Below are 60,948 nucleotides of genomic sequence, written 5' to 3'. Positions count from 1 at the left end.
AACAGAAGGAGGGTCTGGGGGGGTGGGGGGGAGAGGAAGGAGGCAGGGTTGCTCTGGAGAGAAGCCACCTAGTTGCATGCAAAAACTTTGGACAACCAGAAAGGAAGGAAAAAGCTCCTCGGCTTTCGCTGATACAACTGGGCGTCCGTGGCAAGAACTGGACGTCCTGCCCCCTTCTGCTCCCACGCCTGGAGTAAAAGATTGCAAAAGGGGCCCCAAGGAATTGCAGGAGGAATGAAGTGGGGCAGCCAGCCAGGCCCCTGCTCTTGCTCCAACCTCCCAGGAGGAATGTAAAGCACCCCCAAACCTTTCCCGCTCCAGGGGTTCTGGGGCGGCTTGGATGCCGTTTCTTCTCTGAGTTTGCCTTGTCCTGGGGGATCCCACAACAGAGGACCCCACCCCAATGGCGGGGCAGCCTCCTCCTCAGGAGGCTTGGCTAGAGGAGGTGGGTCCCCGGTTTATCCCCAGGGAGAGGGTTGCCTACTCCAACGTGGTGCGCAGAGGGCCTCTGGCCCCATCCCTGGGCACCTCTGGTTGGAAAGGATTTGGAGCCGGGTGTGCTTCGGGAAGAGCAGAGGAGGGTGTGTGAGTTCCTCAGGCCAAGGGCTTGGCTCAGCACGAGGCAGCCCCACGCACGGCCTCCCAGGCTTAAGCTGAAGGGTTCGCAGAAGGATCCACTTCTCACACCAAAGAGAGAAGTGATGCTCTTGATAATCGTGAGCAATTGGAACCCATAGAGACCAAGACAAATCCGGCAATGATGGAAATCTCGCCCAGAGATGGGGGAGGACACGCCCACGCCCAAAGAGCATGCCACGAGAACGGACGGATTGCCATGCTGGCCCACAGCCTCTCCAAGGCCCTTTCTTCCATTCGCTTCCAGGGCTTTTTTCTATTTTCTGGGATGCAACAGGCAAGGTCCTCTGCAGCTGAAGAGGCTGGTTGGTGTGGCTCCTTAACTGGTCAGGAGCAAAAGCTGACCAGGCCCCAAATCTCCCCAATGGCCGAGAGGAGAGAGCGCACTCAACTGGAACGAAGCTCAGTATTTGTAGCTCAGGGTTGGACTGTGGGGGTCCTGGCTGCTCTGTGAGCTTGGTAGTTTTTAACGCAGATGTTTCACGACCACAACTAGGCAACATCGTCAGTGCTAGAAAGGGGGAGGGGGGGAGGAGGAGGAAGAGGAGGAGGACTGTGGGGTCCTTGGTGTTCTCTGAGCTTGAAAGCTTCCTAGCAAATGTTATCTACCCCAACTAGGTAACATCTTCAGAGCTAGAAGGGAGAGGGGTTTGTGGAGAGGAGGAGAAGGGGGGGAGGACTGTAGGGTCCTTGGTGCTCTCTGAACTTGGCTCTTTTCTTGCAGACATGTCACTACTGAACTAGGTAACATTATCAGTGCTAAAAGGAAGTGGGGTGTGTAGAGTGAAGAGGAGGAGGGGGGGAGTGCGGGGTCCTTTGGGCTCTCTCAGCTTGGTGGTTTTCCTGCAGATGTTTTATCACCCAACTAGATAACATTATCAGCGCCTTTTTGAACTAAACTCATTAGGCAGATTTTATTGTGTTGTAATGTCTTCAATCAAGTAACAGAAAATTGAGTAAAAAAAAATGTTTCTAGAGGCTTCTTCCTCAGCCCAGAAGTCACCTTCTTACAGGTACACATTTGACAACAATAAGGTCCATAAAAAAAATTGTATTTCGTGCCCAGATCCATCTTCTGGGTACTAAGCTGGAGAAAGACATTTATCTGCCTGATGCGCCTTTGGAATAAGTAATCTTTTAAATAGTCAGTTCTGAAATTTCCCGCAGTTGTGGGAGGCATTGTGGGGGCAGACCTCACCAGGGCTTTCTCCTAAGTGAAAATAAAAATAGGAAAAATTGGCCAGCCGGCTCCGGGAGAGCTTTACGGCCTGCGGATGGCAGAATTTTTGTGGTTGCCACAAACACTATCCGAAACTTGAACACCGCTCAGGATAGGGCCGAAAGAAGGAGCGGAGATGAACGGAAGGCAAGACCCAGGCCCAGAATTCAGCCTCTGCCTCTTGCAGCTCGCTCGGCTCTTCTGTCCAGGGGTCAGAGCCCAGACGAACTCTGCAGGTCACAAGGCCCCCTGCGAGGGCATCTTGCCCGTGATCTTGTTGGAGCACTCCAGGAGCGCGTTGTGGATGTCCTTGGCACAGGAGATCTGGGACTTGATCATACTGAGGTACTGGGTGTAGGGCAGGCTCTCTGCCTGGACCGCGTCGGGCTTAGTGGCGGTGGGCACCAGGGTGGGTGAGTGCTTGGCGCTGTCGAAGCTCTGGGAAAGGCACTCGTAGGCCAGGCGCTGGGATGAGGGAGAGAGGAGGTGGGGGTGAGAACAGAGCTGGTCGGATGTTACCCCGGGGAGGGTCTGCGGACAGCAGCCTCTTCCTTCCAGGGGAAGACCAAGATGATGGTGAGAACAATTAACCAGTGGAACAGCTTGCCTCCAGAGGCTGTGGGTGCTCCAACACTGGAGGTTTTTAAGAAGGGATCGGACAGCCACCTGTCTAGAATGCTACAGGTAATCCTCGACTTACGACCACAATTGAGCCCAAAATTTCTGTGGCTAAGCAGGACATTTGTTAAGTGAACGTTGCTCCATTTTATGATCTTTCTTGCCACGGCTGTGAAGTGAATCCCTGCAGTTGCTAAGTAAGTAATCTGGCTTCCCCTTTGACCGTTTGCTTGTCAGAAGGTCACAAAAGGGGCTGCTGTGACTCTGGGACACTGCGACCGTCATAAATACAGACCAGTTACCAAGCATCCAAATTTTGATCATGTGACCATGGGGATGCTGCAGCGGTCGTAAATGTGAAAAACGGCCATAAGTCACTTTTTTTCAGTGCTGTTGTAACTTTGCCACTAAATGAACTGTAGTAAGTCGAGGGCTACCTGTACAGGGCTTCCTGCTGGAGCAGGGGGTTGGACTAGAAGACCTCCAAGGTGCCTTCCAATGTTGCTATCCTGTTATTGTGCAGAGAGACAGCTCCTTCTCACAACCACACCAGAGACGTCTTAAAGGGGTGCCCATTCCCAGGGGCACCCAGCAGAGATGTGGAGTACGAAAGAGAAGAGAAGGCCAAAACCCAAATTCCAGCAAGGTGCACAAGTGGGAATCCATGGCTGACGAACGAGAGTGTATGCCCCTCCCCCCCCACTCCTCCTGGACTTACCAGACAGAGTTCGAGCTGGTCGCACAAGGCGTAAAATTCCTCCAGGCTTTTGTCCACTCTCTGCACTGGAACTTCGCTGATTTTCCTGAAGAAAAGGGAAAGAGAGAAAGAAAGAACAGTTTGCCATCTTGGCAGGAAGAAAGGGAGCAGGCTGGGCAGGCTCAGCTGGGCCGTGGAGGGGGAAGGTGGAGTGAACTCACTGCCCGCTGTCGATGCTGGTGTTCTGGACGAAGTTCTGCGCAGCCACCTTCATCAGGTTCTGAAATGGGGAAGGAGAATATTAAAAACGGGCTTCCAAGCAGGGACCCCTGAAGAAGAGAATGGATAGGTTAACATTAAAGATAAAGGATGAGGAAGATGCAGAGTATTTTTTTAACAGGGGATTTGTTCTACCAAGGGTTAGGTTAGGTATTGGAGGTAGGAATTAGAAGCTGGAAGAATACCACTAGGCTCAAGTACATAACATTATTATTATTATTATTATTATTATTATTATTATTATTATTATTATTATTATTATTGATAAGTAAGTTGACCCAGACAATACACTGTTTACTAAAGACTTATGTATGTTTAAGAAAAATGTATAAATAATATATACATATATATGTATATATATAAATAAAATGTATATACATATTTATACATTTTATTTATATATACACACACAGAGAGACGTAGAGAGGCGGCTCCGTGGGGCTCCCGGGGCGGAGGGAGGCGGGCGGGCTGTGCCTCATGGGCCGCGGAGTCCCTCTCACCTGCAGGCTCTCCTTCAGCTGCGGCAGGAGGAGGCGGAAGCGCTGCACCGGGTCGAAGTCCTGCGCCTGCGCGGCCACCTGCATGCCCGAGGGCGCGGGGCCTGCGGCCAGAGGAGGCGCTCCCGCCGCGACCTGCTGCCCCGCGGCCCCCGAGGGCCCCACCTGGCCCATCAGCGGCGGCTGCGGGGGCGCCTGGGGCTGCGGCGGCGGGACCTGCGGCTGAGGCGGCGCCGCCATCTTCGGCCGCTCTCGCGGGACTACCCTTCCCGGCCTGCCCTGCGCCACGCCGCGCGACGCCGAAGCGCTCCTCCCCCCCCCTCGACGCGGTCCTGAGAGCGACGCTTCCCGGCGGGCCTTTCGCGGAGCGCGGCCCCCTGGGAGCTGCAGTCCCCCCGTGCTTAGCGCGTAGGACATCGGCGGCCTCCCGGACTCCGCTTCCCGGCCCTCCCCGCGGCAGGAAAGGCCCGGCGCCTGCGCCCTCGGTTGCTGGTGGGAGCCGCTGCCATGGCGCCCACGATCCAGACTCAGGCGCAGCGGGAGGAGCCGGGCCACAGGTGGGGAGGGGGCGCCTCCGGGGCGGGGGGGCCCAGCCTTTCTCCCCCCCCCGTTTCCGCGGTCACTGACTCTCTCCCGGTCCGCTTCTTCTTCTCCTTCTTCTTCCCCGCAGGCCCAACTCGCACCGGACGCTCCCCGAGAGGTAAGGCGACCCCCCTCCCGTGAGGCTCCGGCCCCGCAAGAGGCGGCGGCGGCCTCCCCCTCACTCCCGCCCTTCCTTCTGCTTCGGCCCGCAGGTCCGGGGTGGTTTGCCGCGTCAAGTACTGCAACAGCCTCCCCGACATCCCCTTCGACCCCAAGTTCATCACCTACCCCTTCGACCAGAACAGGTGAGACCCCCCCCGCGCCCCCCGCCCCCTGCAGAGGCCCCTCTCCCCCCCCCCCGCGGCCCTCCTCAGCCTTTGGCGCGGAAAGATGCGAGGGAAAGCGCGGGGAACCCGGGGGTGGGCTGGATGACCTCGGAGGTCCCCTCCCACAGGGCCCTGTGTCTCTTCAGCGTGGAGGTCCTGAGGGTTATTGGCCTGTTCCTTCTTTCTAGGCCAGAGGTCTTCCAACCTGGCAGTTTTTAAGACTTGTGGACTTCAACTCCCAGAATTCTCCAGCCATGCTATGCTATGCTCCACCTATGCTGGCTGGAGAATTCTGGGAGTTGAAGTCCACAAGTCTTAAAGCTGCCAGGTTTGAGGACCCCTGTTCTAGGCCTTCCCTACCACCTGGGGTAACTGAGAACCATGGAAAAAAAGAAATAAAATGCAACTAGTTGCAGATGCTGGGGGGGGGAGGGCGTAGAGGGAGACCTTAAAAGAGCAACTTTGGGGGATTCTGGGAGTTGAAGTCCACTCAACTTCAAGTGGCCAACTTTGAAAAAAGTTTGGGGCTCAGTTGTCATAAGTTGAGGACTCCCTGTCCTCCATCTTGACTGTTGGCCAAAAGCCTTGAGGAAGGAGTTTGGCCCCTTCAGAGACAGACAGAGAGCCTCATGGTTTAGTGAAGGCCACCCAGAAGGCCCTTCCTGCACATTAATGAATATATAGACTACAATATGGGAAGCCACTTTGTCTTTTTTGAACTGCTGCAGGGTTGGAGTCTCCAGGAAGCCGAAACCCTTAAACTCCTGTTATGGGGAGGGGGATTCTTTTATGTCCAGCCTGAGGTTTGGCTGGTCTCTCTTGGGAAATTTGATCCCGCACTCATCTTGCTGCCAGTGTACATTATCTGAGTGCGATTCAGCTTTGGAGAGCTGCTTGGGCCTTTTCTGCCGATTAAAGTTTTTCTTGCTTCCTTCCCCTTTCCAGGTTTGTACAGTACAAGGCCACCTCTCTGGAAAAGCAGCACAAACATGACTTGCTGACAGAACCTGACTTGGGAGTCACCATAGATCTAATAAACCCGGATACTTATCGCATTGACCCCAATGGTGAGACGGATTCTCTGTATGCCTGTCACAACAGAGGGTTAATAATGTGTGTGCAAATCGAGGCTGGTTGGGGGGAGGTGCTCGTTTTGTGTGTGAGGAGGACCTGCACCCTAGATTTCTGGTACCCACGAAACAAACAGCTGCTAGGGAGATAACACAACTATGCTGTGAATTCAAATCTTTTATAGGTAGTCCTTGCGTACTGATTGCAGGGAGCTGATGGGAAGTTGGGAGGCGGTCCCTGCTTAATGCCTCACGATTGTCGCTTAACAGTAGCATTTTCTATTGCTGGAATTTCTGTCACTGAGTGATGCGGTTACATGCTGATGTGCTTTACATTGCTTAGCATGGGAAGCATGGTCCCAATTACTGGTGTTACGCGAAGACTACCCATACTAAGTGCGTGCATCTCCAGTGACCTAATATAGCAGGATTCCAGGAGTTTAGCTACAGAATGCAAGGAGGCCAGACTGCATCTCAACCCTTTGCAGAGCTCTCCGAGCATGCTCAGTGGAGGGGACCAACCTGTGACCACATTTGTTTTGTTTTAGTTCTTTTAGATCCTGCGGATGAGAAACTGCTGGAGGAGGAGATCCAGGCACCCACCAGTTCCAAGAGGTAGTGCAATTCCTTCGGCACCACAGCCCCCTTCTGCTGGCCTTGCTCCAGGCTCTGCTGCCCCTGTTCTTACCCCAGATGCCGCTCTGTCTCCCACCCCAGCATCCGATTGTTGAAAGTTTCTTGCAGTTGTCCTTCGTGGCCTGGCTCGTTTAAGTGATTTCCTTCTTTAGAAAGAGAATCCCTAAGCTCTCTGGACCTTAGCATCTGCCTCTAATCTCCATGACTCTCCTCAGCCTCACCATACGGGCAGCTGCTCCGCTCCCTCTCTCACACACATATTTGTTTATTAATATGCCACCCATCTCACTATCCAAAGCAACTCTGGCTACGCATACATATACATACATTTAACTGCCAGGTATGAAGAATGAAGGCCACACATTAAGTTCCAGTTAAGCTGATTTATTGCTCATGCCTCTATGCAAGAATCTAGTCAATTAAGGATCAGCACCAAATTGGCGCTAGGTAAGATTTAATGGAATTCAAGAGCAGTTGGACACATTGTGGCAACGTAAGGACTCCAGGCTGATTCGTCTCTTGACCCCAGCCCCAGGTTCTGCCTCTTTTGCTCCTACACTGAGCTTTAGAGCCGCTTTTGAGGGTGTAAATGTTCTCTCGCAATATTTGCTACATTGGGGTTTTGTTTTTGTAATTCACTGGGACTCACCATGAGTGAATTGGGCGGCCATAATAATTTTCTTAATAAATACAGTGGAGGAGTTGGTCTTCCTGCGCTGGCTGGGAATAATTGGATTGTAGCCAGATGGGCTTTGGGGAAGGCAACTCTGGAGAAGAACAGAAATCCAGGTGGACTTTTTTGGTCGTTTTTTTCTCTTCAGATCACAGCAGCATGCCAAAGTTGTGCCATGGATGCGGAAGACCGAATACATCTCCACCGAATTCAACCGCTACGGTGTCTCCAATGAGAAGCCAGAGGTTAAGTGAGTAGAAACATCATTTGGGTTATTCCGTCATTATTTATTTTCGTCCAGCTTTGTGCTAGCAAAGAAATAGTCTGTTGTGAGTCTGGTTGTACCGAGAACGTGTTTCTGGAGAGGGGCTCTGTGTCTTGGCTCCAAAGGAACTTTCTCACTGAGTCCAGCGCAAGGAAGCCACACTCTTAGACTGCTGGCTGAGACTCCCTTTCTGAACTCTTCCCCCTCCCCACACCTCGTTTCACTTAGAATTGGCGTGTCGGTCAAACAGCAGTTCACCGAGGAGGAGATCTACAAGGACCGAGATAGCCAGATTGCAGCCATCGAGAAGACCTTTGAGGATGCTCAGAAGTCAGTGAGTGCCCTTCCTCTTCCTTTCCTCCTTCCCAAAAAACTCCTATCCTCTCATTGTTGTGCCTTTTTAGTTTTAGAGATGGAACCTGTGCAGAAAGAGAGAAAACAACAGACTAACAGAGTTGGAAGGGACCTTGGAGGTCTTCTAGTCCTGTAGAGCAGTAGAACTGGGGTGGTGGGTGGGAGGGGGGTCCAACTTGCCAACTTTAAGACTCGTGGATTTCAATTGGAGTTGAAGTCCACAGGTCCTAAAGTTGGGGAATTCTGGGAGTTGAAATCCATGAGTCTTAAAGTTGCTGCTGTAGAAGCTTGCTGGAGCCATTTTTATTCTCCTTATATTGGTGGTTTAAATGCACGCTCTGATTTGGGGGGGTGGAGGCCCCAAGAGAGCTTTGCAGAGCCTACATTCAGCTACAGCTTCCAGGCCTAGCAAGGGTGGTTGTGTTCCCTCTTTCTCGGGTGTCTCCTAATGGGAAACTCTGCCCCCCCCCCTTCCAGATTTCTCAGCACTACAGCAAGCCTCGCGTTACTCCAACGGAAGTCATGCCGGTCTTTCCTGACTTCAAGGTAAGGGGAAAGCAAGGCGGCCCCAGGGAAGTGGGTGCTGGGTGGGGTGAGAGGTTAGCAGACCACCTCGCCTGCCCCTCCCCAGAAGGACTTGCCGGGCTCTGAGCTGCTGTTCTCATTCTCTCTGCCAGATGTGGATCAACCCTTGTGCTCAGGTCATTTTTGACTCTGATCCAGCGCCCAAGGACACCAGCGGGGCAGCAGCTCTGGAGATGATGTCACAAGCCATGATTAGGTGAGATCATGGTTTATTTCTAAAGTAGGGAGAGGAAAGCCGGCCTTGGTTTCCTTGCCGAGGGTGTTTTATCTTTATTTTTTAATTTTATAGTATTTCACCTTTATTTTTATAAATAACTTAAGGCAGTGAACATATCCAACACATCATTTTCCTTCTATTTTCCTCACAACAGCCCTGTGAGGTGGGCTGGGCTGAGAGAGAGCAACTGGCCCAAAGTCACCCAGCCAGCTTTCATGGCTAAGGCGGATCTAGAACTTACCGTCTCCCACTTTCTAGCCTGGTGCCTTAACCCCAGCCCAGTCTTTTCAAGACCTCAAGCAGAAAGAGATCTATTTCCCTTTCATAATCTTCAGCCTTCTCCTTTTATCTGGTGGTGCCAGTGAGGATTTTGCTTGGCACAAGGGCTGTTCCGTCCAAGAGTGGTGCAGTAGCCTAGAGATGGAGCTCTCGCCTCACAATCAGGAGGCTGTGAGTTCAATCCTAGATAGTGGCAGATATTTTTCTTTCTGGGCACAATGTGTAAATATCAGCTGTGAACTCTGCATTGGCGAAAGGAAGAGCATCCGGCCAGTAAACAGCTCCATTCAGTTGCCCCGACTCCACCCCGATCTGAGGGATTACGGGATCATTAAAAGACCAAAAACCCAAAAAATGGCTGTTGTGTCCGAAGCAGGGAGCTGATAACGCCTCTTTCCCTCCGCCTCCAGGGGCATGATGGATGAAGAGGGCAACCAGTTTGTGGCCTACTTCCTTCCCGTGGACGACACGATGCGGAAGCGCAAACGGGATCAAGAAGAGGAGATGGATTACGCACCCGAGGACGTGTACGTGAGCGCAGATGCTGAGCGTTGTCTGGAAGCAGGACTAAAATACACCTGGAAGAGAGCCCAGAAGAGCGTCATGGTTGCAATAAGGGATTTAGTTTTGAAAATGTGAAAACGGGGTCAGCAAGCTGCATACTGCTTAGCTTACATTTCCCAACTGGCTTAGTTTGAATTTGGCTTTTCAGAGCCATAGATTAAAATGATAGGATTGCCTGAGTTGGTAGATTTTTTTATTGTTTTTTTTTTACTACTTCACGAACGGGGGATGGACATGTTAAGTTGCAGGGACTGCTTTAATTCTGCCCTTGGATCTCTTGGTTTCCTCTTGCAAAGTAGGTCCCCCGGCCCCCACTGATGAGGGTTGGGTAAGCAAGAAAATCAATTCCATTTTAGGAAATTGAATGGAATTAAGAAGGAGTGGATTTTTTCCAAGCAGATGTATGAAACTCTCTTCTTTCTCTCCCCCCCACCCCACCCCCATTAGGTATGAGTATAAAATTGCCCGGGAGTACAACTGGAACGTCAAGAACAAAGCCAGCAAAGGTTACGAAGAGAATTACTTCTTCATCTTCCGTGAAGGTGACGGTGTCTATTACAATGAACTGGAAACCAGGTGAGGGGGAGGAAATTGGGGGCAGGACAGTGGGTCAGGTGGGGGGGGAGAGAAGATGGAGTTGCTGGGCCCTTGGCAGGCTAGCGGGCGTGGGGAGGCCTCCCTGGCTGCTTTGTGGTTTTATGAGCCAGTTTCCAGTGCTCAACCTCTACAGGCAGACCTTGACTTAACGACCGCAATTGAGCCCTTAGACAATGGAGTCTATTGCTCAGGGAGGCAGTTGTTAAGTGAGATTTGCCCCATTTTACGACCTTTCCAGCCACAGTTGGTAAGCGAATCACTGCAGTTGCTCAGTAACACGATTGTTAAGTGAATCTGGATTCCCCATTGACTCTGCTTGTCAGAAGGTCGCAAAATGGAAACACGTGACCTCAGGACACCTCAACCGTCATAAATACGAGTTAATTGCCAAGCGGCCGAATTGTGGGCACATGACCCCAAGGAGGCTGCAACAGTTGTACGTGTAAAAAACGGGCCTCGGTCACTTTTTCCAGTGCTGTTGTAATTTCCAATGGTCACTAAATGAACTGTTGTAAGCCGAGAACTGCCTACGCTGTGCTCAAAAAATGCCACCGTTCTTCTTCACAGCTGTTGTGCTTTTCCTCAATAAGGTGTGTGTGTGTGTGTGTGTGTGTGTGTGTTGGGAATGCTGTCAAAGAATGGTCTGAGCAGTTGTGGCTGTGGGTCTTTGGCTAAAAGGGGCGGGGGGGGGGTGACTGAGATGCTGGCAAGGGTGGGCCCGGCCCTTCCGCCCTCACTGACCACCTCCTTCCCTGGCAGAGTGCGGCTCAGCAAACGGCGAGCCAAGGCCGGGGTCCAGTCAGGCACCAACGCTGTGCTGGTGGTGAAACACAGGGACATGAACGAGAAGGAGCTGGAGGCACAGGTAGGGCTGGGTGTCCTAGTGGGCAGAGGGGGGCTACTGCTGGGCCACAGGGGCCCCGGGGCTTTGCCCAAGCGCCCCTCCCTGTGGCCAAGGAGGGAGTCTTGAGCTGAGCGGCCCACTTGGGCACCTTTGCTTCCCTCACAGGAAGCTCGCAAAGCCCAGCTGGAGAACCACGAACCCGAGGAGGAGGAAGAGGAGGAGATGGACTTGGGCAAAGAGGCGCAAGGCTCAGGTGGGTGGTCTTTCTCCCAGATCCTGGCCAGCCCCCGAAAGCAGAGCTGGGCCACGCCCGGCCCTTCGGCTCTTCCTCTCTGGCCCCCATTAGAAATCAAATGTAAATAAGTGGAGGCAAGCAATTCAATTGCATCGCTTTTATTTTGAAGGTGGCTGCTATTTTTGTTAACTTTATGTATGTGCATACCTTCACAGCCCTAAGCCTAAGCCTAACCTTAGTTTATGGGATTTTCCTATATTTTACAAGTCCAAACAAAAAACTGACACCTTAACAAACCTCTAAGAATCTGTCTCTGGTATCAGTTTTTGGCCCTGGCCTAACCTGGACCTTAACACAACTGTCCCAGTTTCTCCTGTGGCCCCTTGAGGAAATTAACTGCCCCCTCCTGGGCCATAGAGGGAGGCTACTTAAATGTTTAACCCACCGTCCTCCCTTCCCCTCTGCTGTCTCCCCCACTTCAGACGAGGAGCCGGAGAAAGGCAGTGAGAGCGAGAAGGAGGCCAGTGAAGCCGAGGAGGAGGAGGAGGAGGAGGAAGAGGAGGAGGAAGGGCGCTCCCCCAGCGAGGGCGAAGGCGTCCCAGCCGAGGAGAGCGAGGAGGATGAGCGGGCCGCGCGAGACAAAGAGGAGATCTTTGGCAGCGACGACGATGAGGAAGACTCTGAGCCGGAGGGCGGCCGGCCAGAGGCGGACGAGGAGAGCGGCAGCGAGGAAGAGGAGGAGGAGGACGAAGACGGGGGCAGCCGGCCGCAGCAGCAGCACCATCGGGGCAGCCGCAGCCCCTTCTTCAGCGGCAGCGACCGCTCCAACCACGAGGAAGAGGAGGAAGGCGAGGCCAGCCCCAGCGACGCCCCTTCGGAGTCGAGCAGTGAGAGCAGCGACAGTGACTGAGCAGCCACGGAGGCCGTTCGGTGGGACTGGGACTGACGGAAGAGGCACGGGGGCCTCGATTTGCCAGGCCCCTTCGGGTGTCCAGAGGGCCCTTTCGCCAGCTCTGCCGTCACTGGCCACAGGGGTCTGTTGGCTGGGCAGTTGGCCCTGCTGGGGGAACCACGGGCTTCAGCCCTGGGAGTTCCCTGCTGTATATAAACGCTTTTTCTGTTGCAATAAAATATGTGTTTCCCTCCCCTTTTTTCTTTCTTGATTTTCTGTTTTGATCCCTTTTATTTATTGGCTTTTCAGTCACGGAGCTGTTTCAACAGCAGCGTCCCCCATTTTGTATGTATATCAGAAGTGTCCAAGCTTAGCCACTTTAGGATATATGGACTTCAGTTCCCAGAATTCTCCAGTCAACCACATGTGGGTAGCTGGGGAATTCTGGGAGTTGAAGTCCACACATCTTAAAGTGGCTAAGTTTGGACATTTTTGATGTAAATGAAACAGCACATTTCTCTCTCGAAAAGACACTTGTCCGATCTCAGCAATAGGTAGGGGGTGGATTTTGGTTTTCAGGGCAGGGTTCAGGCATGGGTGAGGCTAGGGCAGGTTTCCCTATGCAGGAGTGTTGGACTACAACTCCCATCACCCCTTGGGCCATATGGTCCTCGAGGCCTACACGGATGCCATAGATGAGGCTTGGAGCCCAGGTCTGTGGAGGAGATTGTGAGGTGCAGAAGACTCACTGAACGCCCTGGGCCCACAGCCCAATGGGGAGTCTCCCACCTGGGGGCCCTGCAGCCCCTTCGCTAAGGGGTTGGTTGAGGGGTCGCTTAGCAACGGGGCCGTCTGGGGTTTGGGAGATGTCGGAGCCCCTGATCTGGTGCTAAGAGACCAAAGGCCCCCCAGGAGGGGAAGGAGCTTGGCAAGGCGCGTGGATCATGGGTGGTGAAGCAAAGCGGCGGTTGGGCGGTGGGATCCAAGGAGGGGCCTGCAGCTGTGCCCGGCTCCAGGCAGGCGCCCAAGATCCCATGCGCCAACTGAAGGTCTTGGCCCACGGAGGGCGTCCGTGTTGACTCTTGGCCCCCACATAGAGAGGACTTCTCCATGAGGATCGGCCCCTTGACAGCTGTCACTCAGAGCCTCTGCGCTGGTGCCAGTCTTCCCCTTCCGCCTTGCTGAGCATTATGGGCTTCCGAAAGGAGGATGGGCCCTTCAGCCCTTTCATCATCTACTCCTCCCCTCCCTCCCTCCCTCTTCTCCTCCCTTCCTTTTCTCCCGTCTATTTATTTATTTATTGTCTATTTATTTGTCAACAAGGAAAGAAGTGACAGGAGAGACCTAGACATGGACGCACGGAAATTCCGTGGCACAAATAAAAGGATCTAAGTAGGGAAAACAGCCACAAACACATCAAAGGAGTGCATAGAAATGGGGAGGGGAGGGGAGGGGAGGGGAGGGGAGGGACGCTGGGGCGCTTATGCCCCCTCCCTCTTCCCCTCCCTCCCTTCCTTCCTTCCTTCCGGAGAGGGATCCCCGCCCGGCTCCAGCGCTGCGCTACGCAGGGCGAGGCGAGGCGAGGCGAGGCGCTGCGCTGCGGCCGTCGGCGCCGCCACCCAGGAAGCGCCAGGCTGGGCCGCAGCCCCTCCGGATCTCGCGGGCGGCGGGGCGCATGGACGGCGGGTGCGTGGGGCCGGGGCCGGGGCCGGGGCGGGCGGGGGTCTCTCTCGGGGGGGGCCGGGCGCGCCCTTCGCCTCTGGCCCGCAGCGCGCGTCGGGCGGGCGGCCGAGGGGGCTCCTCCGGGCAGGCAGGCAGGCGGGCGCAAGCGGGGCTAGAGGCGTCCCTGGCGGGGCTGAACCGCGACCCCCGCCGCCGTGCCCGGCCTGGCCGCCTTTGGGGGAAGCTGCCCAGCCCCGAGGAGGGTCTCCGGCGGGGGCTTGGGCAGGGAGGGAGGGACCCCTAGGGCTTTGGGAGGCCGGCCGGAGCAACCAGGGTTGCAATGCGGGGCTGCTTTGCAGAGAACCCGGGTCTGCCCCCCCCGAGTCCCCCCTCCCCCGTGGCGGTGGGCAGCCCTTGGCCGGACCCCCAGCCTTGCCCCCCACCCCCGCCCAGGATTGGCTTTGCAGAGGGACCCTGAGATCTGGCCTGGGGCAAGGCGGCCAGGATGCCCAGGCAGAGCCCGGGGCAGGCGGGTGGGTGCCCAGACCTCAGCTGGCTTCCAGTCGCTTTGCACAAAGAGCCGCTTGTGGCAGAAGTCATGGAGGAGGGTTGTGTGATCCTCGGGTGCCAAAACCTGCCAGGTCGCACCTTCTCCACAAACAAGTCCAGCCACTCTGCGCCTGGCACCAAGCGAGTGGTGGCGCACCAAAGCCCATCGCTTTCCATATAAGCCTGCCAGTCGGGAAAGGTACGACTCGCCTTCTTGGCAGCTTTTAGCACCAGAAACTCTCACAACCCTCCTTCGGATTTTGGGGAGAAGTCGGTGGGTTGCCAGGAGAGGATAACCATGATCCTGGGGGCAAGTTCCTCACCCTTCTCCTTTGCCCCCTGGGCACCCTTGGAGAGTCACAGCAGTTGTTGTTGTACAGTCTCCCCGTTGTGCCATCCCACCAGATCTGGTTTGTGATGGGCACCAAACTGGCGAGGCCTCTCCGAGACCCCCAAGCCCAGAAAGAGCTGTGGAGAGTGAGGAATCGCTCCACTAACCCAACATCCATCTGCAGGCTCTGCTAAACCATGATTATTGGCAGTTGGCTGGGTTCCCACACTGCTCTGAGCCCCAATCATGTGTGTCAAGTATGACTGGCATTACAAGACATGGCAGGGCAAAGGGAAATTGGGATCAAATCAAAGTCAGTTCTCTACCTCAGCAATGTGAAACGGAGTGGACTTCAACTCCCAGAATTCCCCAGTCAGCTTAGGAATTCTGGGAGCTGAACTCCACCCAGCTCCAAGCTGCCAAGGTTGAGAAAGCGGTTTAGACAAATGGCAAACATTTGCAGTTACTTAGTCCATGACTTATGACCACAATGGAGCCCAATGGTTCTGTTGCTAAGTGAGACATTTGTTAGGCGAGTTTTACCCCATTCTACAACCTTATCACAGTTGCTAAGTGAATCACATGGTTGTTTAAGTGAATCTGGCTTCCCCATTGACACTGCTTGTCAAAGGTTGCAGAAGGGGATCACGTGACCCTGAATTTGAGTCAATTGCCAAGTAGCTGAATTTTGATCAGGTGAATTTAGAGGCTGCTGCAACAGTTGTAAGTGTGAAAAAAAGGTCATAAGTCACTTTTTTCAGTGCTGTTGTAACTTTGGACGTAAGTCAAGGACCACCTGTAATTCTGTCTTGGCGCATTTGTGATTTGCTCTTGCTGGCTTTGGGGCAGACGGGCAGCTAATGACACTGGTCTATTTTCTTCCCCAGGTCGGCATCGTCGCAGCTCTCTCGGTCTGCCCCATCCTCTGAAGAGCAGGAGCCGGCTCATCCAGTGCCTGGGAGGAGCGCCAGCCCTCCAGCGTGTCCCCTGCCTGGGGGGCCATGTCACAGGACAGCGGGGGCTCGGCCCAAAGTGAAGCCGGATGGCGGCATGAGCAGCCGTAGGGGTGGGCGTGGGAAGGCCCGACTGAGCCACGCCTCGGAGAGACTGAGCCTTCCCTCGTCCAAAGTGGGTCCAGCCACGGAGGGCCCACGGCGGGCAGACCCCGAGCCCTCCAAGGGGCTGGGTCATTCCTTGCGGCAGAAGCTGCAGGCCGCTGTGGGGCAGTGCTTCCCCATCAAGAGCCTGCCACGCTCGCCGGACCTCTCTTCCCAGCGCAAAATTCATCTCCGGGAGCTGATGCTGGACACCTGCCCCTTTCCCCCGGGCTCGGAGCTGGCCCGCACCTGGGAGCTGATCAAGCAGCACACGGTGCCCGTCTCCGAGCACGAGGGCCTGGCTGCCCTGCCCCCCGAGGACGAAGATGACCGCCTGAGGGAACGCCGCCGCATCAGCATTGAGCAGGGTGTGGAGCCCCCTCCGGATGCCTTGATCCACACTTTCGAGGTCACAGCGCAGATCAACCCCCTCTACAAACTGGGGCCAAAGCTTGCCCACGGCATGACCGAGCTAACCGGGCCAGGTCGGGCCATGCTGACCGCCACTGATGAGCAGGACGAAGAGGAGGAGGAGGAGGAGGAGGAGGAAGAAGAGCTGGAGTCGGCCTTGGCCAGGCTGCCGGAGGTCCGGGACGGCCTGCGGGCGCACACCCAGATCGACTACATCCACTGCCTGGTGCCCGACATGCTGCAGCTGACACAACTCTCCTGCTATTGGGGCGTGATGGACCGCTACGAAGCCGAGTCCCTGCTGGAGGGCAAGCCGGAGGGCACCTTCCTCCTGAGGGACTCGGCCCAAGAAGACTACCTCTTCTCCGTGAGTTTCCGGCGCTATGGCCGCTCTCTCCACGCCCGCATCGAGCAGTGGAACCACAACTTCAGCTTCGATGTCCACGACCCCAGCGTCTTCCACGCGCCCACCGTGAGTGGCCTCTTGGAGCACTACAAGGACCCCAGCGTCTGCATGTTCTTTGAGCCGCTGCTGTCCCTCCCCGTGCACCGCACCTTCCCCTTTGGCCTGCAGCACCTATGCCGGGCCGTAGTGACCTGCTGCACCACCTATGACGGCATCGGGCACCTGCCCCTGCCCCGGGCGCTGAAGGAGTACCTGAAAGAGTACCACTACAAGCAGAGGGTGAGGGTGCGGCGCCTGGATACCTGGGGCACCTGATGCCAACCCCCAACCACCCATCAGCCTCCTGGATCTACCTGCTTTCCTTTGGATGACAATCGTTACTTCCTAACCCATCTTCTCTTGCCTGGCATTCTCCGGAATGGGTGGGTGCCAGTTTCCGGTCCTGCTAGCTAGCATGCTGGCTGGAAACGCTGAGCACGGTAGCCTGGCACATCCGGAAAGGATTTGGGTGAAGGAAGCGGGCCCGTCTCCCTCCACGCCTTTCCGGGCTTGTGAGCACAAGGGTGTTTGTGGGTGCCTTTTTTCAGTCTGGGTGCAAAATCCAGGGTTGTAGAGACTTTGGGCTGCGGAGAAGGCCCAGAATCTTTGCAAGTCAGAGCAAAAAAATGAGGACTTCCGGTTAACCGGAATTTGTAGCATCGAAGGCCTGAGCCCCCCACTAGAGGGGAGATTCACCCTTAAATCTCCTGTCTAGTGGGCTCTTGCCGAGGGGCTCTGTGGCCTGCCTCCACATCCTTCCTGAGAAAAAGCACAACATTTGGGGAGGGGGATCAGGGCTGTTTCCAAGCCAGGCGTTTGGGCACAAATGTCTGGCAGGAAGACGAGCCGGGACTCTTCTTGGGTAGCCCCTTGGGCACAATCCTGCATTTCTTTGCCTTTCTTCCATTCCTCCAAGCTGTACAGGTAGTCCTTGACTTACAATGGTTCATTTAGCAACCGTTTGAAGCACTGAAGTGATTTATGACCATTTTTTAACACAATCATTGCACCCCACCCCCCCCACGTGATCAAAATTTGGACGCTTGGCAACTGGATCGCATTTATGACAGTCACAGTGTCCCCGGATCACACAATCCCCTTTTGCGACCGTTTGACAAGCAAATGGTCAAAGGGGAAGCCAGATCCACTTAACAACCGTAGCCAGGAAGCTCATAAAGTGAGGCAAAATTCACTTGTCTCGCTTGGCAACAGAAAATTTGGGCTCGTTGTGGCCATAAGTTGAGGGTTACCTGTAGCTGCTGCTCTGCACCCCAAATCCTGGTGGCCGCAGAGGGAACCAGAAGTGTCTCGCTTGGAGGGACACGATAAGAGCAGCCACAGATCCAGAAACCTGCGTGCATTATCCTCAGGGAGGTACGCTGGGGGTGTGGTTGTGACGCTTTCCACCTCTGAACAACTGCTGTCGGGCTCCCTTCACAACCTGTTGCTTTGTACTGTTGTGTTATCATTAAAACCTCCTTGGTCCACTGTGCCTCGTGCTGGACTTTCCTCTTAATGTTGGGCAGGGGGCTGGACGAGCAGAGCGGCTCCAAAGCCCGGCTGCCCGTAAAAAGCTTGTTTCTCGGGCCCAGCCTTCACAGCCCCGGGGGCATTGCAAAACCCCCAAACCTTCCCCCATTGTGAAAAACCAGGGTTGACGGGAACAAGGTGTCCGAGCAGCCTGTAATGGGGGCAAGAGTGCCTGGCTTTGATTTTTGAAAAGGGAAGCCCCCCAAACTGAGACCAGCCACTGCTGGTCAGGAAGGGCTGGTCTGGCTGAGCGGGATGGGGGGGGGTGGGTATCCAAAAGACCTGGGGTGTGTGTGCAGGTGTTGCCAAGAGACCGGTGCCACCGGCCAGCTGCTCCGGAGGGGGCCATAGAACCAATGTTGACTTCCTACAGCTGCTGAGCCAGCCCATTGGATGAAAAATGTCCATCTATCACAGCGCTTTCCAAACTTGGGATAAATTTCCCCCAAAATCGGGTGGAGTCACATGCACAAACTTAACACCCATCACAACAGGGGCCTTAAAACTGATGTATAGGTTGCCACGTGTGCTGAAATGTATTTGAGAATCTCCCCGAGAATTTCTATTAAGAGGAAGCAATTGCCAAATGACAGAAAGATCGTGCTTTTCTAATACAGGACATCCTCGAGTTACGACGACCATTCATTCAATGACTGTTGGAAGTTAGGAAGGTGCTGAAGGAAGGGACTTGCAAATGAGATTCCAATAAAGGAGAGTATTTGTAGCTCAGCGTTGGTGCTCTCTGAGCTTGTTTTCTTGCGGATGTTTCATTACCAAACTAGGTAACATCACGAGCACTGATTAGACTGATGATGTTACCTAGTTAGGTAATAATAATAATAATAATAATAATAATAATTTTATTTCTATACCGCCCTTCTCCCGAAGGACTCAGGGCGGTGTACAGCCAGTTTAAAAACACAAGACACAACAATAATTAAAAATTAAAATAATTAAATAGATTTGGCCGATTTAAAACCCTAAAAATTAAAATACCCCAATTTAAAATTATTATATTGACAGCCCTGCCTGGCGGAACAACAGGGTCTTCAGTGCGCAGCGGAACACCCCGAGGTCGGAGATCTTACGTATTTCCGGGGGCAGTTCATTCCACAGGGCTGGGGCTCCCACAGAGAAGGCCCTCCCCCTGGGTGTCGCCAGCCGACATAACTTGGCTGATGGCACCCTGAGGAGACCCTCTCTGTGGGAGCGGACTGGTCGGTGGGAGGCTATTGGTGGCAGAAGACGGTCTCGAAGGTATTCGAAGGTAATGAAACATCTGCAAGAAAACAACCAAGCTCAGAGAGCACCAAGGACCCCTCATTCAGGGAGACTGTCTGAGGTTTTGGGAAAGCTTTGGCCTGAGAGATTACCCCACCCTGAAACGAGGGCATTGCCCTGCAGGAAACCCACAAGCCCCCACCCCATGGACCTGGGCATGAGGGTTGACCCCAAGACCCTTCCAGGGCAAACGCGGGAGGGTAATTTCAAAAGGTGAATCCCTACAGAGAGGGGAGGGGGGGGGTGCATCCAACCTTGGCAGCTTTAAGACTTGTGGACTTCAACTCCCAGAATTCCACCACCAGCATGTCCATTGATAGGTATTCTGGGAGTTGAAGTCCATACACTTGGGAAACGCTGTGCTAGAAGATGCCATTAAGAGCTGTGGTGGCACTGTGGTTAAGAGTGCAGCATTGCAGGCTAACTCTGCCCAGTGCCAGGTGTTCGATCTAGACTCAACCTCCTCCTGAGGTTGGTAAAATGACCCAGATTATTGGGGGCAACAGGCTGACTTTGTGAACTACTCAGAGGGCTGTAAAGGGGTGTTTAAGTCTTTAAGTGCTATTGCCATTCTCTTCCTGTAGGCAGAACTTGGGGGAGGAGTTAAAAGAAATATCAGCCTAGCTTCCCTACATAGCCACAAGTGAAACTAAGTCCAGCCCCCCATTGAATTTTGTTGACCCTTATCGACCCTTCCGAGCAGATGCCGACTACTGAGAAGATTCCTGTGCACAGGCCCTTAGCAATAAATCAGCTTAACTGGGCCTTCCTTCACCTGCGGACCTGGCCTTTCGCACCTGACACTTCCCGATGCAGGCTCAACCCACCAAGGCAGATAACCCAGATGTTCCCCAATCAGAAGTAACTTGGTGGTCAGAACTACCCTCTTTAAATACCTCCCACCCCAGAATTGCAAAGGAGAAAATTCAGATGATTGGATTAATCTCAATGAGACGTCTATCCTGGGGACCCAGTGGTAGAGAAAGGCAACTTTTAGCAGACACCCCCCCTCCCCCCGCTAAATTTCTCCAACCGCCTCTTCCATTAAGGCCACGGGAAGAAATACCGAGCTGGGCCAAGCCCCCCCCCAACCCCAATAAACCAAGCATTTAAAAAAATAATACAAAATAAGCACAGCTTTATCATAGAGGTTAATAAAAAAAGGACTAATGCTTAAATTCTGTATATGCCTTTTACAAAGCAAAAAACCAGAAAGGGGAAAAAAGCAGCAAAAGGAGTCCAAACAAAGCAATCTAAAGTCAGAATTTGATCTTTTTTTTCTTTTTTTTTTGTAAAACATTTTGTGTGTGTTTTTTTTTTAAATAACGTATTCATGGTTACCAGCCATAGTCATAACAAAAGTTATTCATAATAAAATGTATCTAAAATAACATTTCTATTTCAAACAGGAACCTTGTCTCTCTACTATTTTTTTTTTTTTAGAAATACAGTAGCTCTGTCTGGTTTGTTTTTCTCATATTTTTGTTTTGTTTTTGTACACTACTCTTCGGTACACACTTTGGAAAAAGGCTTTTCAGACTTCGAACAGTTCTCAACGGTGTGGAAGAGGAGAGGGGATTCGGCGAGAATTCGGTACCTAAGAACTGGCTGTTGGGTGAGGAAGGGGCTGCAAAGAGACACTACCACCCCCAGCAGGGGCACTGTGCCCAGTTTGGGGGGGGGCAAAACCCACAGGCCGGCCCCCTCCACCCCCCCACCTTACTTGGGTAAACTTTCCCAGCCCCCTGGTTGTGAAGCCCCCAACTCCCCCCTCACTCGACCTCTCACCTTGTTTACCTGAACCTGCTATCAACAGGTAAGGCTGGTCTTTGTTTGCAAGCCCAGCTCTGCCCTGTCCTTCCTGGCACTGCCTCCTTGGGAAAGGGGAAAAGGCCGGGAGAGGGGGGGGAGGGCAGGTAGTCCTGTCCTCTCCTCCCTCCTGCAGTAAAGCTATCCAAAACTAGGAAACCGTAAACAAGGCGGCTGGAGAAGAGGTGCGAAGGAGGGCCCGGGTAGTGCCCAACCCCACAGAAGCAGGGTCTCCTGCACCCCCCCTCACCCAAATCTTGTAGCCCACTCGGATGTATCCCCAAAGTCTTTCCTGCCCCCTCCCAGCCCCAATTTGCAGCCATGATCCCGGTTCCTGGATCACTTGCATGCCAGCCTCTGGGCAGGTTTTTCTGCCTGGCTTTGCAAATTCACCCCATCTGCTCCTCAACTTTGCTAAGTACCAGGAAACTCTGGGTGGAGGGGAAGCCCCCCACCCCACCCCACTCACACACCCCGTCCTCGGGTGCTGCTATGGCCAGTTTGCCCTGGTCCTACCTTCCCACTCTTCCCCCACCGTCCCTTTCAACAAAGGAAGACACACAATTATCCAACCCAAATGACTGAAGAACGAGAGAAAAACTTCTTGACCGGTTTGGGGAGATGCTGCATAGGTGTTCCGACCATTTGCCCCCACCCCCACCCCCTTCCTGCCCCCTCCACAACCTGGGGTGGGGGAGGGTGGGGGGTCATGGGGAAAGGGAAGAGAGCCTGGAACCCATGCCAGGAACGCAAATCAGCTCAACTGAGAATCCGGCTTCTGAAACCTAAACGGGGGATCTCCGATCCACCCAAACTGCTTCAACAGAACTAGGCTTAATACTGCCACATTTAAAAAAAAAAGGAAGGAAGGGAAAACAAAAAACAAAAGCCTGACTGGGCAGGAACTGAAGAGGTTAAAAAAAACCCACTCTATTTCTGGGAGACGCCTAAGCTACTCTGTCCGGTTCTTCCAAAGAGGCGGCTTTAAGAGCGTAAAATGAAAAACAAACACCGGTTGTGTGCTGGATGCCCCCACTCCCCCCGCCCCCCCGTGGGCCGTTCCCTGGGGTCCCCCTCCCACCCCTCTTGGTAGAAGCAAGTATTAGAGGCACTTTTAAAATTGTATAAGTCACCTGCTGCACCCTTTTTCCTCCTCTTCTGCCTTCTTCCCCTCCGAGGCAGAGACCCAGAGCTACCGGGGGAAACGGCTCACCTCCCCAGTGCAAGGGGAGGGGTCCTTCAGCATGACTCTGGTTCTACTCAGGTGTCACCTTGGATTCCCTTCCCTGTCCCTTCCTGGGAGAGCGAGAGAGGAGGTAGGCACTGGAAAGGAGGGGAGGGGGCCGAGAGAGGAAAACCAAATCGGAAATTTTACCGGGCCTAATTTAGGCCCCCACGTCCGCACGTTAAACCGGGGAGACCGCCACCTCCCCTGTACATCAAAATATTAAACCAATATCTGAAGTTATAAGAATAATAAAAAAATAGGAAAAAAAAATATTAGAACACAATAAGATGGTAAAGATTGTAGTGACAGTTTTTTCTCCTCTATTCCTCTGGCTGCTAAGGAACGCTGGAGAAGGGCGAATTTTGGGGGGTGGGGGTGTCAGAGGGAAACAAAAAAATTATTCACCTACCCCCGTAATGACATACCCCTGGGGGAGGGGTTTAAAACAAAAAACAAACAAAAACAAAAAGGAATGGGAGGAGAAAAAAAAAATAAACAGCCATCCTAAAGCTTCTCAATATGCCCGCAGATCCAGCTTGTTCAGATGGTTGAGGTCTTGTCCGTGCCATCTGCAAGAGAGAGGACAGGGCTCAGCATTGAGGAGGCTGGTGTTCACGGGCATTTTCTCGACATGGGCGGTTGGGGGAGGGGAGATTTGATATCTTGGGGATCTTTGAGTTTATTCAGATGGGTGTAAACAGGTAAATACGCACAAAGAGAGGTTAGAGCAGGGCTTGGCAACTTTTAAGACCTGTGGATTTCAACTCCCAGAATTCCCTGACTTTAAGATCTGTGGATGCTTTGCTGGCTGTGGAATTCTGGGAGTTGAATTCCACAGGTCTTAAAAGTTGCCAAGATTGGACACACCAGGTGTTAGAGCATTCTTTGCACAGATTTCAAATCTTTGTATTTTTTTTTTTAAGGCAAGGAATCTTTGAGGCTCTTAATTGTTCTCCCTGTTGGGAATTTTCTTCAGGAGCCGCTAAGAACTTCCTGAATATCACAGGTTGCAAGTGGCTCTCCTCTCTCCCTGGAAGCAAGTCATCCCTGGGGCGACCAAGGCCATTTTGTGTGTTTTATTGTTGTGCGCCGCCCTGAGTCCTTTCGGAGATAGGGCGGCATATAAGTCCAAATAATAAATAAATAATAAATAAATAATAAATGTTAATCCTTGCCTGGGAGACAGGTGGCTCTCCAGCTGCTCCTCAGGTCCCAGGGGCTTTCGCCATAAAGGAGGAAGGAAGGCAGCCGCAGCTCAGCTTTTAAGACGGGCAGGGCCTGAGCAAGCCGGCCTTTCAAAGAATGTCAGAAACTGACCGGTCACCTATCCTGAGTCGGCCTCGCAGGATTCCGGAAGGCCCACTTCAGGAAAGGTCATACAACCTCTGAGCAGCAAAATAGCAGCTCTGAGTCGGTTCAGGTCGTCCCTTTTTATCAGAGTCTTGCAAGATAACCGGGCTGGCTATGACATCCAAAGCCCCGAGTTGCTCCTAAATGGAATTTACCACTTCCTGCCCCAGGGGAATACAGGTAGTCCTTGACTTACAATTGAGCCCAAAATTTCTGCTGCTAAGCGACAGTTTTTAAGTGAGTTTTGCCCTGTTTTACGACCTTTCTTGCCGCAGTTGTTAAGTGAACCCAGCTTCCCCATTGACTCCGCTTGTCAAAAGGTCACAAAAGGGAATCGGATGACCCCCGGGCACTGCAACCGTCATAAGTACATGCCGGTTGCCAAGCATCCAAATTTTGATCATGCAACCACGGGGATGCTGAAACGGTTGTGTGGAAAATGGCAGTTAAGTCACTTTTTTCAGTGCTGTTGTAATTTGGATCAGTCACTATATGAGCTGTTGTAAGTCGAGGACTACCTGTATTAGATTTATATCTACTTTTCCTTCAGAAGGTCAAACTGGTGTTCGTGGCCCTGCAAGGAGACCGAGCTGAGTGACAGTAGTGGACAAGACGGACCCTTCAGCCTCGGCAGCCAGGGCTGGACTGTTTCCACACCTTCAGAAGGATCAGGGCACCCATCGCTGGCCTTCCTTTGCCAGCCCAAAGCCTTTCTCGTCATCTGGCAAGCCAGGGCTCCTTACCGCCCAGCGCGTGCTCCGTCATGCTCAGGCACAGTGACTCCAAGGTGGGGTTGATCTCCAGATCCGTTCCAGGGAGCTGGCAATCTGAGAGGTTGGAGGAAAGGGGAGAAGAACCATCAGGCACAGCCGTGGGTGGCTGGGGGGAGACGGCACTGCTGGTGGCTAATGCTCAGGGGCCTCCAATTTGCTCCAGTCGGAAAGGAACAGGAAAGAGAGGAAAGAGGATAAGGGCGGATCCTTAAAAACGAGGAGCAAGCCCTTGGCAGACCCTCGCCCAAAGACCCAGCCCCCTGCTTAGGGAAGGGCTGGTGCCCCAGGCCCAGAATCCGACCCAGAGAGCGGCATTCCCAAGAGATCCCCTGCTGCAGGACGAAGACGGACGCCTCCTATGCAGGTGACAGGCAGAGGGTCCGGCTTACTCACCCTGTGGGAACATGAGGATGGCCTGAGGGGAGGTGTGGACGGGCAGTGAGTGGGTCCGCTGGACTGAGCTGCGGTTCTGGCCGGGCATGCTGTTGCTGCCCCCGGGATTGGCAAACCAGAGGTTCTACGGGAGAGGAAAGAAGCTCGTTGGCACAGGATCTCCGAGAAGATCAGAAACAAAGCAGGAATAAATGAATAAAAAATCTTTCTGAAATGCAAAGCCTCTCTGCTGCCAGGGCCACGCTGGACACACCTGCTCATCACAGCGGCATCAACTCAGTGGGAAAAGCCAAGCATGGAGGCCGCTAGCGAGTCTCCTTGGTTTCACCCAACAAGGAACCCCTGACCTCCGTGGGGTCAGAGCAGCCAAATAACAGATTCCAGCTCAAGCTGGAGATCCTAAACTATTCCAGACAAGTGGCTGTCCAGTCCCTTCTTAAAAACCTCCAGTGATGGAGCACCCACAACTTCTGGTGGCAAGCTGTTCCACTGGTTATTCTCACTTTTAGGAAATTTCTCCTATGTTGCTTCTCTCCTTGATTAGTTTCCATCTGTTGCTTCTTGTCTTGTCTTTTGGTGCTTTGTGGCAGCTCCTCAAATACTGGAAGACTGCTATCCAAACTAGAACTGAGGAGGAATTTCCTGAGAGTGAGAACAATTAACCAGTGGAACAGCTTCCGTCCAGAAGTTGCAGATGCTCCATCCGTGGAGGCTTTTAAGAAGTGATTGGACGAGCATGTGTCTGAAATGGGATGGGGTCTCCTGCCTGATCGAAAGACCCGCGCATGGCAGAAGATGAGAGGCCATTGACAGAGGCTTCTCTGGCATGGTGGACAAAGGCAGGGGCCCCTTCTTCCAAGCAAGCAGAGAGCGGCGTGGGGTGGGGGGTTCACTGTGCCAAAGATCCCCCCAACCTTCTCCCAGTCGTGGCACCTCTTGACCAGCAACAATTTTTCCAAGGCATTTGGATATTAGTCTGCCAAATTAAAGTGGATCTCACCTGCCGACCTTGGCTCCCCAGATTCGGGCTGGTCAGTCCGTGCCGTGGGGAGACCCCACCGATCCCCACGGGACTCAGGATCCCCATGCGGCTTGGGGGGATGGCACGGGGGGGCATCTGGAACTGCCTCTGTCCTCGGCGGGCCACTCCCACCCCCACAGATCCAGCTATGGGGAGAGAGTTGGAGCCAAAGGCCCACCTGGAAAAACACAGGGAGAGGAAGTCAATCCTATCGGTGGCCAGGCTGTCGTCGGGTCTGGCATGGGTTTATGTGCGCACCGGCCCTTCACTCACACAGCCCAGTTGCAAATAGGCCACAGTCCAGTCCCACAGGTTGGGCACCCCTGAAGCACAAGGCTACTTGGGAGGCCTTCTTGGGAGGAACACAATGGGAGCCAAGGTTTCCTTCCTTCCTTTCCTCACATTTGATGGCAGCCAGCCAAGGGGAGGGAGGCCTGACTCCCCCCATCCCAATCGCAAACAGGAAAGTTAACTAAGCAGACCCCCCCACCCAGGGTGAGCCGCAAGGAAGCCCACCCGAAATCTCCTCACTCTGACTAAGGATGCCCCGGCTTTTTCAAAAAGGATCCAAACCAAGCCGTTTCCATTTGCATATCGCAACCTCACAATCACAGGGGCATTTGCAGGGTTTTTTTTTTTTACTATAGTGACAGCTTCTTTGAAGTATGAAAATATTCGTTCAATGAAAAAAACCTCCCTGTCATTTTCAAGCAAAAAAGAAACCCATTTCTATTGTTTAACTAAATTCAGTTTTGCAAGCAACTGGGGGCAACGCTCTTCAGGATTCACGCGTTTTAAGCTGGCGGCTTCGGAAATAGTTCTGACACCGATCTGGTTCCATCTTTCCCGCAAAGGATCCCTGAAGTGTCACTTGCGTGGCAGGCAGACACCACAAAGTGACAAAGCCATCCAGACTTGCCCTTCGCTTGTCATAATATTAGCTAGCTCAACAGCTGCTCATAAAGCTCTGAAAGGCACCAAGGTCTTTTTGGGAACTGAGTTTTGCGCGTGCAAAAGTCTCTCCATGACGTCGAAGAGGAGCTCTGCCTTCCTACAGGAGGAGGATTGCTAAAGACACTCGGTGGCTGCAGATCCAGCCGTATTCTGACCCGCTCCCGAGGCAGCCCTCTGCGCATCAAAGGTCTGGAATGGTCTTGGGGACAGGGGGATCCACTGCCAGGGCAACGATCGAGTAAATGAGGTTAAACCCAGACCAAGAAAGTGGTTTGTGAGAACACACCAGACAAACCCCCTCCCCACACCTATTCATGAGAAAAGAGGGAGACCTCTCTCTTCTATACCGCTTCACAGTGCTTCACAGCCCTCTCTAAGCGGTTTAGACTCAGCCTCTTGCCCCCAACAATCTGGGTCCTCCTTTTATCAATCTCATGGGAAGGATACCGTAAGCCTGTCAGGATCGAACTTCCTGGCTGTGGGCAGAGTCAGCCTGCAATGCTGCATTTTAACCACTGCGCCACACAGCTCTTTATAGAGTTCTTGCTATAGTTATAAGGTGAGCCGGATTGAGTTATTGCCATAAAGCTGCATTGCAAAGGTTAGCATGAGTAAGGCCTGGAAAAGTAGAGAGATGGATATAAATGCAAAAAGCAATCTAGTTAAGAGCAATAGTCTTCCCTATAATGATGTCTGTTTCTGAGAGCTGGACATTAAAAATGGCTGATTGAAAAAGAATCGACTTCTTTGAACTGTAGCATAAATTACTGAATATTATCACGGACAGCCAGAGTAACCATTAAATTATTAGTAGAGCCTCGGTGGTGCCGTGGTTAGAATGCAGCATTGCAGGCAAACTGCTGTGTGCCAGACGTTCGATCCTGACCGGCTCAAGGTCAACTCAGTCTTCTGTCCTTCTGAGGTGGGTAAAATGAGGACCCAGATTGTTGGGGGCAAGAGGCTGACTCGGTAAACCAACCAACCTTCCTTCCTGCCCTTCCTCCCTCCCTCCGTCCCAATGGTTAGAATGCAGCATTGCAGGCAAACTGCTGCCTGCCAGAAGTTCAATCCTGATCGGTTCAAGGTCGACTCAGCCTCTATTCTTCCGAGGTGGGTGAAATGAAGACCCAGATTGTTGGGGGCCAGAGGCTGACTCTGTAAACTGCTTGGAGAGGGCTGCGAAGCCCTGTGAAGCAGGATATAAGTCTAAGCGCTAGTGCTAATGATCAATTATTGCGTATACCATGGACAGCAGAGTAACCAACAGAGAGGTGCTGAATCGTATAAAGCCAGAAACATCCCTAGAAGCCAAAATCACAAGACTACGTCAGATTTACCTTGTCATGTGTGCAAATTCATTGGAGAAGCCAATGATGCTAGGAATGGACAGTGAATAAAGAAGCAGCAGCAAGTAAAAAAGACACTGGCTTGATACCATCCGAGCTGTTTGCAAAGGGGAACATGCATGGAAAGCACTCGCCTACAAAGTTGCCACAACTGAAGAGGTAAAGCTACTACTATAGCTATAAAAGAAGCTCTAGTTCTACACAGTGTCTGTTTCTTAAGTCTGCTCAATCTTGCCAGGTTTTGCTTCACTGAGGAAAGCCCTGGAGCTCTGCTCAATTAGCCTAGGAAGCTCCTCGTGCCCGCTTGGATGCCATGCTGGCATTTTACGCCCACCCGCGGTGCCCAGAGACCTACCCTTTCTGGGGGCGATAGCCTTGCATGTCCAGCACGGCCTTCCTCGGGAAAGTACGGAGCAGCTTCAGGACCTGCTGCTTCCAGGACAAGAGGCGCTTTTTCTGGGTCTCGGTGAAGGCCTGTCAGGAGTGGGACAAAAGGTAGCCATATTGGGAAAGGGAGAAAACCAGCAGCCTCAGACGGCTGACCTCTGGGGCTCCCATAATGTCCAGGCTTACCTCGTGCATCAAGCACTTCTCTATCAGTTGGAGGTAACTGGTGATGTTCTCCTCGTCTGGCCGGGAGACGAGCAATTGCGTACACACTGCAGGAAAGGAGGGGGAAATGGTTACGGAGGGGCCCCTGGAGCAATGGAGAAATCGGAGCTTCTTTGAGTACCATTGTCTGTCTAACTTATATACCACTAAAATCAAGCAACTCCTAGAGGCTTACACCAAAGCTGGAAAACCACAAGCCAAATACAATGTAAAATAACAAAAAGAAACACCTTGATGCTCTCTGAGCTTGGTGGTTTTCTTGAAGACGTTTCATAACCAAACTAGGTAACATCATCAGTGCACTGACAAGCACACTGATGATGTTACCTAGGTGGGTCAAGAAACGTCTGCAAGAAAATCACCAAGCTCAGACAGCAACCTATCTGAGTTGCTGTCCTCTTCCTCTCCACAAACCCCACTCCCTTCCAGCACTGATGATGTTACCTAGTAGGGTCATGAAACGTCTGGGATAAAACCAACATGCTCAGAGAGCACCAAGGACCCCACAGTTCAACCCTGAGCTACAAAGAGACCCACAGCACAGCCCACTCATTCTAGCGTTCTTGAAGGCCTTGCTGAAAAAAGTCAGCGTAACCTATCCTGGTTGCTGGGGGCAGATATAAAGGGCCTGACCCCCCCTCCCCCCCAAAGAGCTCACCTTTACCCATCACGCGAGTGAACTGGCCTGCAATGTCCCCTTCGGCGATCGGTGCCGCTCCGGATTCTCCGTCACACGGAGAGCCTGTTGGGGGTGGGAAGTGGTCCTCGGGGGCTTCCTTGTCCTCGTTGCTTTTCTCCAGGCCCAGCGTGGGACCCCCCCTTGGCTCGGCTGCCAGTGGCTGGGCCTCCTTGGATGCGGCCACAGCATGCAGAGTGTGGAAGGCCTTGATGGGGGTGGTGATGATCTGCTGCAGTTCCTGAAGCGCATTCCATAAGTTCCCCCCTTCCAAAATGTCCTGGAGAGAAAAGAGGGGGAGGGCGAGGGGAAGGATTCTCCTGGGATTCTGCTTGCCTTGTGCCAGCCATTTCTCTTTGCTTAGGCATTAATGAAGGGCTTTCCCAACGCCCTTCATTCTGACCCCCATCACTTTCGTCATGCTGCAGCCTGATGCTACGGGTGTTGAAATTCATTTTTCAGCCAACAACTGCTGGAAACAAGGGGGAGGGTTTTCCTGCAGGGCTCTGATCCAGCATTCTGACCCAACAGCTGAGTGACACAACTCTCTGCCAGCAAACAAAGAGCAATGCATCTCACGCAGCATCCCAAAGCACACACATTTGGTGTAACTTTAAGTCCTGCATCCTAAGCTATGGCAAACAACGCCTGCTCATTGTGTTTCCACTTGCACGAAAACCAAGTATTTAATGAGATAATTTCTGAATGTTGAATAAAGAGAGAAACTCTCTCTAAACTAGGGGTGACCAACCTTGGCCACTTTAAGACTTGTGGACTTCAACTCCCAGAATCCCCAGCACAGCTGTCTGGGCAATTCTATGAATTTTAGGAATTAAGCCAGCTGGTGGAGGAATTCTGGGAGTTGAAGTCCACATATCTTACAATTTCCAAGTTTGAGGAAGTACTCAATCTTTTCTTCACAATGGACACACACACACCCCGCCCCCTGCCAAGACTTAAGATTTAAATCATAATATTTCTTCAAGCCTTCACGGACCCTCTTGTGACATCACAGCCCCCCAGAGGTCCGCGGACCATAGTTGAGAAGCCCTGCTCCAAACCATTCGAACAACCCATGGTTGACCATGGAATCCCAGGTCTGCTCAACAGGTCCCTTACCTTCTCCAAGGACTTCAGGACACTCTGCCTTTCACGCAACTTTTGGATACTTAAGGCAATTTTGTGCCTCGCTCCTTTGGTCACATTCTGCGTAGGGGAGGAGGAGAAGAAGAGCTAAAAAGGCAATTCAGACATGCACCTGCACTCTAGCCTTGAGGGGAGGGACATATCTGTGTCTTCAGAGCGGCCCCCTCAACGGTGTGTAATGTGGCATTTTGGAGGTGTCACTGTGACCAAAGTCAGAGGAATGGGAAACCAAGTTGGCTCTCCCAGGTACCACCCAACTGCCAGCCTTTCAAACTAGGCAGGAGGTAGCCCCTTTTCCCTGCTCTCCCTCCTGCCCTGCAATACCTGCGATTCCAGATGTTGCTCCGTGAGAGTCATCATCTCTTCGTAGGTCATTTGGGAGAAAAGGGCTGCGTATTTGTGGAGACGGAGGCTCTTCAGCCACGAGGGAACATCTGTGGGGAAGCACCAAGGAGTCAGGACTCCTGCCCCCAAAGCCCTGTTTCCTGGAGGAGACCACCAGTGAAGCACGCTGCTGGTCCCCAACAAACGGCTACATGCAGCCCTCCCTCCAAGAGAAGTTCAAGGAGACATTTTTGGGGTGAAGTAAGAAATGATGATGGAGTTTCCCAGTGCTGCTTTGAGAGCAGGGCCTGCTCAAGGTCTACCAAGTCTCCATGCTGGGGCTACAAGAGCCCCCCCCCACTCCACCCCGTCTTCACAATCTCGATGCAACGTTCGGGACAGCCAAATCGAGGCTAACAAGGCCACATCCTCTTCCAAATGTATTTCTGGATGCCCCCCAAGTAATTGACTTACAGAACCCACTGAGGCGGTACACTTAAGTCTTTGACTTACAACCATAACTGAGCCCAAAATTTCTGTTCCTAAGCAAGAAAGTTGTTAAGTGAGTTTTGCTCTATTTTATGACCTTCCCTGCGAGCCGTTAAGTCAGTAACTTGGTTCTTAAGTGAATCTGGCTTCCCCACTGACTTTGCTAATCAGGTCGCAAAAGGGGATCACATGACCTTGGGACACTGCAACCGTCATAAGTACATGCCAGTTGCCAAGTGTCTGAATTCTGATCCCGCGACCATGAGGATGTTGTAACGCTTGTGTGAAAGACGGTCACAAGTCACTTTTTCCAGTGCCGTTGTAACTTTGAATGGCCACTAAATGAACCACTGTGAGCCAAGAACTACTTATATAGCTCTGTGGGACAGGCTGGGCTTTTCTCTGTAATGTATCTGCATCATAAACCCAGTAAAAAAAAGCAATGGCAAATAAGTCTGAGAGGATCAGAAACACGAGGGGCTCTGCTGACCCCTCCGATCCCAGGGCTGGAGTTACGCAAGCAAAGCAGAACCTTCCCATCCCTGGCCGGCCTCTGATCTGGGGCCCTGATTCGACCTTCCCCAGCACCTGCCGTACCTTTCATGCCACTGCCATCCTCTTGAAAGGTGTTCCGACTGCCAGGCTGTTCCTCAGTCTGCTCGCTGCCTGAGGAGGCCACGCTGCTTTGGGGCGAGAGGGGCGCATGCTCCCCACTGGAGATGAAGGCCGGCCTGGCCCCCATCTCATCCACGTTCATCCACTCGCTGGTGACCTGCTGGCCCGACGGGATGAGCGACATGGAGCGCTTCAGTGGGCTGGGGTGGATTTGGCAAGGAAGAGCTGCGAGGAGCAGACAGTCACAAAATTATTCCCAATTCCTTTCATGGAAAGGACATCGCGATTGGCCCAAGGCTAACCAACTGGCTTTCGTGCATAAGCTGGTACTAGAACTCCATTTCCTGGTGTTGGCCCAAAAATCACCCTGCTAGCTTTCATGCCTAAGGCAGGACTAGAACTCCCAACCTCCTTGTCATTGGCCCAAAGTCACCCTGCCAAATTCAAAAAGTCGAACAATAAAAGTAGCAGGTTGTATAGCTGGCACCCAAACTACGAGGCTAAGAGTCCCCCAAGTGAAGGTTTCCTAGCTCACAAGCCAGGATTTGAACACATCTCACAGAAAAGCCTGTTTTGATCTGGGAATATGAAAAGCGTTTCCAGCTCCTGACAAATATCTCAGCCTCCCCCCCTCACCCCATTTTCCATCCCTTTCCCCAGCAAAGCCCTTCCGAACCTGTGCTGCCCGTGCTGCTCCCAATACTATTGATGCCCGAGGACACCGAGCTGGCAGGGTGGAAGGACATGTGACCATTTTCCCGTGGCGCCTTCTCCTGCCAGCCGTGGCCCAGGTCTCCGAGGCCCGTCTCCCCTGGACCTTGCCAGTCGTCGGAGCCTTGGCGCGAGTGGTAGGCCGTGTCTGGCCGTGCCCTGCCCTGGCTGGGGTAGCCGCTGGAAAGGCGCTCCTCGAGATGGTTGAGCCAAAGGGCCAGGGAGCTGCGGTCATCCAGGGTGGTGGCCGGATGAATGAGGGCGTAGGACAGCAGCTGCCGGCTCTCTTCGATGAAGAGGTTGCTCTCTATGGAGTAGGCCAGCACCTTCTGCAAAAGCTTCATGTACTCGGACTTAGCATCTGCGTTGCCGGGCTGGAGGAGAGGCAGGTGGGAGAGGAGCAGGGAGACCACTTTGTCTTTTGGCTCTTGGTGCCATTGGTTGATGATGGCTGGCGGGGAGGAGAAGTAGTAGTAGTAGTAGTAGTAGGAGGAGGAGGAGGAGGAGGAGGAGAAGAAAGGATGCAAATCAGACAAGGCTGCTTCAGAGCCAGGAACCTCTTCTGGGCTCTCCAATGGAAGACCCTAATCTGGAGGCGGGATCCTTCCAACCAAGGCCTACGTCAGGTGTGGGGAAGGAGTGCCCTTTTATGACTTGTGGACTTCAACTCCCAGAATTCCTGAGCCAGCCATGCTCATTCTGGCAGTGGAAGTCCACAAGTCATAAAAGGCCCACTGTCCTCCACCCTGGCCTTCAGGATGGCTGGCTTGCAGCCACAAGAGCGATACTAGGGCCCTATCGGATGCCACCCTATCTCTTATAGGCTGTTACTTTTACACGGCTGTTATATTTAACAGTATAATGTATACATCAGCCAAGGGATTTCAGCTGGCGGGATCTAGGACAGGGCTCTCCAAACGTGGCAACTTTACGACTTGTGGACTTCAATTCCCAGGATTCCCCTGCCAGCCTTGCAAATGCCTGCAGTTGTAAAGGGAATCATGCAGTCGTTAAGCAAATCTGGCTTCTCCAATGGGCGTCGCTCGTCCGAAGCCGGCTGGGAAGGTCACAAATTTCAATCACGTGACCCCAGGACACTGCAATTGTCATAAACACATGCCAGTTGCCAAGTGCCTGAATTTTGATCAGGTGACGGGGTGGGGGTGGGGAAATGCTGCAATGGTCGTTAAGCGTGAAAAGCAGCTGTAAGTCACATTTTCCAGTGAAGTAACTTCAAACAATCGCTAACAGAATGGTTATAAATCAAGGATTAGCTGTACCCAAATGGACAAACTGTCAGAATGCAAACAAAAAGGAGGTGGGGAGAAAAGCTCACACTATACACACACACAAACACACACACACAAAATCTTGACTTACCTGCGCTGTTAGCTTCAGATTCCAGAACATGGATCTCTGTGCAGTCGGCCAGCGAGTGCTCCAGGCACAGCTGCAGAAAGCGGGCTTGGGTGCGAGAGATGCGCTTGAGAAGGGAGAGCAGGGCGACCGTCTGCTCACATTCGTTCCAGCCTTTGAACCAGCCGGCCAGGATGCCCACCTGATCCCGGAACATCATGATGGCCAGCGCCTTGGCCTTAGCAGCAACGCACCCACAGAGGGGTCAAGAAAAGCACAGGGAAAGGGGCACCCCTCACATGTTTTCAAGGAGGGGGGGTGTTTAGCGGATAGGCAGCACCACAACACCGATTTTCACTCTAGTAGGGTGGCACAGAAGTCAGTCAGAAACTCTTGGTTCCCTGTAGGTTCTTTGGGATTCCTCTTCTTTGACGGATCCTTTCAGATCTCCCTGTACAAAAGGGAGAAAAATAGATATGATACTCTGGAAATCCCTCCCAATTTCTCTATTATCTAGCACAGATTGGCCATGTTAACACTTGTGGACTTCAACTCCCAGAATTCCCCAGCCAGCTTTGAAACACAGAGGTCAAAAGAAAACACAAACACCTGCTCCTTTAAACACTTAACAGTACACTAAGATATAAAGAGCAGTTGAGAGAATTGGGTAGGTCTAATTTAATGAAAAGGCGTCCCAGGGGTGACATGATAGTAGTATTTGAGGGGCTGCCACAAAGAAGAGGAAGGGGTCAAATTATTCTCCAAAGCACTGGAGGGAAGGGCAAGAAAGAATGGATGGAAACTAATCAAGGAAGGAAGCAACCTGGAATTAAGGAGAAACTTCCTAGCAGGGAGGACAATGAACCACTGCTTGCCACCAGAACTTGTGAATGCTCCAACCCTGGAGGTTTTTAACAAGAGATCGGACAAACGTTTGTCTGAAATGGTGTAGGGTTTCCTGTCTGAGTTGGACTAGAAGACCTCCAAAGTCCCTTCCAACTCTGTTAAACCCAGAAACTTACTAATTGTGTTTTCTTACTTCTCGTGTAAGCTATTTTGAGAATTATTTACAAAGAACGATGAACCTGACATTCTTCGTATTAGAGTTAGCTAGTCAAAGAAAAAAGTAGCATGGATTTATGGAGACGGTGTTTGGATGAGCGTCAAAAGGAAGAGGAGAGCGTGAGGACAATCACCTCCAACAAATTGCATTTTGAGAGGCTCAATGGAGAGAGGTATGCAAATTCTGCAGCCCCAAGAAGCAATATCGTAAAAGCTTTAAATGACTTCCCCAAGACCCCCAAAGGAGACAGACGCCGGTTGAGATGGATGAATCTAATTAACTACCAGTCAAAGCCAGGCAGCCAGCGTGCCTACAGGAAATCCCTGAAATTTCACAGGTTGGGTTAAGGTGCAGGAATTCAAGACAAGACAAGAGCAATCCAGAGACTCTCATCCACCAGGTCATGGTTGTCCCAAAGGTGCTTTTTCAAGAGGCAACTGGACTTTCTATGTTCTTTCTTAGATGAGAATAGACTGAGGAAACAGCTGTCTGGGTCCTTCTATTCTCTGGACACTATAATTAGAGGTAACTGAAGCAAGCCTACTCCCCAAAGAAAACAACCAGGAGGAGTCTGGAGGGGCAGAGAGGCAGCTGGCCCTAATTATACCTTCAAAAGAAGAAGGAAGGCAACACGCAACCAAATGCCATCCGCAGTCACATGCACACCCAGGAGAGGCCCTCTGCCACACAGGTAGGGACCGGGAGCATCGAAGAGGGAAGAACGGACCAGCAACACAGCACCAAAGGGACGACAAGCCAAAACTGGACACGAGTTGGGTAGTCTAAAGAAAAGCGTGACTTAAACTTGGTGGACAGATAAAAGAGGGAATCCTTGAATTATGACCACATCCAAGCCCAAAATTTCTGTTGCTAAGCAAAACAATTGTTAAGTAAGTTTTGCCGCATTTTATGACCGTTCTTGCCATAGTTATTAAGCAAATCACTGCAGTCAGTAACAGGTTGTTAAGTGAATCTGGCTTCCGATGCTGCAAAGGTCGTAAGCGTGAAAAATGTGCATAAGTCCCTTTGTTTTCAATGCCACTGTAACTTTGAACGGTCCCTAAATGAATTAAGTCGGGAACTACCTGTCCTTCACTTTGAAATCTTTTGCACATCAAACTTTGATATCTGCTATTCAGATTTTGCCCAAAGGAGGGAAATGTATGTCCGTTATACAAACAAGCCAGGACGAGAAACCTAGAATTACAGTCAGGTTCCAGTGACTCAGCTAAGCCGAAATATCCTTTACCAAACACTTCTGGCCACTTCCCCCGCTGACTCCAAAAATGCAAGGCTAAGCCCATTTTGCTACTCCAAAACACACTGCAGGATGTTTAACTGGAGCAAAAGAATACAACGCAGATGAGCTGTGGTTATCCTTCCCCTTCCCTCCGGGCACCCTAGGGCATGCTTCTGGTTCTCACCCTGCAAATCAAAACCAAGGAAACCTCACTGCCACAGGTCCAAAAATAGGACGTGTAAATCAGAAAACAACAGGAGCCTCCAATTTCACTCCCGGCTTTCCAATTCAGAAAGTGGACGCAAGAGAAATGACATGGTTTTCAACTTCAGGGGCTGATAGAAACGGAGCTCTCCCGTTTCCAGACCGAAGGAGGCCAGAGAGCTTAATAAAAAGCAAGTCTCGGCTATTGTGATACTTGCAGCTTGTGTTGCTCTCGGACAACGCAGAGAAGATACGAAGACGGAAGGCATGCAACTAGTTTCATCATAATATGGTTAGTTGCAGGAGAGCGATGCACAAGTCCTTATTTTGGATTAACATGGAAACGTAACACCACCTTCTTTGAGGAAGGAGGATTCTTCGAAATCCTGCACGGATATTCGTTGTGTTGCTGATGCAAAAATGATATTTAGGTGGGAGAGAGAAAAAAAACTTTGAAAAGAAGTCAGATTTTTTCCTAATGTGTTCATTCCGATGAGCTTCTAAGACAAAGCAAGGTGTCATGTTCTTCTTACTAGAGAGGCTGTCTACTTGCATGGCACAAAACAGAGTTGAGAATAACTGTGACTAGCAGTGTCCAAACTTGGACTAACTCTCAGAATTCCTCAGCCAGCTGTGAGCTGAAGTTCACAGGTCTTAACATTTCCAAGATTGGAGACCCCTGACCTTAACAGTAGACACCTTAAAAGACATGCCGGTGTAAAAGAAGTGAGGCAGCAGCATTTGAATGGCCCCTGTTCCTATACAGGTAGTCCTCAATGTATGACCACAATCGAGCCCAAAATTTCCATTGCTAAGTGAGATATTTGTTAACTTAAGTTTTGCCCCATTTTACGACCTTTCTTGCCACTGTTGTTAAAGGAATCACTGCAGTTCTTAAATTAGTAATTAGCCAGTAATCTGGTTTCCGCATTGACTTTGCTTGTCAGAAGGTTGCAAAAGGGGGCCATCCCATGACCTCAGGACACTGCAACTGCCATAAACAGGAATCAGTTGCCAAGCATCTGAATTTGGAACATGTGACCATGGGGATGCTGCAACGGTCATAAGTGTGAAAAATGGTTGTAAGTCTCTTTTTCAGAGCTGTTGTAACTTTGAACTGTCACTAAACGAAGAGTTGTAAACTGAGGATCACCTGTATAGTCATTACAGCCAAGAAACACTGCTTGCTACCCAGTGATCCTTCCCTCGCTTCTCTTGCAAAAACAGACGGAGTTTTAGCTGGCCCGACTTGTCTCTGCACAAACCGTGTCCAAAGCACACATACACACACCCATTTTTTCTCTATGGCAGCGCCTGCCAGCCACAACAGCTTTGCAAACAAGCTATGCAAGAGAAGTGCAACAACTTGTCAATCTTGGCTTTTACGCTCTCACGGTCTAGGACACACAGAACACATTGTGGAATGACCCATCCTGAAGCTTGGCTTTCAGATTTGCTCTTGGACTTGGCCAAGTTTTCTCTGTCAGGACAAAAAGCACATCTCAAAGATGCAGCAAGAAAAGTCAAACATACAGATTAGGTGAAACCTGGCTCTATAGCAGTAACTGGGAGAGGAATTTGGGAGTCCTAGTGGACAATCACTTAAGTATGAGCCAGCCGTGTGCTGCAGCCGCCAAACAAGTAGTGCAATCTTAGGTTGCATTAACAGAGGGATAGAATCAAGATCACGTGAAGTATTAGTACCGCTTTATAAAGCCTTAGTAAGGCCACACTTAGAATGCTGTGTCCAGTTTTGGTCACCATATTATAAAAAGGATGTAGAGACTCTGGAAAGAATGCAGAAAAAAGCAACAAAGATGATTGGAGGCTGGAGGCTAAAACATATGAAGAATGGTTCAGGAATTGGGTACGGCCAGTCTGGAGAAAAGGAGGATTAGGGGTGACATGATAGCAATGTTCCAATATTTGAGGGGCTGCCACAAAGAAGAGGGGGGGGTCAACCTGTTCTCCAAAGCACCTGAGGGCAGGACAAGAAACAATGGATGGAAACTAATCAAATGGAGAAGCAATCTGGAACTAAGGAGAAACTTCCTGACAGTGAGAACAATTAATCAGTGGAACAATTTGCTTCCAGAAGCTGTGGGTGCTCCAACACTGGAGGTTTTTAAGGAGACTGGACAACCATTTGTCTGGAATGGTAGAGGGTCTCCTGTTTGAGCAGGGGGTTGGACTAGAAAACCTCCAAGGTCCCTTCCAACTCTCTTCTTCTGTAACTTACTTCCTTGCATTAACCAGGCCTTTCTCAGGACCAAGAAAAGCAAACCATAAAACAAGATTCAGAGCCATTCTCATCCAAAGGTCTGAAAACAAACCAACATGTTCAAATCAGGGGCAGGATGGACACCCGGCATCTGATCGAGCGCTTGTGGCACAATTTTGTCTTTCAGTAGAAGGGCATCTGTCATTGGCAATAAAACAATATAGATATTAAGTAGGACAAGCTTTTCAGCTAAATATAGGCCTCCAGTGTTTCTCACGTAGCCTCAGCCATCACATGCAATATGGAATTTTGTTCTTATCGACAGAGATCATTAGGACCTGTGCTAAATTTCTAATCTAGTGCAGCTTTCTAGTTCCAGTTTTAAAACCCACAAAAAAAAAAAGAAAGAACAGAATCTCATAAGGTATTATCTTTGGCTTGGCAGGCCTGGTTACAAAGTACTTAATATAAGTTAAGACCCCAAAAGACCCCAGAAGATTATTATGAGGTTCAATCTAAAACATGAACCTTCCCCAATATGCTAAATGCTGCACAGCCACAATGAAGCTTAGGTGAGAACAGGCTACTGTATATAGGCTGGACCATTAATTTAGGAACTTAATGCAGAACACAGGATAGGAGCTCTTTCACATTAAAGGTTTACTCATAAAATCAAGTGTGCCTCCAATTTTACAATGTGGGATTGTCCCAGTTATCAAAATTTTGGAAAGAACTGACATAGCTGGATCCCCTTTTCATCATCAATTTCAGGACTCAGGATTAGAGAGAATCTCTGTACTGACCCCAAGACAGATTAACAAACTTTACACCTTGGAGTTACCACTGCTTCATCATGTTTGGAGGTGGCATTTCCAGAAATTGGAGCCTTCTTTTCTGGATCTGAAGACAACCATTAAACCTGGCTAACCATTTAAAAAAAAGCCCACCAAAGATTCCTCTATAAACAAGGAAGAAAGATCAGAGCATCACTAGGAGTAATTTCATGGAAGAAAACCTGTATCCGATAGCGAGGAACAAGTAGGTGGCTAAAATGAAGGATGCAGTAAGTCTAATAAGCTACAGCCGGCTTGCCTCAAAGAGGAGGGGCCTCTAACAAATCACCCAGAGCTAAATATTATGAATTCACTTTGCATTTGCTCTCCAGTATCCCAAAAAGGATCTGAGCAAAGAGGATATTGAACACCTGGCAGCAGAGTGCATGGGCCATACCGAGACAATGCATCACTACCAAGTATAGTCAGAAGCTGGTGAAATGCAGGAATGCTTTCCTCAGATGGAGAAGATAGAGACAAAAACAGAGAAACATAGAATCCTAGGGATGGAAGGGACCTCGGAGGTCTTCTGGTCCAATTCCCTGCCCAAGACAGAAAACTTTATACCATCCTGGACATATGGTTGTTCAGTCTTTTTCTTGAAAACCTCCAAGTGATGGAGCACCCACAATTTTAGGAGGCAAGCCCTTCCGTTGGTTATTTGTCCTCACTGTCAGGAAATTTCTCCTTAGTTCCAGGTTGGTTCTCTCCTCGATTAGTTTCCATCCCTTGCTTCTTGTCCTGCATGCAGGTGCTTTGGAGGATAGGTCGACCCCCTCTTTCTTCTCTGTGACAGCCCTCGAATATTGGAAGACATCATGTCACTCCTAATCCTCAGCCAAGGGGTGCTCTTGAAGGTGAACCTGCGAACCTTCCCACTGTGAGCTGAAGTAACTAAAGAACTGAAGAAACTTCTTCCGTGAGAAGTGAAACATTTTCAAGGGGAAAAAAACCAAGGAAGTCCAGTTGTTTTTGAAAAGGCACCTATGGGACAACCACAACCTGGATGATTGAGAATCTCCATAGACATTTAACTACAGGACAGTATTTCAGCTCCCAGAGAAGTATTCTGCAAGCAACAATCACGCAGAGCGAGCTAAGTGATAGAACAAAAAAGAAAAGCATCACAGGGCAACAAGGTGAGGCAACAATCAACATAAGGACGAAAACAATGAGGCAGCCCATAAGATGAATACAGGCAAATATTCCCTGTAAAAGAAGCCTAAAGGGAACATCTGAGTGAGTTTATAAATTGTTTATGACACCATGGGGAAAAGTAGCCCTCGTTCCCCGGTGCGTGAAAGTCAGACCCCGGCTCTTTGTGTCATAAATCTACATTTTAAACTTTTGGAAACTGCCAATGTCCCCAGATACATTTGTACCCCTGGAGTTTCCCCATCCTGGGTCCTCTTCCACCAAGGGGGTTCCCTACTGGAAGCAAAAGTGAGATGTTGGGCAGAAATGATCCCCAAACCACCTGTGGAGGGAGGCCTTCAACAGAAACCTTGGAGACCTGGGAGAAAGGAAGGGAAAAAATTCCTTCCTTCCAGAGGGAAAGTTTATTTTAAAGGGGGCAAAAGCTGCAGACCCAGGAAAGCAGCTTCCTCCTTCTTGGGGGGCCGAAGAGCAACCCAGAGAGCAGGCAGCCCAGCAAACGGATCCACTTTCGTAGAAACTTTATTGTTTTAACTTTTATATGCCTAATACTTTCACGCGTTGAATCCTGGAATGGTTTTATACAGGCCGCCCAGAGTGGCTGGTGAGGTGGGCGGCATATACATTTAATAAATTAAATTTGGGAGGGGGGGTCAGGGAGGGGTAGAGGCAGCCCTAGGGAGGAAGGGGTTTCGGGGCCAGGCAGACCCTGAGGACCCCCCTCAGCCGAGGAAGGGGCATCCTGGCAAGGGAAGGGGGGCCGGGCGAGGGTCCCGCTCCTCTCAGGGGGGCTTCGGTGCCCCAGAAACGCCGAAGGAGGGTGGGGGGCGCGCCCACTTCGGGAGGGGGGGAGAAGAGGACTGTCCTCCCCCCCAGCCCCCCAGAAGGGAAAGTGGGGGGTCTTCATAACAGCCAGGAGCAGACCCCCCCGCCCCACAACTGGCCAATTCAGAGGGGGGGCTTCGGCGTCTGGGAAGGGTCTCAAGTCCAGCCGCGCCGCTCCTTTCGGGCTGCGACGGGAGCCCCCCCCGCCCCCATGGCGTGGCTGGGGATGATGGGGCGGGGGTCGCGGGGGAAAGAGGCGGGGCACGCCGAGGCCCCCTCCCCGGGGGGCGGGGCCGCTGCCTAAAGACCCCCGGCGGGCGGGGGAGGGGAGGGGAGGGGGCCGGGCCGGGTCTCCTCAGACTCGCCGCTTTCCCGCCGCCCCCTCCCCCCCCCGCCGCCCCACTCACCGTCGCCGCGGCCCGCTCCGGCCCCACCGGGGAGGCCGAGTTCCACACACGCGCGCGCGCGCACGCCCGGAGACCCACGTACAGACATACATACACGCGCGCGCGCCCCCACGCTCCCACGCTCGCGCACGCTCACTCCCACACTCACACACGCAGGGCAGCTCCAGCCACCACACACTCCAGAGGGGGGCGCGCGCGACGTCACAACGCACGGCGACGTGGGGACGCACCCGGGACGACGACGACGACGGCACGCACGCACGCCCTCACTTTACGCACGCACGCACGGGAGCGCGCGGCCTGCCCGGCCCCGTCCAACCAACCAATCCACCCACTCGCCCCGGTCGCCTAGTTACGTCGTTCACCCTGCCGTGCCCATTGGCTGGCGAGGCGCGAGGCTTTCCTTTAAACCCTCCTCCTCGTCCCCCTCCGCCCGCCAATCTTTCTCGTCCTCCGGACTCTCTTCCGCCAATCGCCGAAGTCGGTTGGCGCGGGGTGGAGTTTGCGCGGAGGGGCTCCCGGGCGGCCAATGAGCTGGCGGGAAATGGATGCATGAGGCGGAGGTGGAGAGGGGCGTGGCCTGACAGCCTCACACCCCCAGCTTCCCGCCCAAATCTCGGTTCTCCCTCAGCGGCGGTGCGGGCCGGTGGGAGCGGCCTTGACCCCGCCTGGGCTCCTCCCGAAGGCGCCCCCTCCGCTCCCCTCACGGCCTTCGGCCTTCCCCTTGGCTGTTTGGCTGGGACACGCCAAACACGAGTTAACCGAGCCTCTACTGAGGTGTTTGTGGCACGTCGCACTGCCCAGCCGTTAAATCCTCTTGCGGCCCAGCGCTGCGTTTGTCAAGCTCTGGGACTCTAAGATGAGTGGACTTCAAGTCCCAGAATCCCCCCCGCCAGCATGGAATTCTGGGAGCTGAAATCTGCCCCCCCACCTTAAATTTATACCCAGCAGGGTCAATCTATTGTGTGACCCCAGCCATGCATGGCAGCGACAGAGCATCCCAGCCAACTGGGTTCGCTAGCTAAGCCTTCCGCCTGTGCTGCAATCCCGGGTTGTGTGTGTTGCACGTTGCTTTCTTCCCCCTCAAGATGGCCCTGCGTATGTGGGGTTTGTAGGACTTCCTTCCTCAACCTCCCAATCTTGATTTCCCCCAAGGAATTAGGGATCGCTTGGCTTGCTTTTCATTCAGCATGCTTACTTATTTACTTACTATGTACATACACACAATTTTACATGCTGCCCATCTCACCTATAAGGTAGCGCCTATGTTATGGGAAACCAGCCAACTGTGGTTTATTTGGATAACTAGGGTTGAAGCTGACTATCTTTTAGCACCAGATATAGCAGATCTATAGGTGACTTCCTTGCTATTTCTCAGCAGCTGGCCTTCTGTGATGCTTTGGATTCAGCTGATTGAGGATTCTGGGAACTAAATCTAAACTTGAGTTAAAAGGACCTACTTGATCTGACCCAGGTCTGTTGGATCCCTCTTAAAAACCTCACACATTTCTGAGCATTCTTTTGCTCGGGCATATTAAAAAATAAGTATTTTTTTTAAAAAGACTACAAAACAGCTGTACAACCTTGGCAACTTTAAGATATGTGAATGCATGGCTGGCTGGGGAATTCTGGGAGTTGAAGTCCACTGGTCATAAAAAAAACCACTTTCCCAACCTTTCTTTACTAGGTCAAACCAATTTGCTGTCCCTCTGGTGTCCTGGCTTGCTTGCTTGAGGGACTCACTTTGCTAAACTACTATTTGAAATGGAGCTGAGGACTGCAGCCTCATTCCTAGCCTTAATGTCTCCTTGCACCTTTGAAAAATACTCCCAAATACAGCAGCGTAAGCTCCCACCTTGTGGTCTGGGTTGCTCTTCCTCTTTTGCAACTAAAAATGCAAACCTTTGGCGTTGCTCTATGCTCCACCCCATCATCAGCAATTACTTCCTCCCAATCTGTCTTTCCTTTGCATCTGTCTCTGTCTTTCCTTTGCATCTGTCGGAGGGTGTCCCGAGCTGAAGAGCAACACATCCTGCCCAGGGCAGAAAGCACCGAACTCGGAGCTGCAAGATTTCGACTGGAGATACGACTGGAGATCAGCAGGGCAGAATGGTTAGCTTAAACAATTCCTAATTCTGGGTGGGGCCCTTGCTTCCAATATTGGCTTAGCAGGCTTGGAAAAGTGGTCTTTTTTAAAATTTATTTTAGGGGTCACTTTGCCAAAAAGTCAGTTATTTTTTCAGATCTGAGGGAGGTTTTGGAGGAACTGTTTCTTGGCCATCTCTCAAAATGAAGCTTCAAGTGAAACAGTTATGGCCCCAGTGGAAGCTCATGTTGACGGTTGGTAGAAACTCACTTCCTCTGCTGCGGTGTGTTGGATTGGAAGATCAGCATTTCAAAACAAGGGCATTTTGGAATAACAGTTTAAGGTATAACCAAGATGCAGACTGCCTTGTGAAGATTTAAGCCTGTTTAGTCCTGAAATGAAAAGCCGGAACCCCCTTTTCTCAGGTTTTCAAAATGCTGCTGGAAAAATTTAATTTAGACTTAAAATGTCCTAGAAACCAGGTTGGCAGATGAGATTTAACTTGACCTCTGGTAACCTCGCAATTTGTAATCAGTTCAAAACTTGTCTGTGTTTGTGGATGTTGCACCAACGATGCACACAGGCAACATGGTTTCTTCTGCCAAAGATCGGTCAGACCAACATTACAATAGCGAAGTGACAGAGGAGAGGTTGGGAGAAAAACTGTTATAAGTAGCTATATGCTGGTGTATGACCATTAATTAAGATTTGATGGATTGACTGTAGGCAAATGCCATTACATCTAGCAAACGGGTTCAGAATGAGGAGCACCAAAATTCAGATGAAAAATATGGGTTTTGTGAAGGATTGGTGTTAATGTTGTCGTTTTAAAAAATGAGGAACTGCAAAAGCAGAAAGGCATTAGAAAAATATCGCCTAGTTGCATATAATCCTTCAGTCTTGTGCAACCAGCTCGCCCACCCATCTGGAAATTGGAAATTTTAATATCAGTTTCAATTAAAGTTTATAGTTACTTCTAATCCTTTAGCTGTAGCAAAACGGACTATGGTTTTAAGAAAGCAGGCCTGTTTGGCATATGTCATCTATTCCCATTTGGTGGTTGTTGTTTTTTTACTGGATATGAGACTGAAATTTTTGAAAATATAGGCAAAAAAAGGGCTTTGCAGTATGTAATCAAAGAGGAAAGGAGGCCCATGTGTCCTTCAGGAAAATGAAATGAGACATGATAGACCTGAGTGGGAGATAAATCCTGGTTGCTCTTTCTTTTTCTTTTTCTTTAGTCAGATTCTCTGGTTGTGTGTGATGTGGATCCAGCGCTCATCGAGAAACTAAAGAAATTTCGTTTCCAGAAGGAGACTAACAACACAGCTTTAATTAGTGAGTGGCTTCCTATGTGTTGCAAGTTAGTTTTTGGTCCCATGTTTTTTTTCCTTGGATACTCAAGCATTGAGACTTAGCACAATCACAGCTACTCCTCCACTTACAACCGTTCATTTAGTGAGCGTTCAAACTTACAACGGCACTGAAAAACATGACCATTTGTCAGCCGACCATTGCAGCATCACCAGGGTCACATGATCAGAATTCAGAGGCTTGGCAACTGGCATGTACTTGTGATGGTTGCTGTGTCCCGAAGTCACGTGATCCCCTTTTGTGACCTCCTGACAAGCCAAGTCAATGGGGAAGCCAGATTCGCTTAACAACTGTGTGACTACCTTAACAACTGCAGTGATTCAATTAACAACAGTGGCAAGAAAAGTCGTAAAATGGGACAAAACTCACTTAAGAAATGTTTCATTTAGCAGCATAAATTTTGGGCTCAGCTGTGGTCGTAAGTCGAGGACTATCTGTATTAGGGCAAAACAGTGTGCTTGGCCCATACTTTGCACAAATTTAGCACTAAGCAGCACTCATACCCTAATGCAGGGGTCTCCAGTCTTGGCAACTTTAAGACTTGTGGATTTCAACTCCCAGAAGTCCACAAGTCTTAAAGTTGCCACGGTTGGAGACCCTTGCACTAATGCATTTCAAGACTTTGTGCTTCCTCAGTGATTATGCGCGTGTGCTCTGTGTGTGTGTGTGTTTATGCTTTTAATGAACTCATTGTACAACTTTGTGATTGTGGTTTTTTAACCCAAAAGGACAGCAGCTCCCTAGTTTGAAATGTTGTCAGCACTTCGTGCCCCTTATATTATAGTGGTTTTGATGTTCATTGAACCTCTGCTGGCAGCTGCATAGGCAATCTAACATCCGTGAATTTGTCATCACTTTGAATAAAGTGAAGGAGATATGAAAACAGCTCTTGGTTTAGTCCTGCTTACTGTAGATTGCTTCAGCGCTATTAAAAAATTCAGGATTTCCATCTTAGTGCTCTGTGCCCACTCTTGTCTAGCAGCCATGCTGGAAGATTTGAGAAGGACAAGGAATGGGTGATAACAGAGACAGCGAGTTTTCTAGGAAACGGTGGAAGTGAAAAACTTGTTAATTGGTTTCTCCTCTCTCTGTCATCAGTGAAAGTTGACAAAGACAGACAGCTGGTGGTTCTGGAGGAGGAATTTCAGGTAGGCACAACTTTTATCTCATTTTTAAAACTAAGACGAGTACAGTATTCCCAATAATAATAATAATAATAATAATAATAATAATAATAATAATAATAATAATAATAATAATAATAATAATAATATATTATTATTATTATTATTATTATTATTATTATTATTTTATTTATATATTTTTATTAAAGAAGCCCACCCATATTTTTAATTTACTTAAATAGCTGATCATAATGCCGATCTGTAAATTAAAACGGCATTTAGAAATAGAATGGAATGAAATAGAAATAGAATTCTTTATTGGCCAAGTGTAATTGGACACACAAGGAATTTGTCTCCAGTGCATAAGCTCACAGTCTACATATAAACAGCAAGTCATAGGTCATAGGTCATAATCATAGTTACAATCATTAATCAAATGATTTAGAAGGATCAGAGAATTGTCTAGCGTGTGTTTGCTGCTAAACACATTTCAAAGATCAATTAAACTGCAGAGATGACTCATAATATACATTAAACCAGGGGTGTCCAACCTTGGCAACTTTAAGTCCTGTGGATTTCAACTCCCAGAATTCTGAATAAAGTCGGGGAATTCTGGGAGTTGAAATCCACAAGTCTTAAAGTTGCCAAGTTGCCTGTAGTCCCAATCCAACCAAAACTGCAGAATGTTCTCCTTTATATCAAAAAAGATACAAATTTGCAGAATGAGAAGGGCTGCATCTCATGAATAGTTCTCTAGCTGCTTAAGTGTAGTTTCATATGCTAACAATAAAAACTCAATTTTCTAAAGCTAGAAAAACAGAGAAATGTGTATTTTGTTATAATCAGAGGAGATTATAAAGGAGCTTTACCTTGGGGCGTAAAAATGAATCAGCTACATATGGATTAAGATAAATTACGAGCCAGCTCTTTTCCTTCTGCACAATGGAAAGGTAGCAAGGCTGTCAAATCCTAAATCATATCCAAGATGGAATACTTTTTCACAGGGGGCACTGCAATCAACAATGCTTTTTCGTTATTCTTTCATTTGCACTCATTCTTTCACATGTACATGCAAGTATATTGATATATGTGCAGGAATACGCATTCCATTTCCATTCCTCCTGATTTAAGTTCCCAACCTGTTCAGCCACTGTTTAAATCTGACTGAAGGCAACTTCATTTTTTCCTTCAAAAGCAACTCTTCCATTACACAGTCCAGTTTCCTGGATGTAAATTTTATTAGAAATTACTGGGCCGGACAAAAAGCAAATTGAATTTCAAATCAAATTTATTATCTCAGGGGAACAATGTGCTGATGGCATTGTTTGCCTTCCTATTTAATTCAGTATGTTTTACAATCTTCATGCATGTCAGCGAGATGTTCGTGATTTGATCTCTGGTTCACTGCTTTTTTGCAATACACAAGGAGTCGGTGGGATTCTGCGGAAAGCTTCATTTTATCAGAATGCAAAATCATTTTAATGGTCCTGAGGGAATCCTGAAAGCAAAAAGTGGCGCTTAATAATATTAGAGGCAGGATGAGGCAGAAAATAGATGCTTCTAAATAGAATTAACCACTTAGATTATTCAGGGGAAGCAGGGAGTCAAGAACAATTACTTCCATCTTGTGGGATCCAAATATTAATTGATGTTCGATCTTGAGATTACCTCCTGTAATACAGGGAGTCCTCAACTTATGACCACAATGGAGCCCAAAAGTTTCTTTGCTAAGCAAGAGAGTTGTTAAGTGAGTTTTGCCTCATTTTACAACCTTTGTTCCCACAGTTGTTAAGTGAATCACTTACTTGGGCTCCTATCCTCAAGTTGTCAGACTTTGGGAAGGTCTTGAGCTGTTCTCTGTTGCTGCCCTCCACTTCCAAGGCCCCCAAGGCCCATGGGCACAGAGTTTATGATGGTGGCGGCTCAGTCTGGGTGGAGAAGGGCCGTTGGGGGCACCCTTATCAGAGGCTGCAAGCAACCTCTTCCCTTGAGGTGCTCCGATCAGTTTCAGGGTGCATCAGTTCTGCTGCCTTGGACAGGATATGGGCAGGGACCTTGAAAAAGGCGGCGGCTGCTCTCTTTAATCAGAACAGAGCTGGAAGGCACCTTGGAGGTCTTCTAGTCCAGCCCCCTGATCAAGCAGGAGACACTATACCATTTCAGGCAAGGGACTGTCCAGTCTCTTCTTAAAAGCCTCCAGTGATGGAGCGCCCACAACTTCTGGAGGCAACTTCTGTTCCACCAGTTAATTGTTCTCAGTGTTAGGAAGTTTCTCCTTAGTTTTAGGTTGCTTCTCTCCTTGATCAGTTTCCATTTGTTGCTTCTTGTCCTGCCTTCAGGTGCTTTGGAGAATAGGTGACCCCCTCTTCTCTCTGACAGCCCCTCAAATATGGAATATTGCTATCATGTCACCCCTAGTCCTTTTTTTCTCTAGGTTTGTAGAGCCCTCTTTTTTTCATCGTAATCAGCCACCGCTCTTTTCGGAGCTTAGGCAGCTCGAATGCAGTCAAACAAATGAAGAAAAGAACTTTCAGGCCCCTTTTTCACGACACCCGGCTCAGGGCAGGCAAGACAGAAACTTTCTGATTTGATTGAGGTCGAGTCTGCAGAGTGAGAAACAGCCTCACCGCTGCTGCTGCTGCTACTGCTGCTGCTTCCTCCTCCTGCGCCCCCCCTCCCCTCCGCTGTTCTCAAGAGCTGCAAGCAACCATCAACATTTTATGGCCCATTTTATTCCACTATCTGGAGTGTCAAGAGGCTCTGCTAAGCCTTTAAACAACGTTGGCATTTTGATGTGAGACTCAGACTGATAACTCTCACCTGCCGAGACTTTTTCGCTGCTTTTAGCTTTTAGTCAGAGCAGCTCCCCTTGATGACTGGCTGAAAACCACTGTTTGGGTTGGAAGAACTAGACTCTACCTGCCATGAGGATTTAGTGCAAGGAGGGGGGCCCATCTCTGAACTTTATGCACTGTGCTAGTGTATAATACCGTGTTTTCCTGAAAATACAACCTACCCCAAAAGTAAGCCCTAGCTTGATTCTTGCACATGCACCCAGTATAAGCCCGACTCCCAAAATAAGCCCTAATTAAGAAAGACCCCGCCCACTCCAGGGTACACGGGTAAAAACTAAGCTAGGGTGGGATGGGATGGGAAGGGGGGAGCTGCTCTACTACTTACCTTCGGAGAGTTGCAGCCAGGCCTCGCACACCCTGACCTTGCTGGCCCATTTTGATCCAGAGCTCTGTTATTGGCTGCAGAGGCCTTCAGGAAAGCCTTGCTGGCCTTGCCGGCCACAGAAGAACTTCCTGAAAGGCCTCTGACAGTGAAAAGGAGGCTGGGGCCGATGTGCACAAGTGAGGTGAATCAGTGGATGACATCCCCCCCCCCCAGAATAAGACCTGGTGCCCTTTTTGGCAGCAAAAAAATAAAATAAAACAGGGTCTTATTTTCAGAGAAACACAGGTAGAGACGCAGAATCACAAGGCTGGAAGGGAGCTTGGAGGTTTTCTAGTCCAACCGCTGCTCAAGCAGGAGACCTTATGCCAGGGGTTCCCAACCATTGGGAGAGCATTCCCAGAATGCTTCAGCCAGCACAACATTTGTCTGAAATGGTCTAGGGTTTCCTGCCTGAGCAGGGGGTTGGACCAGAAGACCTCCAAGGTCCCTCCTATTATTCTGTTATATGAAAACATTGCATGGCTTACATTTTGGAAATGCTTTCTCTGCTTCTAACCCCACAAACCCCCCTCCTTCCCATGAGAAATCTCGCCCATAAATGTGCCATCCCCATTACTCTGAAGTCATGCCTCTTTTCTCCCCTCTTCTCATCCGCAGGACATCTCCCCCGAGCAGCTGAGTAATGAGCTACCTGAGCGCCAGCCCCGATATCCTGAATCTAGTCTCTGTATTTCGGTCTCTGTCCGTACCTGGAAGTTGCTCTGTGTTATTCTCCAGGACAGACAAGGGGAAGTCCTCCCTCACCTAAGGTGTAATTAATTCATGGAATTTGCTCTCAGGAGGTGGCAGAATCTGCAGGTTAATTAGCAGACTCTCGTCCAAGGATAATCACTATCAGGTTTAAAGGGTAGTTGATGGGGAAGGCCATTTCAGCGGACAAATATTTCCATCCTTGGTTTCTCAAGAACATCTGGCTGACCACCCAGAAAACGGGGTATCACTAAATAGACCTTGGATCTGACCGACAGCCTTCTTACTTAGCCTTCTGTTCTTCTTCATCTTCAGCCAACAATTTGGGGCTGTATAAATCTGGATGACCACACGATGACAGCTTTACAGGTAGTTGACTTACAGTAATTCATTTAGTGACTGTTCATTTAGTGACATTACTGAAAAAAGTGACTTATGACCGTTTTTTACGCTTATGACCCATTCCCTTGGTCATGAGATCAAAATTTGGACGCTTGGCAACGGGTTCATACTTATGACAGTCACAACATCCCGGGGGTCACGTTTTGCGACCTGAACGCAAAGTCAGTGGAGAAGCCAGATTCACTTAACAACTACAGGAATTCACTTAAAAACTGGCAAGAAAGGTTGTAATATGGGGCAAAATTGACTTAGTAGCTGTCTGGCTTTGCAACAGAAATTTCGGGCTCAATTGGGGTCGTAAGTCGAGGACTACCTATGTTGGAGTTTTCCCTATTTCTGTGCTGCTGTCTAGTGGTCACCCAGGAGCGTCCTGTCCAGATCTGTTTGACCTGTGTTACTCACTGCTGGACATGAGCGAACAGTGTTAGTTGTCCATCGTGTCACAAAACAAATTGCAACATAAACGGGCGAACTCCCTTCCGCTGGGCCTCAGCCATACATACATCCAAGCTGGCAGAAGACAGGAGTGGACAGCGTTGCCAAAGGCAGCGTTGCTGTCCGTGTAGCAGGGAGAAAATTAAAGCGGCCATAAAGAGGTGAATAGTTCAAAGGAGAAACGGATCCTTCACTCCTGAAGCTTTTGAGCAACAGGAAGAGAGTGTAGGTTGGGCTGCAAGGGAACGAAATGCCTTTTCAACCAGGAAGCCAGGCTGGGTATCTCAGGATTATTTTGCAAAGGTGGTGCAGGCGAGGTCAGATTGGTAAAGAAAGGAAGCCCCCCCAAAAAGGACCCCTCAGAATGGAACCATGAAAATCCTCCAGCCACAGGATGCAGTGGATCTCGGTAGACTTTCCAGGGTCCCTGTCCTCCTGGCTTGCTGTGAAATTCCCTGTTGTTTCCTTGACTGTCCATGTGTGTCCACATTTGTTGTCTACAGCTACAGATACACGCACGATGATGGGCGCATCTCTTACCCACTTTGCTTCATCTTCTCCAGTCCAGCTGGTAAGATCCAGTCACTGCCTCAAGCAGGGTTCTTAAGGGGGAGTCGATTTATTTATTTTAGCAAATTTATATTGCCGTCTGCTCACACATGGCAACTCACATGGTTTTTACGAGGTGGGCTTGACCCCTCATAGCAGGGGTCTCTAAACCTGGGAACTTTTAAGACTTGTGGACTTCAACTCCCGGAATTCCCCAGCCAGCATGCGCTGGAGGCTTTTAAGAAGAGGCTGGACAGAGATAATGTAGGGTCTCCTGCTTGAGCAAGAGGTTGGACTAGTAGACCTCCAAGGTCCCTTCCAGCTCTGTTCTGATTGAGAGAATGCCGTGGTCCAGCATATGTGCGACTCAAGATTGTCCAGTCTGGGGGTGGGGAGATGCCTCTCTCTGGCTCAATCAATCCCATCTCCTTGAGTGCCCATGAATTATGCCACCCGTTGCAAGGCATTCTGACTCAGATAATGAATGCTAATTGCAAATAAACCGTGCTTCCCTCTTCCTTCCACCCAGGGTGCAAGCCGGAGCAGCAAATGATGTACGCTGGAAGCAAAAACAGGCTGGTACAGGCAGCTGAGCTCACAAAGGTATTTAATCCTGATTTTTTTTTTTTTACTGTTTACCATTCTGCCAATCCTTTTGACTCTTCCGGCTTGGGGGAATCTTTTTTTTTACCATCTCCTTCCTACGGCTGCTGATCCATAGAATATAATTACCAAGCTTTCGTCTTGCTGTTTTTTTGCTGCCGATCGCTACGTGTTCTCGGTGAGTCTCGGTGTTGAATTTATTTTCTCCTGCCTTGGATTTCAGTTTTGTAAAATGACCCATTTATATGTAGCGTGCAGCAGAGTCACATATCCCATGTTGAATTATTAACGTCGGCGGCAATTCTCTTTCTGTCAGGTCTTTGAGATCCGGTCCACAGAAGAGCTGACGGAGCAGTGGCTCAAAGAGCGGCTGGCTTTTTTCCGTTAACCTGGGGTCACTCAGAGAAGACCAAGTTCTCACGTAACCCCCGGCCTCCACCAGAGCCTGCCCCTCCCCTCTCTCTAGAGACAGCACCACAGGATGCGCATAGCAGAAGCTGCCTCTTCATCACCATCTTTGCCCCATCAGCTTTTTGCTGGTAGCTGAAATGTCTGAGAATAAAACCGGCTGATTCTACTTCTTCTTCTTCTTTTTCTTCTCTGAACTTGTTGCCTTCGGGCCTCCCTGAAGTTTCCAGGACGTGCCCTTTGGCTTGGCACTCTGGCAGAGGAAGGGTCTCTCTCTTTCTGACCCGGGAAGACCATGCCGGTGGTTCTCCCTTGCAGTGCAGCCGTTCACCACCCGAGGGCGCCTTCTGCCCACTGGAAAGGTCCTCCTGGCAAGGTAGAGTGGCCGCCCAGTCCTGCACTGGAGTTTCAAAGCCCTTTAACGGTGGGAGGGAGAAGAGTGCAGTGTTTCAAAGCCTCTCAGGGTTGTGACACACTTGCTCAATTCTCTCAGCAGGCTGGTCAGATTGTCATAGGAATGTGCGGAAGAGCTACTCTGGCAGGGCTTCCTGTGGCTGTGCTGCACTTAGGCAGAGGAGATTGTGGCAGCTCAGGTGTGAACTGTAGGGACCTGGGTGCTCTCTGAGCTTGGCGGTTTCCTTGCAGACGCTTCGTGACCCAACTAGGTAACATCGTCAGTGCTAGAAGGAAGGGGGGTTAGTGGGGGAGAGGAGAAAGGAGGAGGAGGAGGAGGAGGGAGGACTGTGGGGTCCTGGGTGCTCTCTGAGCTTGGTGGTTTCCTTGCAGATGTTAAAGCCTCCAAGCTTGGCTAACACTGGTTTGTAGAAATTAACCTTGATGGGTGAACTTAAACATGCATTTGTTCTGACGGAAAATCTATATGTTCTTGCAAGTTTTTGCAGACCTTCTTGTCCTGTAGAGGGAAGTTGGGAAAAATTAGAAAGTGAAAGAAAGTTTGAGAAGGAAGATTTTAGGCAGCATCCTTGGCTGGCGAAGGTTATTAAAGCCTTGTGGTTTGATTACTTCCCCCAACGGCTGGAGATAGATTGTCGCTGGCAGGAAAATGCTGCATTTGTCAGATCTATCATCCTTTTGGCCTCTTCGGTGAGGGAGGGCGAGATCTTCGGGGGGGAGGGGGGGCTAATCATTGCTTCATTTATAGAGACGGAGTGGCTCGCTTTCAATCTCCCTGCCAGTTTAATCGGAGGAGTGATTATTACAACGGCCTGGCCTGGAAATTGGTTTGGCTGATTGGAAGGACTAAGAGGGCCTGCCCTGGAAAAAGAGGTGCCCCCTCCCTCCCTCAAGGGCAGGGTCTCAGACGAGGGGTGGGGGGGGCTTCCTCTTGATTTTTTCCCCTCTGCCCAGCTGAGAAACTCTTGTGCCAAAGGGGTCTGGGACTCTGCAATGCCGGTGCCGGGCAGCAGGGGGCGCAGAGCAGTTGTCCTTGGATTTCAGGGAGGAAGGGGATGAGTACAGGCACTCCTTGAGTTACAACCGCAGTTGAGCCCAACATTTCTGTGGCTAAGCGAGATATTTCTTACGTGAGTTTTAACCCACTTTACGAACTTTCATGGCCACAATGGTGGAGTTGTTAAGTTAGCGCCGCAGCTGTTCAGTGAACCTGGCTTCCCCCTTGACTTTGCTTGTCAGAAAGTCGCAAAAGGGGATCACATGACCCCGTCATAAACTGCAACCGTCATAAACGAGAGTCAGTTGCCGAGCATCTGAATTTTGATCACCTGACCCTGGGGATGGTGCAACGGATGTAAGTACGAAAAATGGTCATAAGTCCCTATTTTCAGTGCTGTTGTAAATTTTAATGGTCACTAAATGAATGGTTGTAAGTCGAGGATTGCCTGTACAGTATTTTGGTGGTGGCGGCAGCCATGATGATGGTTTTTTAACATAGAGGGAGAAGGAAGAGATGATCTACTTGCAACTTCAGGAGAACAGGGCGCAGCAGTTTCTGCCGAGAAGAGCCCGGCGGTCCCCCCATGTGCCCCTCCGCCACAGGGCAGGCTGAGCGACCTGGGGTCTTCGGCTTCGGGCCAGAGGGCACCCCAGGGACCCCACACCCTTGCATGGAGACCCAAAACGTTCTTCACCCCAGCTGATTCTGGGCCCTCCTGAAAAGGGGGTGTCTGCCAAAGGAGAAATCCAGAGTCAGATGAGGAATTGGTTCCATGCTGCACATCTGCAAGTGCCTTTTGGGCAATCTGGCAATGCCCAGGCCGGGAGGGACATGCCAACTGCCCGCCCTGATTCAAATCCACCCCTTTGGGACACATTTCGGCTTAACTCCTCCCGTCTCCAACACCAGCTAAAAAAAAAGCCCTGGCCAATTAATTCATCCAATTGGAGGTAGTCCTTGACTTACAACCCTCCCCCTCCCTTCCTCCCTCCCTCCTTCCTTCCTTTTTCTCTCCCTCCCCTTCCCTTCCCTCCCTCTATCCCTGTCTCCTTCCTTCCTTTCCTTCCCCCGTCCCTCCCTCTTCCCAGACAAGGGCCAAGAGAGGCCATTCCTGGGATGCCGGTGGCCGGAGGAGAGCCTGGACATTGGCTGTCCTCATCAGGCTTCATGGGTGAAATCTGCTTCCCTCCCTCACCCCCCCCTTTTTCGCTTTCCTGTTTCAAAGCCCTGGATGCCACATCTCCATGGAAACCGGCCGGTTTTTGAGGATGGCCAAAGCCACAGCACATGGCGCTCATCCTTCCCAATCGCCAGCCCTTCCTCAGAGGGGCTGAGGGGGCCCTTCCTTCACGGGGGGAGGGGGGCTCACACACAAACCCAGGCTAGGGATGCAAACAGGAGTGGGCGCAGGGCAACTCCTCCAGGCAAACCCAGCCCTGCATGCTCCCTTCCTCAATTGCCCATCTTCCTAAATCCCCCTTGCCATCTTACTGTCCCTCAAATTTGGCCTTCTCTCCTGTCAAGTCCCACAATGGGGCTCCCCTTCCCCTGGGCGCTGCCCCACCAGCCTTGAGAGTCACAGCCCCACCCCCATCCAGAGCCTTGTCCAAAGGGACTGATTTTAGAGTGGAGAACTCTGCACGTGCTCTCCTGTCCTCACCTTCCCCGCTTTGCAAGCTGTCCTCGAGGGCCAGGGTGGACAGTGGAGAGCTGCAGCCTCTGTTCAGAGCTGGCTGTGCCCTGAGGCTGCTACTCTTTGGAGGTGTCCGGTGGGGATGCTCCAAGGGCAAGACGGTGGCTACAAGGGGGGGGTGTTGTAAGGGCCCATCTGGCCTTTTTGGAGTCCCCCCCATGGACACCGGCTGAGCATCTTGCAAAGGTTTCAGCCTCAAGATACTCATCCTGCAGAGTTCAAGTCGCCAAGGCTGGACATCCCTGATCTAGAAGATTTATGCACAATCTGTGTGTTTATAATTGGTTTAAACCCTTTTGCATCATCCCCAAAAGATGCTGTTGTGCAGCAGGATGCGAAGACTTGGAATTCCCCTCATCGTTGCCTCCTTTGGGGCTGCCGGGGGTCCAAAGAGCCACCACAAGCAAAGCCATCCCTTCATTTTAAGGGCTTTCAACCCCGCTCACTGCCCCTCTCCTCTCTCTCTCTGCAAAGGCAGCGATGATAACCTTGCAAAGGAGAGGTGCAAAATCCAGGGGTGTTTTGCTCCCCTTTCCTCAGGGTTTGCCACGAGAGGGAGAGGGAGGGAGGGAGGCGGTGCAGAGCAGATCCAGAGGCACAGCGTCCGTGACAGCACAACCGATTCGGTTTTCTGGTGCTGGGGGAAAAAGAAACAACAACGCCTGTGGGGCTTTCATTGCCAACCCCACACACTTAAAACTGAGGGTGCTTCTTCCTCCAAAGGAATTCTGCATTTCAGGATTACGACTATCCCCAATACAGACACAAGGCCCCATTTGTTTATTTGGTTGTTGGATTGATCGATCGATTGATTTCTATAACCGCCCATCTCAGTCAATGACTCTGGGTGGCTCAACATTCAAAACATATTATTACCATGGATGGTCCTTGACTTACAACGGTTCATTTAATGACCTAAGTTACAATGTCAATCAAAAAAGTGACTTACGGCTGTTTTTCACACCTACAACTGATGCAGGGTCCCCGTGACTACCTGATCAAGATTCAGAAGCTTGGCAACGGGTTCACATTTATGACGGCTGCAGTGTCCTGGGGTCTCGTGATCCCCTTTTGCGACCTGATGAGCAAAGTCAATGGGGAAGCCAGATTCACTTAGCAACTGTAACATGAACAGTCTTAAAATGGGGCAAAATTTGCTTAACAACTGTCTCATTTAGCAGCTTCCAGTAAAATTTGGAGATCAGTTGTGGTCATAAGCCAAGGACCACTTGTATTTAAAAAAAAAATGTTAAAAATAAAATAATAAAAACAGTAAAAAAAAAAAACACAACACATTGAAAACAGTGAAGCTCATTAGAAGAGTAGCCACTTTGCTGAACCTGTTTTCCAAATTCTAGTTGGTTGGTTGGGAAAATATGACCAGAACATGGAGGGGCGGGGCGGGGTGGGGGGGGAGGCAGGGTGGAAACAAACAGTGTGGGATGCCCGAAAAGCTTTAAAAATGGAACAAAGAAATACAAAAAAGGGTTTGGGTTCGATTCTCTCCTGCCCAATCTGCCAGAAGCTTGGAGCAAAAGAAGAGCATGTGCTGGGCCCTCCTGAATTAAAAATGCTTTCCCCAGAAAGTCTCTGTCCTTCTCTTGGGCTCCAGAATAACAGAGTTGGAAGGGACCTTGGAGGTCTTCTAGTCCAACCCCTTGCTTTGGCAGGAGACCCCATGCCAAGGGTCCCCAACCCCAGATCGCAGCCCACTCCTGAGCTGCAGCCTGTTTGGAGCCAAGCCACAGAAGTGGCGGATGAGTGCGTGTGCCCAGGCAGCTTCACTTGCGCGAGGGATGAGTGAGCACCCCTGCTGCTGGTTCAAATGGAGCTGCCCACATGAGCACCCTTGCCTGCCACTGATGGGGAACTGTCCCCTCTCCCCCCTCCTCCACCAGTCCGCCACAACCTCTGGAGCAAAGCCGGCTGAGGAACTCTGGGAGTTGAAGTCCACAAGTCTTAACGTTGCCAAGGTTGGAGAGCCCTGCTCTGGAGGGAAGTCGTCTGACGACCACCTTCGGAATTGGATCAGAGCGGTTAGAAATCGTAGAGAATATTCGCAGCTCAGCTTCTGCCTCTTGCATAACTCCCAGCCAGCCTGAAGCTGGACGTAAAACCTTCCCTGACGCCCTGCTGAATGGCTGGCTGGCTGGCCTTGGCCTGGCGCGGGTGTCCGTGGGTGTCCCTGCTGCCAGCTCAACCCTGATTATCGGCTGAAAACTAATCTGAAACGAAGATAATGGTGAGCTGCTTCTCACAAGATGTCCTATTTCCAAGAGGAGCAGGCAGGGCTGTTTTTACTCTGAGATGGAGAGAACATGATTTCTTTCTTTCTGGGTCAGGGTCTGTGCAAATAAAAACCCAACTCCTCCAATGGAGAGAGAGAGAGAGAGAGAAACCTTCACCTGTCTTGCAATGTGGGAGTCGGTGGCATGATTCAGACTGCCACATCCAGGCCCAAATCCCCCTCCTGGAAGGGAGGGGCCCCCAGATGGCTGAGCCCTCCCCACTTATCAGGGAAGGGAGAAGCGCCTTTCTTCTCAAGCTCCCCCATTGTGGATGTTCACTCTGAGGACCCTCAAGTGTGACAGACCCTCCATCGTGGCAGTCTGGATGCACCAGCCAGGCACGTGCAAATAACTTGGGGGGGTCGCACAAACAGGCATCATCAGTACCAAGCAAGTATTTTCCAAGAAACGTCTACTCTGGGGTCTTTGTGAAGGCTAGGAAGATCCATCACTGCAGGATGTGTCCAACCTTTAGGACTTGCGGAGTTCAACTCCCAGAATTCCCCAGCCGGCTTTGTTTAAGAGAATCGCCCTGGGTGGTTAACAAGGACCTCCCGCGGTTGCCGTTTCTGACTTCCTGCTGGCTTCCCCAATGACTTTGCTGGTAGGAAGCCGTCCAGGAAGGTCACAAATGGCCATCCCACGACTGCAGGGATGGCGCAACCCTGGTAAGTATGACGACTGCTTCGTTCAGTGCCATGGTAAGATGGAACAGTCGCTGAACGAATGATCGCTAAGTGTGGACCGCATGGCGCAACATAGGAGAACAAACCGCTCAGGACCAGATTCAGCACTTCCACCTGCATTTGAAAGACAAAGGCGGCTCTTTTGAAGACAGCAAAGTCCACATTTTGGCCAGAGAGGACGGCTGGTTTGAAAGAGGGGTCCAAGAGGCCATCTATGTCAAAATTGAACAGCCCTCCCTCAGCAGAGGGGGGGATCCAACATCGTCTATCTCCAGTCTACAACACAGTCCTTTCAGCAGTTCCAAGAAGGCTCCACACCAGTGGTGAAATCCAAAATTTTCTACTACCGGTTCTGTGGGCGTGGCTTGGTGGGTGTGGCAGGGGAAGGATATTGCAAAATCCCCGTTCCCACCCCACTCGGGCCAGCCAGACGTGGTATTTGCCGGTTCTCTGAACTGCTCAAAGTTTCCGCTACCAGTTCTCCAGAACCTGTCAGAGCCTGCTGGATTCCATCCCTGCTCCACACTACTTTTTGCACCACTCGGGTGGCTCAGAGGACACCAATAAACCTCCAGGTGGCCTCAACGACTCTCCAGAATGCTGTCCGCAAGGAATATAAATCCTTCCATTCTCCGCCATCCAGTGAGAGTGGAAAAAGCTTCTGGGATGAGAAGCGAAACGTCTTCAAAGAAAAACCAGAAAGTCCAGCTCCCTCTTGAAAAAGCACCTTTGGGACCACCTGTGATTCCTTCCGTCTCCTCTTACACCCTGCAGAATCCAGCAGGCCAGGCTATTTCTGGTCCTTTCTAGCATTTTCCCAGGCAGAGCTCTCCTTACTGCTCCTTTCCTTTTTGTGCCTCCTGGGTTCCTTTCTTCCCTGCCCCCCCCCAAGCAAGAAATCCGCAGTCACAAAAATGCTCAAAGCAGGAAGCCCAGCCCCCAAAGCAGCCCACCACAATGTGGCTGACGTCCTGACGTGAGAAATCGGGCACAAGTAATGATGGCGTGTGCCAGATGATGATGCCACGTGTGTGCGTGCGTGGCGTCATCCTGGCATTATCACTGTTGACCATGAATGCCAACGAAAGGGCCTTTGAAGTGACTCCTGCGGAGCCCACTTCCCAGCTTCCAGCGTCCTATTTTTAATTAAAGAGTCATTAAGTCCACGATGAACAGCCAAGTATTGATTCATACCATTAATAATAATTAAGGTCATTGAACGTTTTTAGCACTTGGGGTGGTATATCTTTTAAATTTAGACTCTCTTATTCAATGTGGAGTCTTCCCAGGATTCCTAATCTTGAAGTCCTGCCCTCCCTGCGGGGGCTGTGGGTAGCCTATGCGATTCCTCCGCCTCCAAATTTATCCCCCAACAGAGACTGTGGTGAAAGATGGTGGCTGGCTTGGGGTCCTCCAGAAAGCCCCCCACACACACTGGGTGGGAACTAGAATGGAATCTCCTCAGTCCAAGTAGGAACAGATCTTCTCAGAAGAGAGACGCCCATGCAGAAGCTGGGGCCAGGAGCCTTCCACAAGAGAGGACCTGCTGGGGAGGATCTACCAGCCCTTCCTCACCTCCATCGATGTCACTCAAAGCTTGAGGGTCTTCCCCTCATCTGCTTACACCCCGGAAGGAGCATCTAGTGCATTGTTGCTCAACCTCATCAACTTGAGACTTGTGGAGTTCAACTCCTAGAATTCTCCAGCCAGCTTTGCTGAGAAAACCTTATCACCGATGCTTCCAGAGTTGGGATCTGCAACATATATTCTGCTGGCTGAGGAATCTTGGGAGTTAAAGTCCACAAGTCTTAAACTTGGCAAGGTTGAGAAAAAC

The 60,948-nt window shown here is 50.7% G+C and overlaps 5 protein-coding genes across 7 annotated transcripts; 3 read left to right on the top strand and 2 right to left on the bottom strand.

The window, feature by feature from the left end:
• Positions 1-1,522: 1,522 nt before the first annotated feature.
• MED29 (mediator complex subunit 29) lies at positions 1,523-4,196 on the bottom strand. Its single transcript, XM_070949587.1, has 4 exons — positions 3,950-4,196; positions 3,392-3,450; positions 3,192-3,276; positions 1,523-2,320 (listed from the first exon to the last, which is right to left on the bottom strand). The coding sequence occupies exons 1-4, from the start codon at positions 4,184-4,186 to the stop codon at positions 2,093-2,095; spliced, it is 609 nt and encodes a 202-aa protein (XP_070805688.1). The 5' UTR covers positions 4,187-4,196; the 3' UTR covers positions 1,523-2,092.
• Positions 4,197-4,421: 225 nt separating this feature from the next.
• Positions 4,422-12,318, top strand: PAF1 (PAF1 homolog, Paf1/RNA polymerase II complex component). The gene is made up of 14 exons (XM_070949256.1): positions 4,422-4,503; positions 4,617-4,646; positions 4,741-4,833; positions 5,800-5,921; positions 6,473-6,539; positions 7,382-7,483; positions 7,727-7,832; positions 8,330-8,398; positions 8,530-8,633; positions 9,344-9,460; positions 9,945-10,073; positions 10,854-10,959; positions 11,104-11,191; positions 11,656-12,318. The coding sequence occupies exons 1-14, from the start codon at positions 4,454-4,456 to the stop codon at positions 12,081-12,083; spliced, it is 1,611 nt and encodes a 536-aa protein (XP_070805357.1). The 5' UTR covers positions 4,422-4,453; the 3' UTR covers positions 12,084-12,318.
• A 1,326-nt stretch (positions 12,319-13,644) lies between these two features.
• Positions 13,645-18,268, top strand: LOC139320818 (suppressor of cytokine signaling 5-like). Its single transcript, XM_070949257.1, has 2 exons — positions 13,645-13,751; positions 15,495-18,268. Exons 1-2 carry the CDS (start codon positions 13,741-13,743, stop codon positions 16,834-16,836), a joined length of 1,353 nt encoding a protein of 450 aa, XP_070805358.1. The 5' UTR covers positions 13,645-13,740; the 3' UTR covers positions 16,837-18,268.
• Positions 18,269-22,268: 4,000 nt separating this feature from the next.
• On the bottom strand, positions 22,269-42,284 carry SAMD4B (sterile alpha motif domain containing 4B). Of its 3 annotated transcripts, XR_011600738.1 has the most exons (14): positions 42,123-42,284; positions 34,199-34,625; positions 32,784-33,269; positions 32,090-32,332; positions 31,004-31,113; positions 30,653-30,739; positions 29,516-29,813; positions 28,819-28,904; positions 28,601-28,719; positions 25,925-26,123; positions 24,925-25,048; positions 24,502-24,585; positions 22,818-22,977; positions 22,269-22,503 (listed from the first exon to the last, which is right to left on the bottom strand). XR_011600738.1 is itself a non-coding variant. In XM_070949263.1 (13 exons), exons 2-13 carry the CDS (start codon positions 34,392-34,394, stop codon positions 22,949-22,951), a joined length of 2,061 nt encoding a protein of 686 aa, XP_070805364.1. In that variant the 5' UTR covers positions 34,395-34,625; positions 42,123-42,284; the 3' UTR covers positions 22,269-22,948. The 3 variants fall into 3 exon arrangements, 2 of the variants coding, with proteins under 2 accessions (XP_070805364.1, XP_070805365.1); XM_070949263.1 differs by having other exon boundaries at positions 22,269-22,977; XM_070949264.1 differs by lacking the exon at positions 32,784-33,269 and having other exon boundaries at positions 22,269-22,977.
• Positions 42,285-44,104: 1,820 nt separating this feature from the next.
• Positions 44,105-53,202, top strand: GMFG (glia maturation factor gamma). Its single transcript, XM_070949633.1, has 7 exons — positions 44,105-44,234; positions 45,450-45,546; positions 46,681-46,730; positions 50,544-50,595; positions 51,964-52,044; positions 52,552-52,625; positions 52,942-53,202. The coding sequence occupies exons 1-7, from the start codon at positions 44,232-44,234 to the stop codon at positions 53,011-53,013; spliced, it is 429 nt and encodes a 142-aa protein (XP_070805734.1). The 5' UTR covers positions 44,105-44,231; the 3' UTR covers positions 53,014-53,202.
• The last annotated feature ends 7,746 nt before the right edge of the window (positions 53,203-60,948 follow it).

Source organism: Pituophis catenifer, unplaced genomic scaffold (assembly GCF_029215685.1).
Source record: "Pituophis catenifer annectens isolate HBS135680 unplaced genomic scaffold, rPitCat1.0.hap2 SCAF_9, whole genome shotgun sequence".
NCBI classification, from domain to species: domain Eukaryota; kingdom Metazoa; phylum Chordata; class Lepidosauria; order Squamata; family Colubridae; genus Pituophis; species Pituophis catenifer.
This window is presented reverse-complemented; position numbering and strand designations above follow the sequence as displayed.

Excerpts from the sequence above, each read along its gene's own strand:
- MED29 (XM_070949587.1), bottom strand. The coding sequence starts at position 4,186 with ATGGCGGCGCCGCCTCAGCCGCAGGTCCCGCCGCCGCAGCCCCAGGCG. Across the intron at positions 3,451-3,949 it reads AGCTGAAGGAGAGCCTGCAG|AACCTGATGAAGGTGGCTGC; the intron begins GTGAGAGGGACT and ends TCCCCATTTCAG. Across the intron at positions 3,277-3,391 it reads ACCAGCATCGACAGCGGGCA|GAAAATCAGCGAAGTTCCAG; the intron begins GTGAGTTCACTC and ends CCTTTTCTTCAG.
- PAF1 (XM_070949256.1), top strand. The coding sequence starts at position 4,454 with ATGGCGCCCACGATCCAGACTCAGGCGCAGCGGGAGGAGCCGGGCCAC. Across the intron at positions 5,922-6,472 it reads TTATCGCATTGACCCCAATG|TTCTTTTAGATCCTGCGGAT; the intron begins GTGAGACGGATT and ends GTTTTGTTTTAG. Across the intron at positions 10,074-10,853 it reads TACAATGAACTGGAAACCAG|AGTGCGGCTCAGCAAACGGC; the intron begins GTGAGGGGGAGG and ends CTTCCCTGGCAG.
- SAMD4B (XM_070949263.1), bottom strand. The coding sequence starts at position 34,394 with ATGATGTTCCGGGATCAGGTGGGCATCCTGGCCGGCTGGTTCAAAGGC. Across the intron at positions 31,114-32,089 it reads GGATGGCAGTGGCATGAAAG|ATGTTCCCTCGTGGCTGAAG; the intron begins GTACGGCAGGTG and ends GCTTCCCCACAG. Across the intron at positions 26,124-28,600 it reads GGCTATCGCCCCCAGAAAGG|GTGGGCCTTTGGCTCCAACT; the intron begins GTAGGTCTCTGG and ends GTGTTTTTCCAG.
- GMFG (XM_070949633.1), top strand. Across the intron at positions 46,731-50,543 it reads TTCTGGAGGAGGAATTTCAG|GACATCTCCCCCGAGCAGCT; the intron begins GTAGGCACAACT and ends TCTCATCCGCAG. Across the intron at positions 50,596-51,963 it reads ACCTGAGCGCCAGCCCCGAT|TTGTTGTCTACAGCTACAGA; the intron begins ATCCTGAATCTA and ends GTGTGTCCACAT.